Genomic DNA, 64,470 nt, shown 5'->3' with positions numbered 1-64,470 from the left:
CAGGGGAAAGATTACAACTGTAATACAATATACAGAACTAAAAATAATTTGAGTGTTTGCTATGCACAGAGCCTGAAATTTACATGGACAAAAGTATGCCTTGTGTTGCTGTGTTTGGAAATGATTATGGCTGGCACAAATGAAAAATGGTATGAAGATGGCTCTCCATTTTGGTTATATCAGCTCAGACAATATCAATTAATGTGCAAAGAAGCTTTGCTTTCATCATGCTTTCTAAGGACTGTGCTGTGATCTCTGGTCCTGGAAGAAAATGTAACTTTTATTCCTCTGAGTGGTTCAAGATTTGAAGCAGGAACAAAGATGAGTGTCCAGTCCAATACTCATTTGTTCCTAAATTATGCAAAGTGATGGGTCACTTGGTTTCAGCACATTTTTTGAAGATCCCAGCCTTCTAATGGTGTGGAGTATTTCTGGCAACAGATGAGAGGTAATATGTTTATCTGGGATGAGTTGGAGGACCAGCTGTAGTTTTGATATGAAGATAATGCATTTTGGAGAGGTATGGGGGAGGGGGTGGGGTGGGACAGTGTCTGCTTCAGCCTGGAGCCCACATGTAGAACTAAAAAGGATGGAAATTACCAGTTCACTCCTGTGAAAGTCAAAATCTTCTGTAATATCCATTTCAATCACTGTCTAAAATACCATTTAAGACATTCCCATTGTTTTCATAGCAGTTATTCATTACTGAACATGCCCGCCCTCTCTAGTTGAAAGTTAGGTGAATTAGGTTGCCATTTCCTTAAAGAGAAGTGTTAAGGCCTGTTTTCATTTCAGAAACAGAAATTCTCCATAGAGTTTTCTACACAAGCAGTAAACACAGACTTTACTGGATCCATAATTTATCTTAATTTATCCTACACTTGCTCTTAAGGGTGTGTGACATTCTTGCAGTGCAATCCTAAACAGAGTTACAGTTTTCTAAGATCATTAATTTCAATGGGCTTAGAAGGGTGTTCCTAGGATGGCACTGCTGTAGATTTAAGAAGCGCCTTCATGCTGCTCCTCGCCCTTGCACTCCACTTAGGTAACTGGAATAAAGATTGAGTTACATCAACTGTACTACCAGGACTAAACTACCAGTAAGAGAGAAGAAATCAATAGGTTCCAACATCTATTGCTTGAACAATAGGAACACTTTCTCGGCACCTAGTTAGTACATCTGCCATCTTTCAGTATCTAACCGCAATGCGCACACAAAGAATGATCATATTCTTTATTTGGCTACAAGGACAAACACACTGATACAGGGTGAGATCAACCTAGTAAGAATTTGCCCCAAATTAGAAAATGCATGTTTACTTAGCAAAGAGAGAGCTTATTAAATCCTCAGAACATTAAACTACTGTTGGAGGAATAAAAAAAATTCCCAACACTTTCTAGTTTAAGAGTTGACCATGTCATCTTTTCTAATATTAAGTGTTTGGCCACATTGTGGTCAAGAATGTAGCAGAACCAGGCCACCCACAAACAAGGTGGGGTTTCTATACACAGGCAGATAAATATGATTTTCAAAATTAGGGGGAAAGAAAATAATAATCACAAGAAAAGACCTGAATGAGGCCAGAATCTGCTTCAGGAGGTATAGAATGCAGAGGGATAAAAATAAAACACACTAAAAGAAGAGAACTCAGACCAAGAGTGATCCCCTGGAGAAGGTAATGGCAACCCGCTCCAGTATCTTTGCCAAGAAAACTCCATGGACAGTATCAAAAGGCTAAAAGATATGACGCCGGAAGATAAGCCTCTCAGGTCGGAAAGTGTCCAATATGCTACTGAGGAAGAGCAGAGGGCAAGTACAAGTAACCCGGATGCCATGATCTTAGTTTTTTTGATGTTGAGCTTCAAGCCCACTTTTGCGCTCTCCTCTTTTACTCTGAGCAAGAGGCTCTTTAGATCCTTTTCACTTTCAGCCATTAGAGTGGTATCATCTGCATATCTGAGGTTGTTGATCTTTTCCCCAGCAATCTTAATTCCCGCTTGTGATTCATCCAGGCCAGCATTTCGCATGATGTACTCTGCATATATATTAAATAAGCAAGGTGACAGTATACATCCTTGTCGTACTCCTTTTCCTATGCTGAACCAATCAGTTGTTCCGTATCCGGTTCTAACTGTCGCTTCTTGGCCCTTATACAGGTTTCTCAAGAGACATGTGAGGTGGTCTGGTACTCCCATCTCTTTAAGGACCTGCCATAGTTTGTTGTGATCCACACAGTCAAAGGCTTTAGCATAGTCAATGAAGCAGAAGTAGATATTTTTCTGGTACTCTCTTGCTTTCTCCATAATCCAGCGAATGTTGGCAATATGATCTCTCGTTCCTCTACCTCTTCGAAACCCAGCTTGTACTTCTGGTAGTTCTCTATCCACGTACTGTTGAAGCCTAGCTTGTAGGATCTTGAGCATGACCTTGCTAGCGTGTGATATGAGTGCAATTGTGCGATAGTTTGAACATTCCTTGGCATTGCCCTTCTTTGGGATTGGAATGTATACTGATCTTTTCCAATCCTGTGGCCACTGTTGCGTTTTCCAAATTTGCTGGCAAATGGAGTGCAGAACTTTAACAGCATCATCTTCTAAGACTTTGAATAGCTCAGCTGGAATACCATCACCTCCACTAGCTTTGTTGTTAGTAATGCTTTCTAAGGCCCATTTAACTTCACATTCCAGGATGTCTGGCTCAAGGTCAGTGATTATACCGTCGTGTTTGTCAAGGACATTGAGGTCTTTCTTGTATAGTTCTTCTGTGTATTCTTGCCATCTTTTCCTAATCTCTTCTGCTTCTGTTAGGTCCCTACCGTTTTTGTCCTTTATCATGGCCAGCTTTGCATGGAACGCTCCCTTGATTTCTCCAATTTTCTTGAAGAGATCTCTAGTCCTTCCCATTCTATTGTTTTCTTCTATTACTTTGCACTGTTCATTCAGGAAGGCCTCCTTATCTCTCCTTGCTGTTCTCTGGAAATCTGCGTTCAGTTGGGTAAATCTTTCCTTTTCGCCTTTGCCTTTCGCTTTCCTTCTTTCCTCTGCTATTTGTAAAGCCTCATCAGAAAGCCATTTTGCTTTCTTGCATTTCTTTTTCTTTGGTATGGTGGTGATTGCTGCCTCCTGTACGATGTCACGAACCTCTGTCCATAGTTCTTCAGGCACTCTATCTATCAAATCCAGACCCTTGAATCTATTCTTCACCTCTACTGTATATTCATCAGGGATGCGATCTAGGTCAAACCTGAATGGCCTCGTGGTTTTCCCGATTTTCTTCAGTTTAAGTCTGAATTTTGCAATGAGTAGCTCATGATCTGAACCACAGTCAGCTCCAGGTCTTGTTTTTACTGACTGGATAGAGCTTCTCCATCTTTGACTGCAAATTATATAGTCAATCTGATTTCGGTGTTGCCCATCTGGTGATGTCCATGTGTAGAGTCGCCTCTTAGGTTGTTGGAAAAGGGTGTTCGCTATGACCAGTGTGTTCTCTTGACAAAACTCTGTTAACCTTTGCCCTGCTTCATTTTGCTTTCCAAGGCCAAACTTGTCTGTTATTCCGGTTACCTTTTGACTTCCTACTTTAGCATTCCAGTCTCCTATGATGATGAGGACATCATTTTTTGGTGTTAGTTCTAGGAGGTTTTGTAGGTCTTCATAGAACCGGTCCACTTCAGCCTCTTCTGCATCAGTGGTTGGGGCATATACTTGGATTACTGTGATGTTGAATGGTTTGCTTTGGAATCGGACCGAAATCATTCAGTCATTTTTGAGATTGTATCCCAGTAGTGAGTTTTGCACTCTCTTGTTGACTATAAAGGCCACACCATTTTTTCTACGAGATTCCTGGCCATAGTAGTAGATATAATGGTCTTCTGAGTTAAATTCACCCATTCCTGTCCACTTTAGTTCACTGATTCGTAAGATATCGATGTTCAGTCTTGTGATCTCATTTTTGACCACGTCAAGCTTACCTTGATTCATAGATCTTACATTCCAGGTTCCTATGCAGTATTGTTCTTTGCAGCATCGGACTTTCCTTTCACCATCAGACACATCCACAACTGAGCGTCCTTTTGGCTTTGGCCCAGCCGCTTCACTCTTTCTGGGGTTACTTGTACTTGCCCTCTGCTCTTCCCCAGTAGCATATTGGACACCTTTCGACCTGAGGGGCTCATCTTCCGGCGTCATATCTTTTAATCTTTTGATACTGTCCATGGGGTTTTCTTGGCAAAAATACTGGAGTTGGTTGCCATTTCCTTCTCCAGGGGATCATGCTTGGTCTGAGTTCTCTGCAATACAGGAAGGTAAAATTAGATCAGGCAAGTTCAGACATGTCATGTCAACTAATATCCATGGAAATTGTTTTCCTGCTGTCTGGGGTTATCCAAAACAGTGGGACAGGAAGAGGTAGCTCACCTTATGAACCTCCTTACTAATGGAAGCAGTTTGGCCTATTAGAAACTTAACAAAAGATGTATCTGAAGTAGTGTGTGTGCACACAGAAGCGATTGATATGATTTTCCTGGATTTCAGTAAAGCTTTTGATAAGGTTCCCCATGACATTCTGATGGACAAACTGGAAGACTGTGGACTGGACTATAGGACAGTTCAGTGGATAGGGAACTGGTTAGAGGACCGCACTCAAAGAGTGGTGGTCAATGGCGCTTCATCAGATTGGAGGGAGGTGTCCAATGGGGTGCCGCAGGGCTCGATTTTTTCAATATTTTTATCAATGATATAGATGAAGGGGTAGAAGAGCTACTCATTAGATTTGCTGATGATGTGAAATTGGGAGGAGTAGCAAGAAGATAAATTCAACAAGACCTGAATACTTTGGAGAAGTGGGCAGTTGCAAACAGGATGCAATTCAAGAAAGATAAATGCGCAGTATTACATCTGGGCCACAAAAATGTCAAGCACAAATACTGGATGGGGGATATGTTTCTGGGGAGTAGTGTATGCAAAAGAGATCTTAGGGTAAGAGTGCACTGTAAACTAAATATGAGCAGTTAGTATGATGCGGTGGCAAAAAAGGCAAATTCAGTCTTGGGTTGTACTAAAGGGCCATAGCATTGAAATCATGGGAGGTCATAGCCCCTGTGTATACTGCCTTGGTCAAGCCGCACCTTGAGTACTGTGTGCAGTTCTGGAGGCCTCACTTCAAAAAGGATGTGGAGAGGATGCAGAAGAGAGCGACGAGGATGATCAGGGGTATGGAAAATGAGCCCTATGAGGAAAGGCCTTGGCAATGTTTAGTTTGGAGAAGAGAAGATTGAAGGGGGGACATGATTGCTCTCTTTAAATATTTGAAAGGCTGTCATTTGGAGGTGTTCAAGGAGCTGTTCCAGTTGGCAGGAGAGGATAGGACCTGAAGCAATGGGTTTAAATTCCATGGAGAAAAGTATTGGCTGGAAAAACTTTTTCATGGTCAGAGTGGTTCAAAGGTGGAATCAGCTGCCTAGAGAGATGCTTAGCTCCCCTTCACTGACAGCTTTCAAGAAGAGGCTGGACGAATATTTGTCAGAGATGCTTTAGGCTGGTCCTGCATTGGGCAGGGGGATGGACTAGATGATCTGTATGGCCCCTTCCAATTCTATTATTCTATTATTCTACCTTAAATAAAGCTTTGTTGACCTTTTTAAAAGATATTTTTGAGACTCTTTATATAACAAAAGATAAAAAACTAGCAAGGATGAATAAAAATAGAAATTAGAAAATAAAAAATAAAGAAAAAGATTACAAAATTAGAAAATAAAGAGAAAAAGTCCTCAAAACCACAAATCATCAGTTTGTTTTTTCCCATTTCATGCAAAAAGTCTATCAGGGACTTTCAGTTAGCAATAAATGTAAAGATTGTCTTTTCTCTGATCAAAGAAGTGAGTTTAGCCATCTCAGCAAGTTCCAGCATCTTCACCAGCCATTCCTCTATTGTGGGTATTGTCGAGTGTTTCCATTTTTGAACAGATAGTAGTAGTGCTGCTGTTGTCATATAAAAAAACAAAGTTTCATGACTTTTTTCAAGCTGCCTGTCCATTAGTCTCAAAGGAAAGGTACAATTTGGATGAGATTAAAAGAAAAGAATATGAATTTAAAAATTCCCCTGGGGATATAAACATCTCCCAATAAGTAAAAATTTTACAACTAGCAAGGGTCTTTGCAGTGGGCAGTTGTTTAAATGGAATGAAATGGGCCTGTTTCAAAAATAAGTCCACCACCCCCCAGATTACCATGTTTCCCTTACGGGGGGGGGGAGGTCAGTGATAAAGTCCATAGAGATGACTTCCCAGGGGCGACTGGCGGTCTCCAAGGGTTGGAACTTGCCGGGCGGTTTGCCCGGGCACCTTTTACTGATTAGGTGCTCTTGGCATGACTGCACGTATTGCGTTACATCAGCTCTCCTGCGGGGCCACCAGAACTGGCATTGCAGCATGTGGAGGGTTTTTAGATAACCATAATGTCCTGCCAGTTTGGATTCATGGGCAGCATGTAAAATCTCTCCCCGGAGGGTATGCAGAACAAACTGTTTGCTCCCCCGGCACCACCACCCATTAGACCCTTGCTGGATGGATGGATGGGTCTCTGGCAACCACTTTTTCATCCTCCTCAGAAAACGGTGCTTTGAATTTAGTGAGCCATGGATCTTCCCACTCACCGGTCCCTGCCTTTGCCTGACTGTGAGTCAGCACCACCCCTCCCAATTGGGAGGGTGTGAACATGGAGTCCAGTACCTCCTCCCTATGACTGGCATGCTGAGGGATGCGGGATAAGGCGTCAGTTAGGGAGTTCACTTTCCCAGGAAAATGGTGGAGAGTGAAGCGGAACTTTGAGAAGAACTCCGCCCACTGGAGTTGTTTGGTGCTGAGGTTTCGAGGGGTGCGCAGAGCCTCTAAGTTTTTATTATCAGTCCAAACCTTGAAAGGAACCTGCGCCTTCTCCAGCCAATGACACCAGGTGGTCAGAGCCAACCAGATGGCCTCCGCCTACTGCCCAATTCCATTCACTGGAGTTAAATGTCTTGGACACATAGGCAAGGGGGTGTAGCCACCCTTCTGGCCCCTCCTGCAGGATCACCCCCCATAGCAACATCCAACATGTCCATCCACATGCACAATGAATTTCTTATTTTCATCTGGATGACACAAAATGGGCTCAGACATAAATAACGCTTTAAGTCTATTGAATGCCTTTTGGTACTCAGCAGTCCACTCCAAGCGGTCACAGGATTTAGTGCTCTCCTGCCCCTTCCCTTTAGTCCTTAGCAAATCCGTGAGTGGCAAGCTCACTTGGGTGAAGTTTGAGATGAAGGCTCTATAGAAATGAGCAAATCCTAAAAAGGATTGGAGCTGTTGTTGAGTCCGAGGGGCCTTCCACCCCAAGACTGCTGCCACTTTGTGCGGGTCCATCTCCAAGCCTCTTGGGGAGATGCAGTAGCCCAGAAAATCAACCTTGGTCTGGGGGAATTTGCACTTAGATAGTTTAGCAAACAGTTTATTCTCATACAAAGTCTGGAGGACCTCCCTCACTAATTTCACGTGGGACTCCTTATCTTTTGAATACAAATGGATATCATCCAGATAAACTAGAGCCCCCCTAAACAAGTGCTTGTGCAAAACATCATTGATTAAGTTCATGAACACCCCCGGGGCTCCTTGCAGCCCAAACGGCATCATCAAGTACTCAAACTGACCCAGAGGGGTGTTAAAAGCCATTTTCGGCTCATCTCCTTTCCGGATGCACACCCGGAAGTATGCGTCTCTCAGGCTCAACTTGGTAAAAATCTTTCCCTTTGCCACCTCAGCCAGAATGTCCTTAATCAGGGGCAAAGGGTAAACATTTGTGGTGGCCATGGTATTCAACCCTTTATAGTCTGTACATAGTCTCAAACCCCCATCTTTCTTTTTCCTGAAGAGAACTGGAAAGGTGGGGCGAATAAAACCCCGGGCTAAATTTTTGTCAATGAAGCTCCCCCTTCTCAGCTGGGCTCATAGAATACAGCTTTCCTTTTGGCAACTTATGCCCCGGTAAAATCTCAATAGCACAGTCAGTATTGTGATGGAGGTGGGTAGCTCATCAGCTTCTTCCTCCTCGAACATGCAGGTCAGGTCTCTGTATTCCACTGGGATGGAGTTTAACTCATTAGCCAGACAAGCACAGACCGCCAGGGCTTGGGGCACCTCTCCCAACTCAGGGTCCCATACATGGGTTTTGCACCCAGGATCCACAAGGTGCACTAATCCATCACTCCATTTGATATATGGGTTATGAATTCCCAGCCAAGGGCTACCTAGCACCATGGAGAAGTGGGCCATAGGGTTGATTACGAAAGCCCGTATTTCCCAGTGGGGCCCCGTTCCCATAACTAGTGGCACTGTCTGATATTTACAGGGGTCCCTCATGGAGAAGCCATCCATCTGTGTAAAAATCAATGGCTCAGGCAGCCTTTGTTCTGGGACCCCTAGCCCTGTGACTATGGAAGGACTTAGGAGGTCTCTGGCACACCCTGAATCTATGAGGGCTCTTACCCGCACCTGGGTCTGCATTTTGAGGTTGATCACTGAAACAGTCATGAAAAACAAAGGGGGAGTGCTACTTACCAGTTGCAGTGCTGGTTGCTCTTGGACATGCTGTTTTGCACCTGTTACAGCAGGTCCTGGCCTTTCCCCACTGGCTGGGGGTTCTTGTCTCCACTGGATGAAGTCCCATCAGGTGGGGCTCCCAACTGAAGAGCCTTTGGTTGTTTGGGTCGAGCAGCTCCCCCCTTCGCAGGGGTCTTGGTGCTCTGATGCTCTGGCGGCCTGTTCCCAGAAGGGGCAAGAAATGTGGGGCAGAAAGCGGCATAGTGCCCCACTTTTCCACAATGAAGGCAAAGCCCCTGCTGCATCCGCTGGTTGTGCTGAGGCTCCTTTGGCTTGGTGCGGGGCCCCTTCGGGTTTGCTCCTGGAGTTTTAGGGTAGACTTTGGGAGTGTGCATCTTAATCATCTGCAGGTGATTTTTGGTGTCTCCCGCTTCTCTCACCCCAACAGCTAGGGATAAGCACAGTTTCCAGGATATGGAGGATTCAGTCCCAGATGGTACTGCTCCACAAGCACAGCTTCAGGCCACCCCTGGATCTTGGCAGCATACATTTTGAACTCATCGGAGTATTCTCGCACCAACACATTCCCTTGCTTCAGGGCTCACAGATTGGTGTGGGCTTTCTCCACCTCCATAGGTTCCTCGTATTGTCTTCTCAGGGCCCACATAAACACTTGCACCTTGAGGAGTTCGAGCCTGCGTAGGTTATGCAGGCCGATGTACCAGTCAGCAGCTCTCTTTCTCAACTGCAAATGGATATAATCCTCTCGGTGCTCATCCAATGGGAAAAGATGGCCCCAATCCCAAAGGAACTTCTGAGCCTGTAGCAAGAAGAAGGTGAGCTTCTTGGGGTTGCCATCAAACATGGCATCCAATAGCTCTTTAGGCCATTGTAGCCTCGGGCCTCATGAGCAGCCGGGAGTCCTGGTGCCTGTCCAGGTGGACCAACTGGGATGTCCAGCCCTGTGGGGACTGGCTGTTGCGCCAGCGGCATCTGCCCTTGAAGTGCTGGCTGGGTGGGAGGTGCCTGCCCAGCTGGAGGGACCACGGGCATGGCAGGTTGCTGCAGCCGCAGCTCATGTTGAACCGTTGTAGCAATGAGATGGGGCAGGTCAAGCATCAGCTCCTGCATCTCCCTCCACATCTCCTCTTGTTGGGCTTGCAACTGGCACTTCATCTGTTCCAGTTGGTCATCGCCCCCACCGCCATACCTCCTGAAGTCATGGCCACTCTCCTGGTAGGGAAGGTAATCATAGCGACTGATGCCCCTTGGCCAAGCGGTGGTCACCCACGATTCCCAAGTCTCAGTGGAAAAACTAGCCCATGAATATGGGTCCCTCCAGGGTCTCCCATAATCCAGTCCACCACTCGCACCAGTTGTGGTGGGGGCCTCCTCCGTCGTAATGGAGACCTCTTCTGGGGTGGTAGTTGGTCTCCCGCTTCTCTCACCCAAGCGGCTAGGGACACAGGATTCATGCTGAGAAGCACAGTTTCCAGGATATGGAGGATTCAGTCCTCATCACTCATGTTGAGGTATGGGGTTGGAGGCTATAAAAGTTCTGACACTCTGTCAGAGTCTCACAGCAATCAGTTCTCAACAACGTTCCTTCGAAAAGGTTCAAGTTTATTGAGTACAGTGAAGGCAAGTCATCTGTGGATACATTCAGTGTCAAAATTAATCTTAAAGGTGGGAGGGAGTTAGACATATGGGATTTGAAGTGGGGTTCCCTGACAAGATCAAGCCAATCAGGGAATTAGCTACAGTGTGCCTAAACTAACAGGTTCACATTCCCAGCAAAGCATCAGGAGAGAGGTACCAAGATCAGATGCTCAGGCTATAAGATAAGACCCAGCGAGTAGAAGTGAAAGTTAACATTCCAGCATAACAAGAAATAATACATCAGCCACCGCACCCCCCACCTCCAGTTATGGTGGCATAGCTGACAGGGATGGAGGAAGGAAGAGAAAGAGGGAGGGAGTGGGGGAAAGAAGGCAAAGAGATGGGGAGGAAAGAAGGAAGGAAGAGAAAGAGGGAGGGAGGGAAAGAAGGCAAAGGGAAGGAAGGAAGGAAGGAAGGAAGGAAGGAAGGAAGGAAGGAAGGAAGGAAGGAAGGGAAGGAAGGAAGGAAGGAAGGAGAAAGAAAGCAAATAGGGAGAGAGGAGTCGAAGGGAGGGAGGGAGAGCTGGAAAGAAGGAAAATAGATGGGAAAAGAAAGGAAGGAAGGAAGAATCAGAGCCCCTGATCTCCCTTTCAATCCTTTTACAACAACCCAGGCAGGTAGGCATGCCTGCCTCCTCAGCCAAAGAATCAGAGCCCCAGTCTCCCTTTCCATCCCTTTAAAAGGCAAACCCTTTTTAAACAATCCCCATACAGCGGTGACCTCCACAGCAGCCAAAATACATATATAACAGATATACACACAAACAAATACTCTTATTCTCTATGAAACATCTAACCTGGGAGGCAAGGCAAGGGATAGGAAGTGAGATGAAAGCTATAGACATGGCACTGATAGAGAGAGGAATATACACAGTGTATACACACTGAGTTCATTAAGACTTACCTCTCCCATCCCCCCCCAATCAAGCCCCCGCCACCCCCCACACTAGCCAGGCTGCCTGTGGCTCTCCCACCCCCACCTGATCAAGCCCCCGCCACCTCCCCCACCACCCAGGCCGCCCACGCCTCTCCCACCCACCCTACCTGATCAAGCCCCCACCCCCACCTAAGCCAGGTCACCCATGGCCTGAGCACCCATGCCTTTCCCACCCACTCCATCCAATCAAGCCCCCACTGCCACCACCCCACACCCCCACCAACTTACCCTGCCTTCTGGTTGGTGGCAGTGGTGGCTGAAAGTGGAGGCAGCATGTGCTGCTTCCTGCTCCTGACCTGACTGAGGGCTGTTGGGAGCTGGGGGCGGGGCTTGCCACTCCTGGGCTTGTTACTGCCGGAATGGTGTTTCTGCTTTTTCTGGCTGGAAATGAGCCCTGCTTTGCAGCTATTTGTTTAGTGTGGATGACAGAATGGGTTTTGCTGAGAAACAGCAGCCTGTTGGTTAGGACACAATTTGAGATTTGGTTGGCATGGCTATTTGTGGTATGATAAAGTTAATGTGGATTTCAGAAAGACATGTCATTTTGAGAATATGGAACAAATATAAACCTAAGTTGTGTCTGAAAACAACCGTTGTGGCTTTCAACACAAGAAGCATTTTATAGACAAGAAATGATAACTAAGCATAAATGGCTAACATATCATGACAGATTTCTCTCAAGGGGACTGTAAAATGAAATTAAGAGAAGATCCGATAACAGAAGGATACACTTGCCAATGTTTTTTATGCACAATTATCAGAAATATTTAAAGCAGATAAAAGATCTCATGGTTCTGAACAATCTAAAACTGAATTTGAAACAGAATTATGTACAAATGACAAACATGTTATTGCTAAAATGTGTAAACACTTGTTGAAATTTGAGACAGAGGATGAATGAGTGAAAGAATCTATGATAAAATGGGCTAAAAGCTTTAGCTATAACATACAAATGGAACAATGGGAAAATATGTGGCTGAAGGGTCTTAAATTTACATTAAGTTCTACTCTCAAAGAGAATTTTAATAAAATTATGTATCATTTGTATATATCACTAGAGCAATTAAATAAAATATACAAAAACATTTCCAATGTGTGCTGGAAATGTGAACAACATAAAGGGATATTTTATCAGTTATGATGGACTTGTAATAAAGCTAAAAAAATTGATACAAATAAATTAGTTAATCCAGAACATTCTAAAGACTAATGTACAAACTTTGATGGTCTTAAAGGTGCCACTGAACTCGAATTTTGTTCTGTTGCTTCAGACCAACATGGCTACCCACCAGAAAAGATTTAATTCATATAAAATGAAGACAACATATTCCTAACTCTACATGACAAAGCCCCCTCCCCAGTGCTGAGAACTTAATATTCAACCTGTCCTCTTAGATTAGGTACAGTACCCAATAGCTGTTGTACTGTATTGTTGCAGATCAGGGGTTTAACAGTGATTCTGAAAGCCAACCACATTTATGTATTACATGTTTTTATCCTTTTAGGAAGCTGAAGGTGGTGTACATAGTTCTCCATTTGTCCATTTTATCCTCACCATTCTCTTCAGTAGATTAATCTGAGAGACTAAAAGGTTCGGGGTCATCCTCTGAACTTCATGGCTGAGCATAGCTTTGAACCAGGTCTTCCCAGTTCTAGTCCAGCACTGTAACCACTCCATTACACAGGCTTACTCTTTTTCAGCCTCAAAAGTCTCATTCATCAGTGCTAGTTGCCTCACGTTTCTTTCACAAGGTTTTTAATTATTATTTTAGGAAGTAAGAAGTCAGTGCTCCAACAAAAGTAAGAATCTATGGAGACCGTGTTGTTCTCAGATTTGTTGAGAACAGAACCACCTTCAGTGTACATAAGAGATTTTCTTTTGAATTATGATTGCCAGCTCTTGACTGCAAAAATGTTGGCCCTTTCAGTGTGACCAGCGGGTAGAAACAGGGAGAGAAGAGCAGAACTATGCCTGATAGAGCTCCTTGTGGATGGTCAGAATTAAAAATGTGTTATATACATCAATATATGCACGAGAGACCCATATGCACACCTGACATAAATAATCAAGTGGGAAATGTATTTTGTGCCACTGCTGAAGGAACTAACACTACATTAGCACAGTGAGGCTGCTGATCCTTGTAAAATGGTGTTCTAAGAAGAAATGATATAATGAGAAAAAAACAATGGATAACCATGACAAACAATTCTGTTCAAAAGGAAAGCTAGTGAGTGGCCTGCTATGGGTCTAGGGCTTAATATATGGCACACTTAGGGTTACCAACCTCAAAATGGAATTCTCCTGGAACTACAAGTGATTTCCAGATTACAGAGACCAGTTCCACAAGAAAAAAATGGCAGGTTTGGAGGGCTTACTGTATGGCTGGGTTCTCCAACCTTTCTGAGCCTGTGGGCATCTTTGGAATTCTGCCACAGGGTGGTGGGAACAACCATTAAATGGCTGCCACAGGAGGCGGAGCAACCACAAAATGGTTGACACAAAATGTTATACCAACTACAAAAGTCAGGAAATTAGGCCAGTCTCTTCAACATTTCAGGAAAAAGCTCTGATTAACAGGATGCCTTTAAAAATAAGCATATTATTAAAACACATGTTCTTGTATACACAAAGCTTACCTTCAGTCATGCGGTGAAGATCCTTGTACTGTGGCAGCTGCTGCCAAAGCAACATTTTGAAATCTGTGCAGGCTATCAGGTATCAAATGGCCAATCAGCAGCTCTGTTGGGTAAAAGCCCAAACTGGCCATGCCTACCTTCTCAAAACATGTGACCAGAAAAGATGTCAGCAGCTGCCATGTTGCCTACAGACACCATTTTGGGAACCCTTTGTCTATGACATGACAGTTCCACTGAGCTCTCTCCCCTCCCCAAATTCTATCCTCCCAAGCACTGCCTGCAAATCTCCAGGAATTTCCTTAGCTGGAGCTGGCAACCAGCCCTGATATGGATCTGGTTGTAGTGGGAGCAATTGCTTATGAAAATGTTCCCTTCCTTATTTGTAACTATTTTAATTCGGCCAGGAAAGGTAGAGTATTATCAATAACTTGGGGGGGGGGATTTTTTTTGTTACTGTGCTGGAGTTGTGCTCCCAAGTAAACCCTGGTAAACCCACTTACTTTACTCCTGGTAAACACATTTATTTTATTTTGAAAAAGGCAACTTAGATTTTGCTGGCTGGGCAGGTCCATGGTGAAGCAATGCTGTCAATATTCTGTTGTGAAAAGCGGAATGCAAATTGTCCTCCTGTTTCTAAACGCAAATCAAAATGAAACTTACCAGTCGAGGAGTGTAGAGATACTTCACACCCACAGATACGGCATGCACTCATTTTTGTAAGAAGGTTAGAACAGGAGGATTGCACTGTACCTCTAAGGGCCTGCAAAAGCAATCTCCATATGACTATATGCAAAGGGTGTTTTTAAACCTCATGACCACACAGCATTTTAACTGCTTATTAATAAGGTCAGTTTTCACTTTTTTAGTGTGCCCTTCCACCTTTTCAAATTTGCTGACAGCTTAGAAAATAAACTCCTTGTAATTGGCCCAAGTATAATGCAGTTTTTAGATGACTTTCAAATGTGTGTTAAAATGTGTAATGAGAAAAACTACTAATAAGGGACAAGCCCTGTCAAGTAATTTAGATCTGAAGGTGCCTGGGGCTAGCTGCTTGGCTTCCTAAGAATATAAGAACATAAGAGAAGCCCATGTTGGATCATGCCAATGGCCCATCCACTCTAGCACTCTGTCACACAGTAGCCAAAAATACCAGGTGCCACCAGGAGGTCCACCAATGGGGCCAGAACACTAGAAGCCCTCCCACTGTTGCCCCCCCACCCAGCACCAAGAATACAGAGCATCGCTTGCTCCAGACTGAGAGTTCCTATGTATACCTTGTGGCTAATAGCCACTGATGGACCTCTGCTCCCTATGTTTATCCAATTTCCTCTTGAAGCTGTCCATGCTTATAGCAGCCACAACCTCCTGTGGTAGTGAATTCCATGTGTTAATCACACTTTGGGCGAAGAAGTACTGCCTTTTATCCATTCTAACTCAACTGCTTAGCAATTTCATTGAGTGCCCATGAGTTCTTGTATTGTGAGAAAGGGAGAAAAGTACTTCTTTCTCTACCTGCTCTATCCCATGCATAATCTTGTAAAACTCTATCATGTCACCCCTCAAGTCGTCATTTCTCCTTGTTAAAATGGTCACTATGAGCGTTTCAAAAGAAACGTTTGCCTACTGAGTACATAAGATAAAAGTATGAACACAAAACAAGACAAGATGAGGAGCAATACTTCCTCTAAGCTGTGGAGTCTTGTGAGCAAAAATTCTACTTTGTGAGCTACTGGCATTAAAGTTGTGAGCGAGCAATTTGGCTGCTGCATAAATTAGTTTGCTCTGGAGTCATTCTTCTTGAGCTAAGACAAAAATCTGTGAGCTGGAAGCTAAAAAACTGTGAGCTAGCTCATACTAACTCAGCTTAGATGGCCTGGCCGGGAGGGCGGGATAAAAATCTAATAAATAATAAATGAATAAATAAAACATTGATAAGGAGGGGCCATGGCTCAGTGGTAGAGCATCTGCTTTGTATACAGAGAGTCCAAGGTTCAACCCCTGGCACCTCCAGTTAAAATGGTCAGATAGGAGGTGATGTGAAAGACATCTGCTCAGGATCCTGGGGAGCTGCTGCCAGCCTGATTTAACAATACTGACTTTGACGAACCAGTGTTATAGTTCAGTATAAGGCAGCTTCATGTGTTCATGAGAAAAGAGTGGTGAGAATAAGGGGAGAAGCATTAGAGTTCCCATGTAAATTTTCTCTTAGGCGGCTTTAAAGGATACCCCATAAGAGGTTAGTGGATGCCAAAGATGGATTGTTCCTCTTTTATGTGGATTTATAGCTAATTCTTGGATCTTAAGAACATAAGAAGAGTCCTGCTGGATCAGACCAATAGTCCATCTAGTCCAGCATCCTGCCTCACACAGTGGCCAACCAGTTCCTCTGGATGGCCAACAACAGGGCAAAGAGAGGCCAAGGCCTTCTCCTGATGTTACCTCCTGGCTCTGGGATTCAGAGACCTAGTACCTCTGAATGTGGAGGTTCCCCTCAGTTATCATGGCCGGTAGCCATTGATAGACTTATCCCCCATGAATCTATCTAATCCCCTTTTAAAGCTGTTTATTGCTGTGGCCATCACTACATCCTCTGGCAGTGAATTCCACATTTTAATCACTCTTTGTACTATTTCCTTTTGTCCATCCTGAATCTACTAATACAATACAATAAAGGTTTTTGTATTGTATTATTGAGTTGCACCTTAGATACCTCAGACTTTCCTGAATGGGCCCCAGTTTCGGAAAAAGAGATCAAAGGTATAATTACCTCATTGGCTTCTGGGAAATCACCTGGGGAAGATTTGATCCCCTCAGATTTTAATAAAGCTTTTCCCACATGGTGGTCATCTGTGCTAGCCACAGTTTTTACACAAATTAATGGCACAGATTTAATTCCCTCTGGTTGGAAGCTAAGTATTATTTTTTCCATTCATAAGAAAGGGGACAAAATAGACCCACAGAATTACAGACCAATAAGTCTGCTTGATATAGCAGCAAAGGTATATAGTAAATATCTGTTTTTTAAGCTGGAGGACTGGGTCTCTGAGAACTACTTTATCCATCCCCATCAAGCAGGATTCAGGAAAGGTCTTTGCACTGTTGACCACTGCCTTACTCTTCACCAATTGGCGTATGCAGGCTTAAAATGGCCCCACAAAATCTGTATATGTAACGTTTGTGGACTTGGCAGCTGCGTTTGACTCCATTGATAGGAACAGCTTATAGCAAAAATTGGCAGAACTGAATATTGATAAACGGTTGTTATTCCTGTTATGTGAGCTGCACACAGACATTAGTGCCCAAATTAGAGTTGGAACATCACAGTCCCTATCTAACAAAAGCCCAATCCATAAAGGAATGAAGCAGGGGTGTGTGCTGGCCCCTTTATTACTTTATTTAAATATAAACAAAATTGTTTACAGGCTATTGGGTCCGCAATTCTTTCCACCTACTCTTAGAGAGCATAAAATCTCAATTTTACTATACACAAATGACATGGCCCCATCCTGCATATGACAGCCCTTCAAGAACTTGAAGATGGTTATTATATCACCTCTCAGTTGTCTCCTCTCCAGGCTAAACATACTCAGTTCCTTCAACCTTTCCTCATAGGACTTGGTCTCCAGACCCCTCACCATCTTCATTGCTCTCCTCTGGACACATTCCAGCTTGTCTATATTTTTCTTAAATTGTGGTGCCCAAAACTGAACACAATACTTTAGGTGAGGTCTAACCAGGGCAGAGTAAAGTGATACCATCACTTCACATGATCTGGACACTATACTTCTGTTGATATAGCCCAAAATCACATCCGCCTTTTTAGCTACTGCATCACACTGCTGACTCATGTTCAGTGTATGGTCTACTAAGACCCTAGATCCTTTTTGCACATACTACTGCCAAGACAAGTCTCCCTCGACCTATAATTATGTATTTGATTTTTCCTACCTAAATGCAGAACTTTACATTTATACCCATTGAAATTCATTTTATTTGTTTTAGCCCAGTTTCATGTTTGTTGCATCGATGACACTGTCTAACCATCTCATCCTTTGCCGTCCCTGTCTTCTTTGACCTTCAATCTTTCCCAGCATCAGGGTCTTCTCCAGTGAGTGCTCCCTACCCTTTGTATTTGTATGGTTTTTCTTGTCGAAGTCAAATTACTTTACGGGAAAGACAAAGAGCCTAGGGCCTTCACTTTCTGGCTCTTCTTGGGCTTCTCACAGAGCCCGTAGTCGAAGAGTCCCTAAGCTAAGAGCCACAGGCAAAGAGCCCTTTAGCTCGCCCTTCAGCTCGTGCCAGAGGCTCGTGCCTCTGGCAAGGTGCTTTCTTAAATACTGAATTACAGTAAATCACAGTCAAACAATGCCCTTTCCTCTCCCTCTCTCAAGCAGCCAGGACTCTGCAACAACTCTAAGCGTTTTCACATACTCCCAGACCAGTTCTCCCAATATCCTCAGCTGAATCCTTTCAGCTGAAAGCAAGTAAAAAAACACTCACCCCTCTAGCACCTCTGTCTCCTCTGCTCAGAGCTCAGCTGGGTCTTACAAAGGAGTGGCCATGAGTCTTTCAAACGTTGGCACCAGTGAGTGGCATCCCCCGACCCCAAGTCACTTGGCCCCTCCAAAAAGGGCACCGGGGGACTGTTGTAGCCATATAAAGACTTAAAGGGGGACAATCCAGTGGATGAGTGGCATGTGTTGTAACAAAATTCGGCTAGGGGAAGCAAGTCCACCCAATCATCTTGTTGATAATTGGTGAAACAGCGAAGATATTGTTCCAACGTCTGATTAACTGTTTGTCCATCAGTCTCTGGGTGGTAAGCACTGCTCATGGCCCGTTTGACCCCCATGAGTTTCAGAAGCTCCCCCCAAAACCGGGAGACAAATTGGGCCCCCCTGTCGGATATCACCTTGGATGGGAGCATATGCAGACGTACCACGTGCAACATGAAGGCTTTGGCCAGGGCCTTCGCCGTGGGCAGGGACGTAAACGGGACAAAGTGAGCCTGTTTAGAAAATAAGTCCACAACCACCCAAATGACAGTCATATATTTACTGGGAGGGAGGTCCGTAATAAAGACCATGGAAATCACCTCCCAAGGCCTGCTAGGAGTCGGGTGTAGTTGCAGCAAGCCTGAGGGTTTCCCTGGCCGGGGTTTACTCATGGCACAGACTTGGCATGACTTGACAAATAACGACAAATCCTTCTGCATTTGCGGCCACCAGAATTGTCGCTGCAGAAGCTGCAGGGACTTTATGAAGCCAGAATGTCCCGGTAACTTAGAGCTGTGCACCGCTTGCAAAACTTCTCCCCTGAGGGAGAGGGGCACAAACAGTTTGTGGCTGCGGCACCAGCAGCCATCAGCTCTCAGTTCAAAGTCCCCTTCAGCATCTATCACTGCCTTGTCGCCCTCCATGAAGTTGGAGACAAATTTGCTGTGCCAAGACTCCCCCCCTTGTCCTCCCGCGGGGGAATATCTGGTTTCGAAGACAAAGAAGGGGAGGCGGCAGGGCTAGCTTGGCTGCACGTAGTCACTGCCCCACCCAGGTGGGAAGGCGTAAATACCGAATCCAAAATAATCTCCGATTGGCTGGCATGTTGGGGGTAGGCGGGACAGGGCGTCAGCGAGAGAGTTCGCAGAGCCAGGAAAATGGTGAAAGGTAAACTGAAACTTGGAAAAGAAATCAGCCCACCTAAGCTGCTTTGCATTGAGGCTTCTGGGCGTTTTAAGCATTTCCAAGTTCTTGTGGTCAGTCCATACTTCAAAGGGGACCCGCGCTCCCTCCAACCAATGTCTCCAGGTGGCCAGCGCCAGTTGGATCGCCCCTGCCTCTTTCTCCCAATTACGTTCCGTGTCATTGAACTTCCTTGACATGTAGGCTAAGGGGTGTAGCAACCATTCCTCTCCCTTCTGGAGGATCGTGGCCCCCATGGCCACGTCCGATGCATCGGTTTGAACGATAAACTTTTTATTTTCATCGGGGTGGGCTAATATAGGCTCTGAGGTAAACAGGAATTTGAGGTGGTCGAACACCTTTTGGCACTCTTTGCTCCAAGTCAACGCAGCCCCCGGCTTGGTCGCCTCTGGACCTTTCCCCTTAGTCTTTAATAAGTCAGTGAGGGGCAAACTGATCTAGGCAAAGTTGGCCAGGAAATTTCTGTAAAAATTCGCAAATCCGAGAAAGGCCTGTAATTGGTGGTGGGTGTGTGGGGCTTCCCACCCCAGCACATCCCGAACCTTCCCCGGGTCCATTTCCAGCTCCTTATACAAAATCCGATACCCCAAAAAGTCGCATTTGGAAAGTTTCACAGTTTGTGCTTGTGCAACGTGGTGAGGACCTCTTTCACCAATTTCATGTGAGAGGGGAGGTCAGGGGAGTACAGCAAGATATCATCCAGGTAAACAAGAGCCCCCTTGAATAAATGCTTGTGCAGCACCTCATTAATCAGGTTCATGAAGACCCTCGGAGCCCCCTGAAGTCCGAACAGTATTCAAACTGCTCGAGGGGTGTGTTAAAGGCTGTGTTGTGCTCATCCCCCTCCTTGATGCGTACCCGGAAGTACGTATCCCATAGATCTAATTTTGAAAAGATTTTCCCTTTAGCTGCTTCAGCTAATAAATCTTTGATCAAAGGCATGGGGTAGGCGTTTGTCGAAGACACTGCGTTTAGACCTCGATAGTCCATACAAAGTCTCAACCCCCCATCCTTCTTTTTCCGGAACAACACGGGGGCTGCACACGGGGAGGAGGCCAGGTAGATGAAGCTCCGGGCTAGGTTCTTGTCAATAAATTTGCGCAGTTCCTCTTTCTCGGCCGGGCCCATCGCATAAATGCGCCCTTTGGGTAGTTTCTGGCCCGGCAATATTTCAATGCTACAATCTGAGTGTCTATGGAGGGGCAGCTCGTTCGCTTCTTCTTCCTTGAACACCCTGGCTAAGTCCCGGTATTCAGGGGGTATGGATTGCAGCTCCTCGTGAGCCAAACAAATTCTCGGGTTTTCCACTATGGACTGCGGGCCCCAAATGGGATTCCAACAGTGCTCTTGACACCGAGGGGAGATGAATTGCACCTTCCCCTCATCCCACAGGATATAGGGGTCATGTCCATGCAACCAAGGGCCCCCTAATACCAATGGGAATCGGGCGGCTGGGGTGATCACGAACGACCATTCTTCCCAGTGATCCCCCGCCCCTACCCGCAAGGGAACAGTCTCGAATTCACAGGGTTCCTTCATAGTGGAGCCATCCATTTGGGTGAAAATCAAAGGATCAGGGAGCTTCACCACCCCTGCCTCCAACCCCGTTACCAACGAAGAGTTGATGAGGTCTCTCCCACACCCTGAGTCAATTAGGGCCCTCACACAGATATGAGTTCCAAGGGTCGGGTTAATGATCGTCACAGTGACAAAAAACAAGGGGGGAAACTGCTCACCGCTTTTGGTGCCTCTGGGATCAGGCCCTGCTGCTCCGCGCCTCTTACAGCAGGACCTGGCCTTTTCCCGCTAGCTCAGTGTCCTCTTCACTGGATTCCTCTGTGATTTCATCGGAGGTGGCTTGCAGAGCCTTGGCAAATCTCGGCTTCCCCACTGGCTTCTTCGTTGGAGTGGCGGGACGTAGTTTTGTGGGATCAGCTTTCCCCTGCTTCTCTGGGTCCGATCCACCACAATCCACCGTGAAGTGGCCCTGCTCCCCACACTTCAGGCACAGCCCTTGCCTCATTCATTGCTCTCGAGTAGCGTCGACCACTTGTGTCGGTTTTGCCTTTGGCTGAGGTGGGGTAGGCTTACCTCCCGCTGTCACAATGTCTAGGCGGAGGGTATTCAGGCGAGTCTCCGCACTCTCTGCCTCTTGCATCCAGGCCGGGAGGGATATCGGGTCCATAGCCCGTAAGACCGTCTCCCAGATCTCGAGATTCAGCCCCACCCGGTACAACTCTGCTAGCACTTGATCCGGCCAATTTTGGACTTTGGCCGTGTGCAACTTGAATTCCGAGGAGTATTCTCTCACAGATCGCTTCCCCTGCTTCAGGGTGTGCAGGAATGCTCTCGCTTTGGGCCCGGCATTCCGATCCTCAAACTGGGCACGCAACGCCCACATAAAAGTGTCCAAATTCACCAACTCTGGGCCCCTTGCATTGTGCAGCCCCACGTACCAAGCTACGGCTGCTCCCTGCAGATGGGCTGCTACCACATCTACGCGGCTACTGTCATCCGGGAACAGGTGCCCCGACCTTTACACGAATTTCATCACTCGAACCACGAAATAAGACAGCTCTTCCAGATCCCCTCAAACATGGCTTCGATCAGGTCTTTCAGCCGGTGATGGAAGGGACCTCTTGGGCTGGCCGGCCGGGGCTCCGGCGCTGGCTGCTCACCCGGTCCTGGCACCGGCACCTCCGCTGGTTGCGGCGGGGGTGGGGGAGGCGGTGGCATGGGGGGATTCACCAGCGCCGCCGGTTGGGTGTCCCGCTCAGCTCTTATGGCTTGGATCACCAACTGCGGGATTACCTGGATGACTTCTTCCAACTCCTGTTGCAGTTGGCGCCTTTCCCGGTCTGCCACCTTGAGCCTGTGAGTCAATTCCTTGTCCGGGGACACGCGACTGCTCCTCGCCTTGGTCCGGTCCATCACCCAGGCTTCCGGCGGTGGCTCCAGCCCCCCCAAACGCTGGGTAACCAACTGCAGAGGAAAATCCCAGGTTGAACTGGCTGTCCCTCCGGGGCCCCTGGGTGAGCATATATGTCTCTGCCATGGAATCCGGATTAAAATGGCCCCACCCCGAGCTCGGCCAGTACCCATGTAGCAGTGGGTGCCATGGCCCGGAGGGGGTCAAGAACTTATGGGTTGAGGTCGTCTTTGGTACGGTCCCTGTACCCTTCAGGGGAACCGTCGCTGGTGGTGTAGTGGTCCCCAGTACCTCCGACTGGGTCGTAGGAGTTTCAGCTCCCATCGAGGGGATAAGGCCCTCGTCTTTGCCTGGAACAAGGTGCTTCTCTCCGTCGCTCATCTCGAGTTTGAGAGAGGCGCGTAGATAGAGAATGAATGATTCTTAGCAGAATGTCAGGTTTCACAGACAACAATGGAGTACACGTTTATCAGAAAGGTTATACTTTATTGCAGAGCTATAGAGACATTAACATAGTCACTTTTAAGAATGGTAATGGTCCTACAAGCATAATGGGATATAGGGTATTCGTATGAACCCCCCCTTTCCATAAGCCAATTAGCCAGGCTCCCGCACGTGGGAGAAGGGTCCCCAGGTCGTTAGAGGTTGCAGCTGGGAACCGAAAGCGCTCCCACGGTTCCAGGCATCCCAGACACTATACCAGCAACCTGCAAGGTCATTGATAAGCAAGCAGTACAGAAGCAAAAGTAAAGAAGCAGCATCTGGCCCAAATAGGAAGAGAATTAATCCCCCCCCCCATCATGGCAGCATAGCGGACACCTGGTTTGATTCCCCACTCCTCCACTTGCACTTGCTGGATGACCTTGGGCAAGCCATAGTTCTGGCATAGCTGTTCTTGAAAAAGAGCAGTTTCTGTCAGAGCTCTCTCAGCCCCACCTACCTCACAGGGTGTCTGTTGTGGGGAGAGGAAGGGAAAGGAGTTTGTAAGCCACTCTGAGACTCCCTTGGGTAGTGAAGGGTGGGGTATAAATCCAATCTCTTCCTCTTCTTCTTCACCTTATCTTTAGAAGTGATCTAAAAGGGATGTGTGAGCAGCAATTAGGAAGTCCATACTAGCTCTTGTGTCTATGGCACCTGTTCTGATTCTTGTGTTGAAGTTGCCACCTAGTATAAAATGTGAATTAGAAAATTGAGAAGTTAATACTTCAATGGAGGCTCCCAGAGAATCTCATGTACTTCCACTGGGTTTATATTTGGAATTATTTGGAGGTATGTACATGTTAATACATATAAGATTACCAAAACGGAAAGCCTTTTATTAATAGAATTTGGAATTTACTGGGACAACTGTTTTCCAATGCTTGTAATTTGACATCCAGATTGTCCCGAGGGCAAGCTATCCCTGGACGAGCTGCCACCACCCAGGACCCCCTTACCTGTGACTACCCAAGCCCCACCCCCTGGAGTACCCACCGAGATGAGGGAGAAAGCTGCGAGAGCATCAGCAGATCGGCCTGACCCCGAGGAAACGCCGCCAGCCCACCACGAACATGGCATCTCCACTCCCATCAGCTCGATGGGGGAAGTCCCGGTCAGGAAAGGGAGAGCCATGCGGGGCCACAAGACTGGCATGAGGGCACCCCCCCGGCTCTATGAGCATTGTGTCCAGCCGAGTCCATGTCAGACGCACGGAGGAGGAAGCGGAGGTGAAGCCACCCCCGGAGTTGAGCGTCAGCGACTAAAAGAGGGGGCAAAACTTTCGGGGATGGGAGGAGGGAGGAACACGGAGGGGATTAGGTGGCACGGGGAGAGAATAAAAGGGGGGAATGAATGCAAAGGCCGAGGAGGATGACCTGGTCTTGGGAAGAAGTCACGCCCAGAGAGAGAGAGGACTACCCAGCCAAAAGGAGGAGTGTGAAGGATGGTGACATAACCTCCTCTCCTCCTCAGTATCTGAGGCCCTTGTGGCTCTCCCTCGGGGGAATGGCACAGTGGCGGAGTGCCTATCCAGCTCGGGGTCTAGTGACAGCAAAGGGGGGTCATCTGATTCGTGCAACACAGATATACTGTTATAAAGATTGCCAAATCTCCAGAACCTTAACCTTTTGAATGGGATTTAACTGCAGGGACTTGTAAGGCCCTGTATTCCTTAAAAAAGGACTATTCTAGGTCTTGACTCCAGGTTTCCTGGAGAAAAATTATATGATAGCCTTGCAGGAAATCTAGAAAGTCTGGGTCATGCAGCTTATTCCACACACACACACACACCATGATTCCAAGACAAAAACTTTAGTCATCAGGCCTCAGATGTTATCTTATTTAGATTATCCTCAGGATCTAAAAATATACACCATTTTTGGGGGGCGCACCAGTTACCTTTTAACCATCTCTTGCAGCCACTGCAGGCTTGCAGGGCAAATTGGGTTCAATAACCTTCTGAGTAAAATTAGGTTTGCAATGCCTTTCGGTCTAATTCATATAAATCTTATGGTTCCCTGGATCTGGTGCAGAAAACAACAAAGGTGGACAATAAAGAATTTCATTATTCTGATGAATGGCAGCAGGTGCTGTTGCTAAGGAATCTTTTTTAATATTCAAGAGCTTAAGTCTTAAATGCTCCAATCTGGAGGTGATCTCTGTTTGTTCTGTAGAAGGGAGCCCCAAAAAGGAATTTAAGAGGTCCTCTTCTATCATATTTTCAAATGAGACATGTTCAGGATATTCAAACTCCATACTAGGGTGTACAGGTAAATTAGTGCACTGAATCAAGTCTTTCTGGGGAACATCAAGAGACCATCTTTTGGAGGACCCTTCGCCAAGTTCTGAATTTGGAATGAGAAGATTATTGCAGCAGCTAGGATTATATTGTAAGGAAGAGGCCCTTAATATTAACTTTGAAAAAACCAAAGTGGTGGTTTTTAGGAAAGGGCTCAGATATCCTCCTGGAGCATACTTGGCAACTCAATAAATCAGTGTAGTTCCTTTAAGTATTTAGGAATTACATTTAGAGATAATTTGAACTGAAATGTTCATATTGCCACAGTAAAAGCATCTGCGACAAGGATTGTGGGGTCTGTTCTGAGGTTTTACTACACTAAGGGTTTTACTACATTTCTTATTGATCTTGTTTTAAAATTATTTAAAAGTAACGTCATCCCCCACCTTATGTATGTTGCTGAGGTTTGCTGATGGAAAGAGGATATCCTTAGTATAGAAACAATTCAAAATCAGTTTTTAAGGTGCACCCTGGCTCTTCCTAAGGGAACGCCAGTCACCCTGCTGATAAGAGCAGAAACTGGCCTTCCTTCTTTAAGGGCATGGGTGCACCTTGCTGTTCTAAAATCTTGGGGAAAAACAAGAGCTGCCAGTTCTGACTCTTTTAGTCAACTGGTGTTTAATTCAATGTTATCCAAAGACTTGGTGCATTCTTGCTTTCTTAATAATCTGATGTCAAGATACTCCATTCCTGATGACTTTCTCAGTCCTTTAACAAACAGTTCACATCTTAGAGACTGGCTATTTAAATGTGATGCTCCGTTAGACAGACAATCTTAAAATCAGAGTCTGCTCCTTGGTTTAAATTGTTTAAGAATGACCATTTTAGATCCTCCTACCTAGTTAGTATAGATAATCATAACCTCAGAGCAGCCTTCAAATCCTTGTCTTTTGAATCAATGACAACGGCCATATTACCCAGCCGCTATAGTAGAACACCTAAGGAACAGTGCTTTTGTATTTCTGGCTCATCTGTTATTGAGGATCTTCCCCATTATATTCTTGAATGCTCAATGTATGCCCAACCTAGGTTAAAATTTCTCTCTGGGACTTTATCGGACTTATGTTTCTACTCAGACTCTGAGAAGATTGTATTCTTGTTAGCTGATTCCAATGTCAAGAGCCAGTTTGGTGTAGTGGTTAAGTGCGCGGACTCTAATCTGGGAGAGCTGGGTTTGATTCCCCACTCCTCCACTTGCACCTGGCTGGATGACCTTGGGCAAGCCATAGATCTGACAAGAGCTGTTCTTGAAAAAGAGCAGTTTCTGTCAAGAGTTCTCTCAGCCCCACCTACCTCACAGGGTGTCTGTTGTGGGGAGGGGAAGGAAAGGAGTTTGTAAGCCGATCTGAGACTCCTTTGGGTAGTGAAGGGTGGGGTATAAACCCAATCTCTTCTTCTTCTTCTTATAGAATGGCATTATATGCCTTGACTGCAAAGAAAATACGGGCCAATGCTGTTCTTATGGGAACTAATTAATATTGATCTTAGTGGACTCCTTTTAATTCAATTATTTGCCTATAACCTCAGTTTATTTTATTCTGATTTTATGGTTTTACTAGCAGTAAAGCCCGTTGTGAAAGCAATACAACGAGATCTAGAAAGAGGCTCTGGGGCAGTGCTCTGGCTTTGGGCAAACAGTGTCAATTTGCTGTGGTGACCTCAGCAGGGTATAATGACAGAGTCCACTGTTTTCGACATCCGGCCGCAGGGTCCGTTTCCCCCCACCCAACCCCACTCACTCCAGGGCCGGCGACTGGAGGTGCAAGCCTCCGGCTGCCGGGGCCGTTTTCACCCTCCCCCACTCCAGGACCGGAGACAGGAGGCAGAAGCCTCCGGTCGCCCACTCCCTTCCCCTCCCCCACCACCCACTCCCAACAGGCACTGAGGGGAATGTAGGGTTGCCAGCTCTAAGGAGGGAAATACCTGGAGGTTTGGGGGGTGGATTCTGTAGAGGGCAGCATTGGGCGGGGGGGGGCGGAAGGACTCAGCAGGTATAATGTCATAGGGTCTACCCTCCAAAGCAGCCATTTTCTCCAGGGGATCTGATCTCTGTCATCTGGAGATCAATTGTAGCAGTGGGAGATCTCCAGGTCCCACCTGGAGATTGGCAACCATAGGGGGAGGTCAGCTGCACAGCAGGGGGTTGAAGAGAATGGTTTGATGGCTGCTGGGCCAAGATTGGTAACAATAGTTCCCCAGGAGCCCCATCGTAAATGCACCAAACAATTCCTAAAGATTTTCCAAAACACTACTCTGTTTTGGGCTCCTGGGGAACTTTGAAGTAGCACCAAAGCTTTAAGATCTCTCCAGCTGTCACCTGGAGACTGGCAACAGCTTGTCTGGAGTGTGGGCAGTATGGCATTGTATCTGTCTGAGGTCCCCCTCTTCCTCCTCCTCCTCAGACCCCACCCTCAGCAGGCTTCATCCCTAAAATATCCTGGAAGTTTCCAACCTGGAGTTGGCAACCCTATGTCCTTTCCTGGCAACCATCAGCCAACCTTTATCTGCCTGTCTGTCTTAATTTTTACAAACCCCCCCCCACAGCCTCTGCCTAGGGAGCAGCTGACATCATTCTCCTCTCCCCTATGAGGTCCGCACAACTACCCTATGAGGTATGTTATGGTTGAAAGTGTGTGAATGGTCCCTAGTCCCCCAGGCAGCTTTTAAAACATGAACCTGGGACCTGCACACCATCTGTGGCAGTAATGGGGTGACTGCTGGCACCTTTTCCTATCATTTTTTGCCTTGAGGTATTCTGCTTGTGGTGTGATCTGTCTTCTTTGTGGTGTGGCGTGATTGTGTTATTGGGTTTGTTTCTTTTAAAGGGGAAGTGATGTGTTGTAAGTGAGGACATATGTTACCTCAGAATACAGTAGTTCCCATATGCAACTGAAAATTCCAACTGCCTTGCGGGGGGGGGGAGTTTGAGGTGTGGAATGGAGTGAAGTCCAATCAGCTTCCATATGCAAATGACCTTGGAACGCTGGGCGGGACTGCACAAAGCAGCCAGTCAACCCAGCCAGTGTCTTCTGAGTGGCAGTTCTTCCGGCCTAACACTAAAGAGGCCAAATGTAGAATGTTGCGAAATAGAACGTTGCTATTCAATTATAATAAGGGAGAGATATTATCTTAACTTTTACTCTCATACCAGTATTCAGATTTGTAGTATCCCTCTATGTTGTTATCCTTGGTTTGTAATGGTCTATGGCTAAATACAAATACATTTCTATTCAGGATTCATATTGAGGATGGTACAGAGTTGTTTTCTGTTGCCCCAGAAGGTTGGACCAGAATCAACGGGTTAAAATTAAATCAGAAGAGTTTTCGGCTAAACATTAGGAAGAACTTCCTGACAGAATGGTTCCTCAGTGGAACAGGCTTCCTCCAAAGGTGGTGGGCTCTCCTTCTTTGGAGGTTTTCAAACAGAGGCTAGATGGCCATCTGACAGCAATGTTGATTCTGTGAAATTAGGCAGATCATGAGAGGGAGGGCAGGAAGGGTTGCATCAGTGCTTAGTTCTTGTAGTCCTTTCTTACATGCCCAGGGAAATGCTGATTGCCACTTTGGGGTCAGGAAGCAATTTTTCTCCAGACCAGTTTGTCTGGGGTTCCAGGATGTTTTTTTGTCATCTTCTGGGCATGGAACAGCGGTCACTGTGGGTGTGGGGGGAGGTGTTTCTGAATTTCCTGCATTGTGCAGGGGGTTGATGACCCTGAAGTTCCCTTCAAACTCTACGATTCTATGATTCTATGTGAGAACTGTTCATTGATTCCTACTTTTTGCTTCCTGTCAGTTAACGAGTTTTTAATCCATAAGAGAATCTGTCCTCTTATCCCATAACTGCTAAGTTTACTCAGAGTCTTTGGTGAGCTATCTTGTCAAAAGCCTTTTGAAAGTCCAGGCATATAATGTCTACCAGATCACCATTGTCTACTTCCTTGTTTACTTTCTCAAAGAACTCCAAAAGGTGGTCGAGGCAGGACTTCCCTTTGCAGAAGCCATGCTGATTTTCCCTTAGCAGATTTTGTCCCTCTATGTGCCTAACAATTCTATCTTTGATTATAGTTTCTACTAATTTGCCTGGGACATATATTAGGCTGACTGGCCTGTAATTTCCTGGTTCCCTTCTGGATCCCTTTTTAAAAAGTGGTGTCACATTTGCTACTCTCCAGTCTTCTGGTAAAGCAGCTGAATTTAGTGATAGGTCACATATAGGAGTATCTCACTTCTGAGTTCCTTAAGAACTCTCAAGTGTGTGCCATAAAGACCTGGAGATGTATTGGTGTTTAATTTTCCCAGTAGGTCTAGAACTTCATCTCTGGTCACCTCAATTTGATTCAGTTCTCCCTCAGTTACTTCCCTTATTTCCTTCTCCATCTCAAGATCAGCCTCAATGGTTTGATCAGGTGGGCAATAGTACACCTCCCACTGTTAAGTAACTCTTAGGGCCCAGTGTTTCCATCCAGATCGCTTCTGTTGGGGAGTTCATTCCCATTTTCTGACTTACTTGATTCTATGCCCTTTTTGATGTACAATGCAACATCATCATCAACCTAACCCTCCTTGTCCTGCCTATAGAGTTTATATCCAGGAATGACTGTATCCCATAGATTTTCCCCATTCCACCATGTTTCTGCGATACCTACTGTATCTAAATCCTACTGTATCCCCTGATCCTGCTTCAGCGAGGAGGGCAGGATATAAATCTAATTAATGAGTTAAATAAATAAATAGATAGATATTGAACACCAAGCAATCCATCTCCCCCATCTTGGCTTGGATACTTCTAGCACTGCTGTATAGATACCTATAATGTGTTTCCTTCTCCAGTAACCCTTGTCTCCCTTGACCCCTCAGTCACCACACATGGCCCTCATTCCCAAGTTCTATTACACTCCTATCAATATTACATTGAGTTTTTATACAATCACCCCTTTGGATTGACTTGTCCTGAACTGGAGACTTCTCAACTTCCCCCCTTGGATTAGTTTAAAAGCTGCTCTGCCACCTTTTTGGTATTAATCGCCAGCCACCTGATTCCCTTTTGGTTGAAGTGAAGCCCATCTCTTTTGTACAGGCTTGTTTTGTCCCAGAAAGTTCCCCAGCACCTAATGAATCTAAACCCTTCCTCCTGGCACCACTGGCTCATCCACTCATTGAGACCCCTGATCTGTGCCTGTCTAGCTGGCACTGCATGTGGAACCATCAGCACTTCTGAGATTGCTACCTTTGAGGTCCTGGACTTTAACTTTCTACCCAGTAACCTACATTTTTCTTCCTAGACCACACAACTACATTTCCCAATGTCATTGGTGTCAACGTGCACCATGACTGCTGACTCCTCCCTAGCACTATCTATTAACCTATCTAGACAGCATGTGATGTCCATGGTAACTAGGCAGGGAAGTCACCATGTGGTCAAAATGCCTGTTATAGACCCCACTCTCTATATTCCCAATGATTGAATCACACACTTTCAGAAGCCCATCTCCCCACAGCACCCCAGGGATCTTAACTTACTATGAGGGTGAATGGGTCATGAAGTTAGATGTTTCACACCCACTGTACTCTTGAATCCTTACACAAACAAAACTTAGAAAATCTCATCTGTCACATCCATGTTAGAAATGGCATGGTTCAGCCTGTGCAGTGAGACTACATATAAATAAATCTTTCCTAAAATGCAAAGCATAAGAAATGTCAATCTTGTTTAAACAAAGACTTAATAAGCTTACTACATGTTGCTTGCATTATAATACAAGCTTTTGTAAGACCCTTGGGAACTTAACAGCCATATTAAGAGGTAGCCAGGAATTCCTGTGCAATATTTTATTGGAGGTGCTCATTACATACAGAGGTTTGGATCCAGCCACTATTTTTATTGTGGAGGAGAAGGATCTCTTTGATCACCAGAAAAGGCTTCACTGAAGATCACGGGGCTTGCATGGACAAAAGCTATTTGGGATGGGGGCTTTAGGTGAGTGGAAAAAACCTGCTTGGATCCAATCTGTTGGGTTACTACCTTCCTTGTCTAATAATAATAGTAATTTTTTGCACTGTTTGATCCTCAGTCTTGAAATCCAGTAGGTTTTTTTCAGTGGCTCAAGAGAGACATACACTGGCTTTTCCAAAGCAAGAAAAACAGCAGCTGCTAGTCCACTGAAGCCTGAAAAGATCACTGGTTATAATCTGCATTGCCTTTTGACTATAATGTGTTTTATGAAACATCTTCTAAAGCTTACAATGACCCTGGGACATAACTCTCCAGCACAAGAATCTTTCCTTGCCAAGTAATGAAGTATGATTTATGATGACAGTGGTTAATCCAAGGTGTGTATGTATGCACATTTTTTTTTAAAAAAATCAGCAATTGTTCTGTAGAATATCGGCCTCTAACATGCATCATTTGGCACATTTATGATGAAGGTGCTCTGGTTTTCTTAACTCCACAGTTCTGCACTGGCAGCTTTTCAAATTCTTGAGACAGATGTTTAAATGAATTTAAGAAGACTGAGAAATTCTTTTAAAACATCATACAGAGTTGAGAGTCTCAATATGAAAAGGAACATTATTCCTTTAGCAGTTCTGATAGGAAGGGATGCCACATGGCCTATCCTGTTTTAGATCTGCTTCTAGATCATAGAAATAGTAAATGTGGAACTAACTGTGTGGGGAAAGTCCCATTTTATTAGCACACAGTGAGATATGTAGTTTTTGTTGGTGTTAAGAGAAGCTCACTTGTCTTTATCTGGATTGTCCAGTAGTTACTAGAATGGATAATCACTTTAGCTCTGTAAAGTGAGTTTTAGGTGTGTGTAGGATTGTCATACATTATGATTAAATGCATTTAGCTAATTCATTCCCACATGGGAGTGTCTTCCATGTAGGAATTTCATAAACTCTGAAGCACCTCTCTCTGTTTGTGTGTTACAGAAAAAAAGCTGAGGATCTAGGTCAAGGTATTTAGATCAGTACACAGGTAACATACCTAGAATCTGAACCTTTGCCAGATGTCTGAGCAATACGGCAACCCCATTAATGACCATCATTACACTGAGGCACAAGAAAACAATGGCAGGAAACAGAAAGCATTGTGCCACAGGTGTCTGAAGGACAAGGGAAAAAATACATTTGGCTGAAGAAGTGAGCTGTGTCACCCACAAATGAGATAGCCAACATCGGATATGTGACCTCAGAACCCCAGTAGTTACATTGCAACAATGGAATGTGGAATAAGGAGAATTCAAATAGCCAAGCTCTCTCAACAACTTTGAATGGTAAGGGCATTCTGGAATAGTTTCTTACTGTAACACTGGGCATTCTAAAATGGTGCTGTGTTTTCAAAGACAGAAATAAAACTATGGCATGAATAGGAAATTGCATCCCATGGTAGGACCCACTAAAAGTCAATAAGTATGCATTGGAATTGTATAGGAATACAACTAAAGGAACTTGAATTTTCTTTTACAGAAATTTTGTTCCATCATTTATAGAATCTGTGTTTGTATTCCAGAAACAACATATAATCCTTCCTCTTGCAAATGTGCTCATTATTCAGAACTTTATGACTGTCAACATTTGATGGTTTGGATCCTCTACTTTGTTTCTTCTTGCGGTCCTCTGTTCATTGTAGAAGTGGTCCTCTACTGTGGAGCTTGCATTCCTCTGGTGCTAGGCAGTTCTGCTCAGACAAGAGCAGTGTCTTTCAAGAAGCTGAAGAGTGCCCAGTGCAAGAAGAATACACTCCACAGCAGAGGAATGCCTTTGAGGTTGACAGAAGGGAAGTGGATATGGAAACAAGGCATAGTTTCCCATGTATTTGACCCAGGGAAAGGAAACTGGAAATTCCAAGGGCCACCAAATGTTTGTATAAGAAACTCATGAAAGACATGGGTAAGCAAAGAACATTTTATATTTAATTTACATTTTGACATTTTGCATATAAATAACAATGTAAACCAGTACGTAAACATAAGATAGTTTGTTCTAGCAAAGTAAAAAGCCTGTTAACTTTGGTCAGAGCCTCTTCTTCAAAAAAAACACACCAAACACTGATTGTTGCTACATTCACATGTTAAAGGTCCTAAATGGGGAGGAAAAGATTGGACAGAGAAGGAGTAAAATTCTTAAAGCTGCATATAAATCTTTGTAAAATTTGTATCAAATACAAGAAAGCACTACAGGCAATTAATAAAAGCAAGTGTGTGTCCAGTGTTAATAGTAGTGGTACTTTGGTTCATCCTACAGTTAAGTACTACATTTATGAAACGTTGCTACATTTAAAAATGCTTGCCTCACAATTTATGGGAGCAGAAATGTAATGAACTGCAGTCCTTCCTTCAAAATTATATTTAAAGTTATCATTGGATTATTATTAGGCCATGGATATGTTTGGTCTTATAAATAAGAAGGCCTTAGATTTAGATCATTTTTGAAACAGTCTAATCCCTTAAAACTATAAGGAGATAGGAATATATATACACACAATGGTAAAGAGTGTAACAGTGGTGGTTCTTTTCTTCTGCTACATACATGCAATCTTGCAGCCTTTTAAGAGACAGAGGGAATGATGGCACACTTCCCCAAACACTTTAAATAGTTCATTCTACTCTTTACCAGTCTGTATTATATTTATACCATATATAGGTGGGTGAGATTTGGGGTGTGGGGGTTTCTCCAGCCTAGATTTTTGGTTGTTGCTTTGTTTCAAAGTCCTCAGCAAGAATCTAAGGGGATAGAAGCCATAAAATCTTAATGAATTCTTTGTGTGTACTATATGGATAAATATATTCATATCAACAGCAGCTTGCAGGATCAAGCTTTGGGTAAAATACTGTACATGTATATTGACAGATGATGAATTCCTTAGCATGTATTATGGTTTACAGACTGATAATTTAGCCCTTTGGAGGGTGAAGCTGGTTATGTAAAATAGGTGATATTACAGAGTTTGGCTCACCAACTTAAGTAGTATAAAAATACACATACACACATGCACACTCACACATATATGGTATATTGGTATAAATATCTATAAATACACATGTATTCTTTGCTACACCTTGTATGCCGACATGATATCTTTGGGCTTAGCAACACAAAAAAAAAGAAAAAAGAAAAAAAGCATTCTGTCTTCTCTGCACATTTTGGTTTGTTCTCTAAAGTAGCAAAGCATTAGATAAAACAGCATTTTCTGCACCACTGGACACACTCAATGAGGTAACTGTTGTTCAGCAACTTTGCAATGCCCTTTGAATCTTTAATTAAATTAACCACAAAATGTACTAATACAAATACTGAGAGAAATCTTGAGTCATACAGGAAAACAAACAAAAAACTGGTATGCCAATAAAGGACTTTGTTACCAACTTCTTTCCAAGGAAAGTGGCAGACAGATGAGGGGGGAAAAATCCATCACGTTTTCTTCCCCCGAGAATCCACACATCAGATTCCCCAATAAGACTTCACTGGAAAAAGCCTTAACAAAAACCTCCTTTGCAGGAAACATCTTTGGGGTGTTTCTACAAACAGTTTAAGAGAGGGAGAGAAACTTTTTGTAATACTATTGCTCAAAACTTCACGATGTACAACTACTTTTTTTGGAAGTATTATTTCTGGCAGAGCACTTAACTTCCCCAGCCATTCTCGACAGGCAGCGCTGCAGATAGAAACACCTCTTAACTTTCTGTCTCTGCCTACACCAGCATCACATTCCCTTTTCTGGGGGCAATTTTAAACTCCAGGTCATTTTATCTGGTTACCTGGTATTGTTCCAACTAAAGGGACTCCTAGCATTTACCTTTGGCAAAACAAAAACCTCATTCTTGAAAGAGGTACATAATGTCCCACTACCCCCCTGCCAATCTTGAGGTTTTTAAAAAAACAGATGTGCAGAAAAAAAAACTACAAAGAATGGCCACAAGACAAAATATAAACACTTATATTCAAAATTACAATGAACTTTCCTATCATTGTAATTGCTTTCTTTTTTACTATTGCTTTTGAATGGTAAATTGCATAATAAATTAGGAAGTACTATTACTCAAAAATGATTGCGGAAGAGAGATTGTCGTCGTCGTCTTCTTTTTTAAAAGAAGTCGGGAAGGCAATATACAGTCCTTGCCTAGTTTTATGCCCTGAGAATAACAACTTTGGAGTTCCTTCTTTCAAATGACCTTACAGAAACTATCATAAGCCAAGATTGCTTTGCAGCACTGACACAATATACAAGCAACTGCTACAGGCACCCTGACTTGCCAAGTCATAAATTAAAAAAATCATTTAATTTGCCACACATACAAACACACATGTACATATGTGTGCATGTGCATACACACACACACATGCAAACTCACACACAGTATTTAAGGGTCCATTGGTTCAACTGTTTCTTGCTTGACCTTTACAGGTACCCGAGATAGTGGATGACCATGAGGCAACTTCACAATATCTGATGATTCATAAAGATTACATCCTGAGGCAATCAGCACATTCCCCGGGTTCCTCTGCAATGTTGCTTTAAGACTGGCTCCTTCTATCTCTCTTCTAAGCACAGCCAATATTTCTTTTTCGACTACACATGCCATGTCAACATTGTCCTCGACATCGTCCAACCTGTCTGCACTGTCACTGATGTCAAATTTCTCTATTTCTTCATTGATCCGATTCAAGTCCTCTGTGGAAAGGTTAGATGCGGGGACAACAGGGCAGTTGCCCTTAAGGTGGACCTTGAGGCTACAGCGGTGGATATAGCTCTTATGGCAGTGGATACACTTGTGCGGGCGCTCTCTGGTGTGGAGACGTTTGTGCAGTTTCAAGTGCACAAACTGGGTGAATTTAGCAGGGCAGAGTTTGCACTGATAAGGCTTCTCTCCAGAGTGGAGCCGCAGATGTGTCTTCAGGTTGCTTGTGCTGCTGAATCGTTTATGGCAAACCTAATTAGAGAGAAGCAATCAAGGCATGAGAAACTGGAATTGAATGTGTGTGTTTCAAAAAGGCAATTTAAACAAGAAAACATAAGTCACGTTGAATTTTTAATCCCATTTAGCCTTTGCCCTCATTTAAAGTCACACCCATTTCCCACTTGCTTTTTAATCCCTGTTAAATAATATATGGTGCTATGGTTGCTTGCTTGCAACATCATGTCTTCCAGACTTCTAAACAGCCAGGAGTTAAAATATGTGTACATAAGGCAGAACCATGTCTGCAACCAGAACTTTCTTTGATGTTCATGCTTCTAGAGTGGCTGCTACCAAACACAAAAATTCGTTTCTTCAATTGAAATGCAATCTCTCTCTCTCCAGCTATGAAACCTGTCAATATCAAATACCATTCCAGCTGCATGCTCAGTTTTGCCTCATGAGCACTGATGCATCACTGTGTCAAGACATAATTTCACCACAGAAATGGCTACATACCTGACACTCATGAGGTTTTTCTCCTGTGTGTACCAGATAATGCTTTTGGAGGTGAGCCAACTGAGTAAATCCTTTATTACATGTAGTACATTTGAATGGTCTTTCTCCACTGTGTACTCGAAGGTGGACCTTTTAAAAAACCCCATAAATATTAAGATAGTATGTTGAATAACAATATTATGCACTAGTTGAGTACTCAAAATGCCTAAACACAGGAAAAAATCGCAAAAGCGGCAATATTTTAATATACTATAATCAGACCATAGACTAAGCTATAAATGAAACTATAAACTAACAGGCTTTTAAAAAGTTAAAGAAATACATTTTTTAAAAAAAAATGCAGCTACAACACTGTTTTCCAAATTCTATGTATGTTTTGTAGTTTTATTTTACTGATGTTCAAAGATAAAATGACTTATATAAATTAACCAAGTTAGAGCCAATTTGTGCAAAACATTTGAGGCTGTAATATTGCTTCTCTTAATGTATTGCTCTTGTGGATGAGTCAGATAATAAGGCTGCTACCGCCAACCAAAGGAGATGGATGCCCATACACCCTGCTGGTGGGCATCACAAGGTGGCAGTGTTAAGTGAGTCAGCACAGTGCAGGAACACAGTGGCTGTGTGGCTCAGCAGTACCAAGTACCAGCACAGATTATGAGATTAATGGCTTATGGTGGATGATTCTGGCCAGCAGACAGCTACAGAATTCCATCTACTTCCTGCTTCTGCTACTACCTCTCAATGACTACTCAAATAAGGTACAGGGTTCCACATTTGCCACACCAGTTTGGTGTGGTGGTTAAGTGTGCGGACTCTAATCTGGAGAACCGGGTTTGATTCCCCACTCCTCCACTTGCACCTGCTGATGTGACCTTGGGTCAGTCACAAGCTCTGGCACAGCTGTCCTTGAAAAAGAGCAGTTTCTGTCAGAGTTCTCTCAGCCCCACCCACCTCACAGGGTGTCTGTTGTGGGGAGGGGGAGGGAAAGGAGTTTGTAAGCCGCTCTGAGACTCCAAGTGAAGGGCGGGGTATAAATCCAATCTCTTCCTCTTCTTCTTCTTCTTCTTAGTCACTGCTTAGAACCAGCAGTCTCTTCCTATGTGCTGCACAATATTTTACATTCCTAGCAGCCTGAATAGCCCAGCCTAGTCCGAGATCAGCGAAGGTTGGAAGCTAAGCAGGGTTGGGCCACGGTTAATACTTGGATGGGAGACCACCAAGGAAGACTAGAGTTGCTATGGAGAGGAAGACAATGGCAAACAACCTCTGCTTGTCTCTTGCCTGGAACACCCAGTGGATGGGGATGTGACTCCATGCCACTTTCTTCTTCTTCTAAAAAGATGCTATCATCATTAAAACATATGTGCCACATGATTATTTTCAAATCTGAATGATTTATTCTATGGATGTGTCCCACTTCCTCAACAGAGCTATCAAAGCCTTACATAACAGAATGGAAAATCATTTAAAATGAAAGTGGGTGGGATTATGGGCTCCTGCCCATTTTAGATACTTTGTTCAATGGCAGCAGGAAATAGTATAGGAAACCAGTTTTGGCAAACAAGCTATTATTTGCTGACCCAGTTTTCAGATAGTTAAGAAGAAGGAGTGATCTCATTAGTACTATCTAGAAATAAGATGTTTTCCTTTAAAAGCCTACCTTCAGATTAGAGAGCTGGCCAAAGGTTTTTGAGCAGACGTTGCATTCATACTTTATCTTCCCATTCTGTTTCTTCAGTGGGTATGGAAGGGTTTTGTAACCAGTCATATTACGCTTGCTCTTGATGAGATTCATGGCTTCTTCACTGCTGGTGGCAGCCAGCCCTGCTGAGGTAGGTTTAGGTTGCATTATATGTTCTGAAGTAGCTGCCGTGCCAGCTGTGGGTGACCCACTGGTTGGGCTGCACTGTTTGTCTTTCATGCTGGCAGCAGCTCCTGTGATGGAGAAGGCACTGTTATGTGCAGGGATAAGGAAGTCCCTTCGGTGGTCAGGTGGCAACAGCTGGCGACTTCCATCAGATGGCAATGAACTTGGAAGGGAAGATGGATTCAGCATATGACTAGAAAGGCTTCCTCCATTGAATATGTTGCTGTAGAAGGGATACATCCTTGGGAGAAGGTTGAAATTGCTGATGCTGCTCAAAGTACTCAGGCTGCCACAGCTCATGTTGTATGGTGGTAACAGGAATTTATGGTAGGGGGGATTGTAAGGTATAAAGGCTTGTGAGACATGGTTGGAGGTTGCATATCCAGAATACGAACCTAAACCTTCTGAGCTATAGGGTCCATTCAAGTATGGATAAGGTTCTCTGTGCTCTTGAGACACAGGAGCCAAGGGTGAAACTGTAACTCCTGGGCTGCTGTGAGGACTTGAGCTTTTTAAACTTTGGTCTGGGCTACTTCTTGCTGAGGGGCTTGGTGTGGTAGAAGACTGGATGGGTGAATGGGCAATGTAACTAGGCCTCTCAAACCCATAGGCCTTCAGGTAATCTTCTGGGATATGAGGTCGGATTGGGTAGACAATGCGTGGATAGAAAGGCCTTTCGGGGCTACAGTTTTTTCTTAAGCCTTCAAAGTCTTTTTCTTCAATATGTGATGAAATGTGGGTGTGGAATAAGTCTTTTCCTTTAGGATGACTAGAATCATTTTTCAGGATTTCCTTCACACTGTGCTCTCTTTTGGGCACATTTTTCTGATAAAGTTCATCTTTGCTATTAGTTTGCTGCTTTGGATTTACATGGCTGTGTGCTGAAATACAACAATAAGAAAATGAATCTTTCAAGTCAGTATAGCAATTTCTTAAAGTAAGAACACATTACCAGCATGAAATCTACTTTATCATATTAATTTATGAATTTCCATTGGGAGGGTGAACAGCATCAGATTAAACTGAATGGAAACAAGATCCAACAATTCTAAAGCGATTTTAAGTGTGATACATGGAATCCTTCTTATTTGTATTTTTTTATTTAGATATTTATACACCCCTTTTCTCCCCATGGGGACACATAGTGACTTAAAACTTCATTCTCCATGCCTCCATTTTATCCTCACAGTAACAATCCTGTGTCAAGGTCACCCAGGGGAATTTGAACCTGGGTTTCCTGGATCTCAGACATTATGAAACATAGATAAAACCATATCAAGCAATTGTAATTTCTTGGCAGAAAGGTCCAATAAGGACCTTTCTAAACTAAAGCACAGTTCTAAGCAAAGTTTCACTCCTATAAACCCATTTATTTCAATAAGAAGGGAATAACTATGTTTAGGATTGCACCATAAAGCATGTTTCCTACCAGGGCCCCCCAAAATATTGTTCCTTCCCTTGTGTGTGTGTGGAGAGAGAGAGAGAGAGAGAGAGAGAGAGAGAGAGAGAGAGAGAGAGAGAGAGAGAGAAACTATAAATATATGTAAGTTCTAAACTTAACATGTTTACACCATCCCTCTTTTCCCTCTCCCATTACATTTAATCTGATGACTAACTGTGCCACATAGTCCCATGGAAATCAATGAAGCACCAAGTGTATGAAAAATTGTTATGGAATACTTGTACAGTTCTGCTTGCTGTCTCTCCAAAAATGATATTGCAGGGCTGCAAAGAGTACAGAATGGGGTTACCAAGATAGTTATGGGAGTGGAGCACTTTTCCTATGAGGAAAAACTGAAGAGTCTGGGGCTTTTAACTTTAGGAAAAATCACTAAGGTGGAATATGATCGAAGTTTATAAAAATTATGCACAAGGACAGAGTAAGCTTTTTCTTCCATAATAATAGAACTCAGGGGCACCCAATGAGGTTTAAATAGATTCATGGATTATAAATCCAAGAATGCCTACTAGCCATGTAAGGGAATTTCTGAATACCAGGGCAAGGAAACAAACTCTGTGCCCTGTTTGTTGGCCTTCCAGGACAAGTGGTTAGCTGATGTTTGAAAAAGGATGCTAGACTTGATGGAACGCTGCTCTGATCCAGCAGGAACCATTTTATATTCCAAACTGTATTTTGAAGAACTATCTCCTTTGTTGATTGTCTACTAGCAGCCTGAGAGATTTTATTCTAGTTCTTTCCCCTGAGACCTTGAAAAATAGCTGTGGGTGTGCAAAGTCATTTCAGAAGTAAATGCTGCTGAACATTTTGAGTGATGAATATTAATAATGCTGATTCATATTTTTATCTAAATAAGGCATGTATTTTGCTAGTAGGAAGAGAACCTAGAAGTTCTGAAGTAGGCAAAAAAATTTCCACATAAGCTAGCAATGGAGACTAAGATTTACCATTACTTCATAATTTCTTTTCTAAATGGGTCATGGGTAGCCTGCCCAGCTCATCACCTAATTATGCTGATGTCATTGGTCCTGATCCAGAAGAAATACATTTGGAGCCATGCTACTAGTTATGGAACAACAAAATCACTACTGCATCAATAGCTTTAATATTCCACAATGAATCAAGAAAAATCCTGACTTGCTATATGTCCCCAAGGTTTGCTGGCATGTGGACCTTGGTGTAAAAGTTTAGTTCCACTGAAGTTTAGAATAAGTTTGAATGACAATATTTCAGATTTTAATTGACTTCCAGATCTGGTTGTTTAGCACTACCACTGGCCAGCTTCTACTGATTGCAATGGTTGCTGAACTGGTAACCTGCTACTCCCCTAAGAAGACTAGACTAATCTTGATCTCAATAACCTAGGAAAGTAGTCTGAGAGAGAGATTTCCCCACTCTAAGCATATAGCCTTCTAAGTTCTGAGCTTAGGATGGCACTGGTAGAGTGTTTCATAGCCAAGCAGGGATCCGTCTCTGGATTTTCTACATAAACAATGAATTATCCAGCTACTGCACTATAATGAAACTGGCACTGGGGTGTATTTTGCCACATTGCAGAACTGATACAGTAAGATTTGATGCAGGACTGATCAGTACTAGTTTGTAACTATTCCTACATATTTTTCTTTTTTTAAAAAATCTATCCTCTATTTTACTGACTGGGCAAATTCTATATAACAAACTGCCACTGTGAACAGCTCTTTAATATAGAGTGACTACATTTGTTCTCCATATGGATGCCCTTGTCCCACAGAAGAAACACATTCTATATAAATGAGAATCCACGTGCCTTCTAAAATTATGCACACATCATCAAATGCATTTTGTATGTTAATCTATTTTATGGGCACACCATTTATTATCGCAAGGATAAAAAATAAAACCAGGAAAAAACAGTATAAAAGATAGGAAGATGAAAATGGAAGAATAAAAGTGATAGAAAGACAGAACTAGCTAAAAGCCTTTTAATTAACTTAACAAAACAAAACAGAAAGGACAAAATAAAACAGTGTCTTCTATTAACAGTACAATCATAATTAGTTACACCTCCCTTAATCCACTGATTTCATTGGGCTTAAAAGCATGTAACTTTGTTTAGGAATGATTCCCAAATTTATTTAAACTAACAATTTTAACATTCTCAGTTGGTTATAGGTCCACACAAAACTGTATATATGTGTGTGTGTGGGGGGGGGGAACAAGCAAGTAGAAAATTAGTATACTTTTTATCTTGCCCTTTTTCCAAGAACCACTGGGTGGGACATGGGGTTCCCAAGTCCTATCATCACCCCCAGTGGGGGACTTTGGGGGGTATTCCTGGAGGGGGTGGGGCATCCCCAACATGATGACGTCAAGTTGCTGACGTCCCCCCTGCCTGCCCACCCGATCTTCCAGCAGCACCGGCTCCCTGCACTTAAAGGGCCCTTTAAGTGCAGAGAGCTGGCATTCCCCCCTCCCCACGCACCTGATCTCCATGGAGATCGGGTGCGCAGGAAACGCCGGCTCCCTGCATTTAAAGGAGCCCCTTTAAGTGCAGAGAGCTGGCGTTTCTCTACCCCCACGCACCCGATCTCCACAGAGATGGGGTGCGCGGGAAATGCTGGCTCCCTGCATTTAAAGGGGCCCCTTTAAGTGCAGAGAGCTGGTATTCCCCCCCCCCCGCGCACCCGACAGAGATCGGTTGTGCGAGAAACGCCAGCATCCTGCACTTAAAGGAGCTGGTGTTTCTCCCCCTGCGCGCCCCTCTCCCTTCCCTCTCCCCCCTCTCCAGGAAACGCTGGCTTTCTGCACTTAAAGGAACTGGCGTCCCCCCCTGCACACCCCTCAAGAGAGAAGGGAGAGGGGTGGCTGCGGGTGTTGGGGTTTGGGGGTGGGGGTTCCTCTGGCAGCCAGCTGGCCGGCAGCGGGTAGAAGCCCCCCAAAAGGGGGGGACCCCTGCCAAACCAGGGGGTTTGGCAACCCTAGTGGGACATGAGACTCCCTTCCCCATTTTATCTTCCCATTATTTTCTTACACCGTTTGAATGATCCTCAACATTTTTCAAAAATGTATGGATCTTGGACAGAAATGAGAATATTTGTTAAGCATACTTTCCCCCCTAATTTACGTGCTAATATTTGCCTGCATACCTGGAGAGCCCCTGAGAATGCAGAAACCCCAGACTTCTCTGTGGATGGCTCTGATATGCTGCTCCACTGATAGAAGGAGCAACAGATTCAAAAGCATGAGGATATACTTGAAGATACCCAAAAATGAATAAAATAATTTCAGTATGACACAGCAGCTCATCTACTCCAGATGTAGAAGTTGTCCAGACGTCCAACCTACACTTTTGCCTCAAGTGAGGATACTCTGTACCCAAAGCATGCATGATAAATACTTGTCCAGCCTTTTCTTGAAAGATTACAACAAAGGATATTTTTCAGCCTTCCTATGCAACTTGTTCCATTGCTTAGCTAACGTTATAATTAGGATGTTTTTCTTAGTGTTCAACCTAAGGGTACTTGCATTTATCTCTAAGGGTATGTGCTACATCCCAGCCAAAATAGCTTCTGCACTAACTGGTTTACTTCTGTCCTGTTTGTACACAAAACTAATTAATGCCATTTATTTCTCAGTACTTCTTTGGGAAAACATGAAAGGCATTTTCACTTTGCATTTGAAATTCTCACCTAGGTATTAGAAGTCATGACGTAAGAAAGATCTATTCTATACAACAAACAACATCAGGAAATAATATCTTAGATGGGCAACACTGATACAAATGTGGTTTCCTTCCTTAGATCATGCCAGTTCTGGAATAATATTCTAGCTCTGTTCTGTTAAAATAAAGTAGTAAACTAACTTCAGTGACCAATACACATAAGGTCCCTTTTATACCGTTTTGTGATACAAAAGCAGAGGAATAACTAGGCCATCTGAATCAAAGAGCATAATGGATGTGAACAAAAAGTTATCATGCCTATCCTGAAAATGTCTCCTTTGCATAAAATGATTATATTCAGAACATTTGGAAGCAACCTTCTGGTGTCATGAAATTAAACAAATAAACTCATAATACAAATAATACAAATTTCCTCTGTTCATACTATTCTTTTTAAAATTATGAGCCAGTCCCTTCTCGGTTCACAATTAAAAATGAGATGTATTGTGAAGGTAGCCCATAGAGTCATGAGAAACCGGCTGAATCACTAGTGGAAACTGCAGCAGCCAAGCCATGGCAATAAGTGCCTCTTCTCACTTTGCTGCCTCTAAAGCTGCTGCCTCATCATCTTTCATGAAGGGATCAATTCAGGTAAATAACAGCACTATCAGCCAAACAGAAGGAACAGAGAAATTATGTAAAGCATAAAATGAAGGAAAAGGGATAGGATCATGGTTTCCTAGGCAACGTGGTATATTCCCTTACACTGTAACTCCCAAATGGCAATATGGAAGCATGCATATAATTTACAAGCCAAACTGAAACTAATTTTCAGTAAGAAGCAAAATTTTCAGCATTCAGATGCCACTGGCAACCCAACTGCACTTCAGTCAGAGGAGAGTTCACACATCACTAACCTTTATGTATATTTCCAGATCATAGGCTACTATAAAACAGTATTCAAGTTCCCAGAAAAGTCTATAAAACATCAGCTTTGAAATAATATATTCATGCTTACTAAGCAAAACCCTGTAGCAAAGATGTTGGCATGGGCTGTGCTGTATTGCACTAAAAATATTTGTACCTGATTTTTATCAAACGTTTTAAAGCTTATAGGCGAATAATCATTTGAATTCTTATAGCCTGATGTCTCATCAGTCAGGATGCTTAGGATAAGCTCTCCAGCTATAACAATGCCAAGTCACAAACAGGATGTTTAGGTGGCTCTGTTCCAGTGTTCTGCTGGCACTAGAAGCAGATGTCCTGGTACACGTATGGAAGCTTTTGGTGCCAAATGGTGTTGTTTTTAATCAGGAAAATTGACTCTTTTTTTAAAAAAGCCTTCCACTGCAAACCTCTTTTACCATTAAAGATGAGTCACTCATAATTAAACACCATATTATTAAACTCCAATCTGAAAGGACATGTTATGAGGATGCTTTCTTCATGTGCATGTTTATTGTAATTCACTTACTGATATTCATCATCACCAGGTCTCCAGTAGAAGGATAGTGCAACCTGTCTGCAAAGTCCCGGCAATACCACACAAGTAATTCCTGGTTGGCAGGGATTGGTTTGATGGTATAGAAGTAAATGTTCATTCCATTCTGACAAGCAGCCAGATTCTGCTCCTGAACAGAATGAGCTGGGTTTACGTAGCGCATCCAATTGCTCTTTTCCTCATTAAATCCATCGATGAAGTGGTGAAGCTCACCATCAGAGTAGATCTGTGAAAAGAGAAGACATCATTAATGGTATAATGTAAAACAAAGGCATACTTAGCAAGATTGTTTTAAGGAAATAAAATGAAATATATCAATGAATACAAAGACCACCACCATTTCCTTTTGAAGTAGGAGACTCTTACAATTGCAAGGATGAGAAGCACCATAAAATATTTTCCATAGCCCTTTTTTGTGTGTTTTATGCTAAGCTTTAGTATAGCACATGAATATAGCTTGAAGTCACAATCTTATTCAGGGCTGCTGGTCAACAAGTAGGTGCAATTACCAATTTAATGTCTGATAGTGCTCACAATAATCTCCATGAATGACTTTTGCAGGACTGATTAGCTTTGTTATGTCACAGCCAAGTCTCTTTCTTGTCCTTTCTTCTATAGACTCTGTGCTTGTAGTTTCCAAATTCCCCCCCCACACCTATCTAAATATTAATGTTATGCAAACATTCCCCTTCCCAGATCCTAAAATAACACTTGTTCATACTTGGAATCTAGCCCTTTTGGTGAAATACTGGGTGGGGTAATGTGTTGATATAAATTATAGCTAATTGGAGATCTGAAAGGGGGGCAGGTTTTGACAGTCTGAGAGATGCATATTTCTTTCTCAGCTGATACATTCAAGCAAATAGGACTTTCCAGCAGCTGGTTACAGAAAGGTGAACAGCATAATGATTCAGGGTATCTTTGGTTTCCAAAATGTTGGTAAGAATATGAAAAAAATTAACCTAAAAGACTACACATAGACTGTAATGTAAAATGGACATTATTTTTCTCTGACAGAACTACTTTCAGATTATCACACGAAAATTAACATAGTTCAACTGTTGACCATTTTTTAAAGACCTATTCTCTGAAAACTTTATTATCAAGTAGGTCTTTATCCAAATGTTCTAGGCACATGGCATCCCATCCCCAAGTGATGTAGGCTGGGTGAGAGATTTCTGTCAGGTCACTCCGTAAACTTAGCAGCTATGAAAGGATTTGAACTTCTCTTTCCCCTGTCTCCATGCTGTACTGGAGACTTTTGCCCTGTGTTTCTTCACATATATCTTCAATTTCATATTAATTTTTGATATAACAATTGACTGAGAAGCCTTTTTAATAGAAAAAAAATGCAGCAGCAAGCTGGCCTTTTAACACAAGCAGTAAACACCAGAATCACTTTCTTACTTCCTGTCATTTGAGGAGGAGGAAATACATGTGGCTTCATCAAAGAAGCTTGAGAGATTTTGCGGTGTTTTTGTTATGAGAATGATGGAACAAAGCCTAAAAAATTATGCTCTCAACATGAGTTTTTAAGTTTGCTAGCTCCAATTTGCAAACATCCAGGAACTTGTAGTTCCATTACTCTGCATTTCTATTATAGACAGAAGTTTGGCCGAGTGACTTCCAGTTACCTTTCCATCTCTTCACACAATTTACTATATGCTTTCTTAAAAACAGGCATACACTCTACTACGGTGAGATCACAAACCGTCATATGATCTTATTTTAGCTCATCAGATTTCCATGTAACACAAAGATTTTTTAAAAATGCCGAGTCACACTGCAGCAATTACAAGAAATGACGTCATCCTTGAGTTTGCAAAGCATATTCATGCCCTCTCCTTTAAGATGGTATAATTTGAATGGAACATTTATGACAACATACAACAGATGGTCCTGTTCCTGCCAGCCAAATCAGGATGTCTTTAATATAACATGTTAGAAATTATCTTCCACAATTTCCTCTGCATGTGCAAGACTGTTTTCAGAACTCAGAAAATAACCTATTCTACTTGATGCTGTGTGAGACAAAAAAAAAGAATCATGACCAGCAGACTGAAAGACTTTTCAGAAGACAAGATATGCATGTACAATGTTAGCTCTTTGAATTCATTTGGAATAAAGTCCTGTGGCAATCCAAATCATCTTCCAAGATACTTCAATGCTCAAATTCATATCTAATAACGAGTGAGCTTTTTCTTGGGTCAGTGTTAAATATGAATAGTAGCAGAAGTGTGAAAAGAAAATTTAGGTTTCATGGGAAATTTCAGGGTAAATAATTAATTGTAACAAAACCTATTTAAGGAAGTGACAAATGCATTCTAATAAAGAAAAAAAAGGACAAAGGGGCAAAGAATACAGGTTTTTGTAATGATCAGATGCAAGGCTGACACTAAATAGGCTTGCATAGGAGTGTGCTTTGGGCTCGTCCTTCCTCACCATATATGGGATTTTTATGGGAACTGCAGCATTTGTAGTGATAACAACCAAAGTACATGCTCATCTTTGGACCCTCCTTCGCATAAAAACAGAGAAAGCTATACTCTAGAACTCCTCTCTCTCTCTGACATGATATATTTCTATGCCATGAAATTTCAGTTAGTATGGATAAGCACTCTAAAAAAAATACTTGTCCACTTGCAGTTTGACTGACAGAGCAGAAAAGGCTTTCATAGCTCATAATGTGTAGGATGGTTTCTACTTGTAGAAAGGAACTAATGGCAAATTGCAAGAGACCTTAAACTGCATGTGTGCCACTGAACTTTTGTTGTTGTTGTTGGTACTATTTGTTTCCTTTGGAGAAAGGGAGGGGTACAGAGACAATTTTAGTCTTGCAACAATTCCTGTAAGGTAGGTTAGACTGAGAGACTTGCTCAAAGGAATCCACTGACTTAATGTGCAACCCAACACTCTAGCCACCAAATGTTATTCCTTTCTGCCACCGCTATTACTATCTACTGGTGCCATTAGAAGGCTTGACAGCATTTTTTTTAAAGTTACCCTACTAATTTCTGCAACTGAAATTGGACACAAGGTAAATAGTCTATCGCAATAGTTCAGGGCTTCCAAATATAATTAGTAGTTTAATTAAATGCAGAGGGAGAGGTTAAGCAATACAACTAATTAGTTTTGGAAACTTTCTAGAATAAGGGTCATGGCAACAAAACAAAGGACACTTAGCAAAGAATGACAGGCATTGTACGGAAATGTAAAAAAAAGGGGAGGGTTAACAAATCTGACCCATCTCTGTGGACAAATCAAGCCCATGTACAGTTGTCATTCTTAGCCCATTTAAGAATGTTGACTTTTATTTAAATTACCATAGTGCCATGTAAAGAATTTGCCTACCACCCATGCCCGGCACTCTAGTAAGTTTCAAAATGGAAGTGCAGTGGCATTTCTTAGGTACTTATTTAGCATTTTACTTTCATAAAACTCTCTTTTTTTGCTTACCCGCCAAAAATATTTTCTGTTCGCATTTTTAGGAACAGTGTCATTGGTATAGATCTCTCCAACCAGAGGTCCAAAACGTGTTCCTTTGGGGATATATTCTTTGCTAATGACTCCAATAACCTGAAAGAAAAGCAGAAGGCCAGTCAATTTAAGTTTTTTATATATTCTAAAATACAAGTAGAGACTTAAAGCACAGAGGAAAATATGATATAAATAGCAACCATATTTAGCGTACTATTGGGGAAAAGTGGAATTAAAAGTAGGAGATTTCCCCTCCCCCACACCTTTTAATCAGAGAGGCACATAATTTGGCATGAAGATTAGATCCTGCAGAACTGGAGCCTGCTGAAAAGTTGAATTATGAGAGTTCATCTTTAGTTGCTCTACTCTTGTGATAACAACTAGGAGCAATAGTTAAAAATTCCACTGTATTAAGATGTGGTCCTTGTGCTACCAAGTATGAACAGATGAACATCATCCAACACCTAAAATTATTTCATAAAACAGCAATTCATAAAAGCATGCACTCTTCTTATATTTCACCATAGACCTCTAACTTGCTTGTTTGTGGATCTGATCGTGGAAACTCAGGGATTGTGTATGTTACACTAGTATGTCCAAATATAAAATTGGTTACCAAGCTTCCTCTTTTCCAGTAATTATATCATTGACCACAAATCAGGAATCAGAACAGCATGCCTGTGAAAGTCTCCTTACAACATATTGTTTAGGTACTGTGGGTTTTCCCTCTCTCCTCATCCTTACTTCGACCAAGTCTGCTACATTTTAAGTTGCTCTAAATAATGTATGATAAACAGAGCAACTTAGCTAACCAGGAAACATGAATAAACACTTTAAAAAGACTGGTGTCTGCAGCTTAAATGGAAAGTGGGGGGTGATGAGAAGACATTTGTTCCACAGAATTAGTAAGCATTCAAGGCAAAGCTAATGAGTCATGTTCCTTCTCACACTACTGCCTAGTTTCATTATGCCTGCCAAAATAATGACTACAAATGAATTATAGATCTGATCACAAGCATATTAACTAAAATCCTAACAAGAGGACATCACGCTTCTCCTCCCAGTATAAAGTTTTACAGTAGAGCAGCTTGATTATGAGTGAATGTAATATTTAGTATATTACAAATATTAACAAATATTGCAGCACATTACTTAGCCATATTGACCTTCTCAAGCCTTAGAGAGCAAACATTTTCTAAAAAGATCAAGACTTGAAATCTAGGGTCTTGCATTCTGCAGTCTGATAACTGAGTTTAGTTCTGTTAGTATTTTAAAATATTTCCCCCCAAATATTTCCCCCCAAATTCAGACTTTGGGGCTTTTTGGAGGGGAAGAATGGCTCTTTGTCTTTTTCCTCCACTGTCAATTTTCTGACTTAAAAACAACAACTTTCCCTTTGTTTTAAAGCAGATAGGAGCATTTCGGATCAGAAAACAGCAGCTAGAAATAGTTTTAAAGCCTCCCTCCTTGTAGTACCAGAGGCTGCTTTTGGAAAAGCCTTAAAATCACAGAATAAAAAGTAACATGTAGTTCTGCCTCAAGGCAATTGTTTCACATGTGTCTGAAAACTTAACAAAACCAAAGGAGGCCTGCATCTGCACTGATGGCAAAATGAACAGGGACTTTCAAAAACCAAATCTAGTACAAACATGCCCATTGATAGTGTTTATTTTTGTAACCCTTGCACATGATTCATAGAGAGGTGAAAGAGGCAGATGTTCTTCTAGCTTTCCCCATCCACCTTCATTTACATTCTTCTAAACTTTCAGGAAAAGTTCACAGTTAGTACATGAAGCGTGCTTGCAGTTTGACCATAAGGTAGGTTAGGCTCTCATGTACTTAAAAAGCACACACACAGAGATATTTTAGTTTTAATTCAAACTTATGGTGAAGTTCTCAGAACATCTAGGAATCAGTATTACTCGGAACATGTCAAACAGAAACACTTAGGGGCTTTTTAGCACAATCATTCAAAGCCTGCCCCAACAGTATTTTACCCTTGAGCAACAGTCTCTCAAGGCCCTTTGCAGATACTATAGTCTGATATCCTGTCCCATGAAGTACTATGGAGATACAAGAAGTGGTGGTGGTGGGGACTGGGATATGTCTACCCGGGGGGATGGGATAGAAAATAACATTTGCAATATTCTACCATGAGGCTCAGTATGCTTGCCAGTTTTGACCATATTTCTTCAGGGATCCTTATTAAATGGGGTTTTTTGTTCAAACTGATGCTTGCATACCAAAAAAAATATAGTGCATAGCCTTCCAAGATTTTTTTAAAACACTTCTTAAAAATTCCTCGGAGGGAGAATTGTTGCTTTGAGGGAGGGTCGAAAGGAGATAGAGAAGGGGATGACATTGCTGGTATTCTACATTTTAGTTGTTTTTTAAAAGACAGCCAGATGAATGTTCCTACACTGACTGATTCTGCATAGTGGGAGAGCAATTAATTCTTTTTAAATGAAAATGATTTGTTAGTATTCCCCTCATAGCCAACAACCAACAGCAGTTGCGGAGCATTCGGCAAGGAAATAACAATAGCAATGGGGACTCCACTGGCGGACAGCCACTCAGGCAGCTTAGCAAAGGAGAGCGAGTGTGTGCATTTGCAAGGTCCCATCAGCCTGCCAGGTCTAATTGTCACCAGGTTCTTTCCCTCTCAGACTCCACTGGTGGCTAGCCATGATCCAGCTTAGCAAGAGAAAGGAAGCAAGGCATAACTGCTACCTGCTCCTCTTCCTCATCTAGTTTCTCTAAAGAAGAGGGAAGAAGAGATGGTAACCAATAAAGCACTGTCCACTGGTTCTACCTTCATCATTTTGCATTCAATATTGGATTGATGTTTATGATATTTATTGTAATCCCCCCTTATTATGCCACCAATAATGGGGAAACATGCCAACAGAACTGCACATTTATTACACTGAAATTGCTTGTCTGGGAAGGTCCTTAGGAGAATGGCTTCTATGATACAATACTACTCTGATACTGTAAACAGCACTTAACTATTTCACAATAAGTAAGGTATTACTGTAGTTCAGCAATCAGTAATTAAGCAGCTGCTTAAACATTATAAAATGTTAATCTCTGAATTTTGTTTCCAGGGACTGAACTACAGCTCAAAACCAAGTACCGGATTTATGGTAGGAAGATGATTCTGAATGTAAAATGACTCTTCACACGGAGCATTTGCCGCGCTAAAGATACAGATGAGAGGCGGATTTTCCGGGTGCGATCACACCACAACATCTGGGAAGTGTAGTGCACCTGTGGCTTCGTGCCGAAGATACGGAGTAAAAAACTAGTACTTACGATGTATTAGTTTCTGGAAAATGTGGGGCAAGGGCGGGCGTCTGATCGCGTCCCATCCTAGTCCCATTGCAAACTGGTTAGGTTTTTAGTCTGCACAGGATGCGCACAAACGATCATGCGCATGCTCACCTTTTGGTGAGAAAAAAATATTCCCGTTTACCACGGAAACGGCACCTAGCGATTGCTGGTTTGATTGCGCTGCTTCTTTGCTGCGCTGCAGGATAGCCTCACACCCTAACCATGGGACCTCGACGGGATGTGTAATCGGGCAGCCGCGCGTTATTTTGCTCCGGGGCAAACAGCCATGCTTCCCCCCCCCCTGGATTTTCTGGCCCGTGTGACCGGGGCCTTAAATATGTAACATAGGAAATACACCATTGGACATAACTGTAACTTCTATGCGAATGCCACAGAACACCCTCTTTTTTTTAAGGGCACCTGTGAAAAACCTCATGCTACATTTGTAGTAGTAGTAGTAGTAGTAGTAGTAGTAGTAGTAGTAGTAGTAGTAGACAGATTCAGAATATTACAGAAACACAAGCTTTTGCCCCAAACTAAGGTAAAGAGATTGAAAAAAGTTCACAAACAAGATCAGAGGTGAATTAGTTGTATTTTAATACAGTGGTTGTTTCTTCCAACAACCAGACTGGCCTTAGGTTTTACATAAATTACTACTATAACAAAAAACCCAGTAAGGGAAGCTAGTTAGGCCTTATTTGCTACTGAAATACAGGAATGGAACAGACATTTCAAACTTGTCCACAAGGTGTCATTAAACACACTTCTGCTTTGAAATGATGCTCTACAGATCTTGCTAACACACCACAAACTCTGTGAACGCAAATGGAAAATTAAGATTTTCTCTTTAGCATCTTCTCTCTTTAAAATTATAATCCCTGGGGCAATTATATTCTTTAATAAAAGAAAGTTCCTAGAAATGACATGTTGAGGGAATTTTTAAATACCCTAAAATGATAATGCATCATCACATATTCTTTAAATCTTATAATAACAACACATGGATTCCACCTATTTTTCCATGGCAATAATGCCCTACCATTGCTGCTATCAGTTCTCTCCATACTGCTTAGAAATAGGCATACACCAAGTACACAGTTCCATATCACTAAAAGGTTACGTTCTGTTATTCCTTGCCAAGCAAGATACATTTTCACGTAGCATATGATAACATAAATACTGTGAGTTCATCCTATCACAAGCTGTTCAAAGCCAGTTACGATGCAAGGGGCAAGGAGATACTTTTTCTTTGCAAACAGGATTGGAAGTAAATGGAAAAAGATTCAAAGTATCCCCATTCACCCTTGTTCATATAGAGACTATTGCCATGTTTTGACTGGTACTTCAGGCATAGAAGTTACAAGATTGTTTTTCTACTACTGTGTTTGAACTCAAGTGGTGCTTAAAAGGCTATTTAAAAGTCAGCACATCTACCCAACCCAGGAAAAAAGTAACTGCTGGAACTGACCAGGGTCCTAATGAATTACTGCTGGAGTAAAGCTACTGCAGGCCTTCTATAAACACTTCAGCAAGCAGTTGAAAAGATTCAGCACTTTCATGCTTCATCTGCCCCTACAGAGGCTGTTTCCCTGGATGCTTTATGGATATCACCAACCTTTCTGCCATTTCGCCACATCCATCTCTGTCACAGAGCACATACTGACAAGTTGGGACCTCTGGACAAAAAACAGCACTCTTCCGTTTTCCCTAGTAAGTTTTTAAAATGAGAGTACTTGGTGGCTCAAGTGGTTAAGACGCTGAACTGCAGGCTGTGGAAGGTCAGTAGTTCAGCAGTTTGAGACCCGGGTGCTGCAAGACAGAGTGAGCTCCCGTCTCTAGTTCCAGTTCCTGCCAACCTAGCAGTTCGAAAGCAAGAAATTGCAAGTAGATAAATAGGTACCACTTTGGTGGGAAGGTAACAGCGTTCCGTGCACCTTGGTGTTTAGTCATGCCAGCCACATGACCATGGAAACGTCTTCGGACAGCACTGGCTCTTCGGCTTTGAAATGGAGATGAGCACCGCAACCCTAGAGTCGGACTCGACTGGCTTTCGAGCAAGGGAACCTTTACCTTTACTTGGTATTATCATTAGTTTTACAAATAACGTACATTAGACACAGAGTGGATCTATTTAAATGTACATGCCATTATTTCTTTTAGTGTAACTATCCTTATACCAAACCACACTAAGCAAGTAGCAACTGGATCAATGGCCAGGTGTTTTGAAGCAGGAATGGTTTAATTTCAGCCCCTTCCCCAGTAATACATGATGACTAGTTTGCTTAGCATTCTGTTTTGAACAAAGCAAACTTTCCCTCCCCCTCTCCACTAAATTGACTGAAAGAATGATGCAGCTGAGCAGAAGGGCCTACATCCTATAATTTATTCTTTTTCAAAAAGGTGGAGTGAGAGGAAATGTTTTGTATTGTTTCCTTCTTACATGTACACAACTACAAAATTAGTGTCTGTCTTTTATATTTAAGACAGGCATGCAAGTGAAAGAGGTTTATAGCTTATAGGTCGAGATAATATTGGCTTATATCCAAAGGCTATTTGGTGTTGGCAGAAGGACACTGCTGCTGGTGGAAGGGGAAGATTTCCATCTTCCCACTGCAGATGCCCAAATTGTGCCCAGTGCTGTTCCTGAGTTCCCCTGAACCTCAAGGGCATATCAGAGTAGTGTTGAATGAAACTGCTATTCTGTGTGTTCTGTATGTGGTTCCTGTTGGATACAAAACACCATGTTTCAATGTTTGTATTGATTTTCTGTGAGTGGTCTTCATCTTACCATTGGTTGGAGTGGTGGTATATGAAGTCCAAACCAAACATACATAACTACCATGGAAAGTTATTCTAGTCCATCTCAAGCATGTAGCCCTATTTACAATACAGAAGTCTACTCTTAGCTAGTACTTCTTGTAGTTGAAAGAAAACATTTAGCTCTTAACAACTGAATAAAAGAGCTGAACATAAAGTATCATGAATATTGTCATATAGGGGAAAATCAAAATATTAAGAAGGGAGGCCAGTAACCTGAAGAGGAAGCCAATGCATAACAAAAATGCCCTTAAAATAATCTCTGACCAAGGCCAGTTGTGTGACATGCCATGGATTCACACCCCGGCCTTTTAAGAAAGGATGGGACTATGTGATTAATAAAACAATGCGTGTTAAATAAAAACCAAACTCAAACACACACAAATGTACATATGAGATACAGGAATATCTCTAGGCACCTGGAATATTACTCTAAATACATTGCTAATGACAACATTAATATTTCCTGTATGCTCTTCTACAATGAAAACAGCCTACAGCTTGGATCATTATATGTGATGACCTTCTAGTCATTTCCCAAAATATATTAGGAGACAGTGCTTACTTGTCAGCAGAAGTTTCAGACCCATACAGACTCTAAAGTTTTAATTCTCAAGACACAACTTTGGAGACCCCCCACACCTATGACAGGGAAGAACCAGTTTCAAATCTACACAAGTGAACCGAGTGCTGGACTGGGCCTTGTTGGGATTTGTAGTCATGAAAGAATAAACATGTCTGTTTATGCATGCTAATGTCCTAACTAGCTAAGTTTACGGACCCAATGGTAGAGCCTGCATCTCCTCTAGTCTGTTCTCACATGAGTTTTAGAAGCCTTAGAGACAAGATTTAGATTAGAGCAGTTAGAGAGGATGTTTATTCTTTCTTTGTTTGTTTGTTTAATCTCCAAGTAACCCTTTCCTCATTAGTGAGTAAAGTTTTCTTTCAGAGCTAATATACAAGTCTTGTGCTGTGTTTATTCACTCCGCATAATCAAAATACCCAACAGGCCTACACCTTGGATCCAAATATTGTCTCAGCCATGAACTATCATTTGACAAATAACAGTTTCAGTCCTAATCCTATCAAATGGGAATTCACAGTGACCTGGCCTCTTCCTAAGGCTCTGGTGATAATGAAAAGATGTATAAAGCACAGCGTATCTTGAACAAAGGTACAGAAATACTGATAGAATCTATACATACCCACTGAATTCCCCATAACTTACTTTTAAGACTGATGAGGAGTAAATAAAAACTTGATCAGATGGTAGAAAGAGCTAATTAACTATGGTCCCGTTCATACGCGGCGATTTGGGCCAGTTGCGGGCCAGTTTGGGGGCGGATCAAAGCAGCGCGATCACACCACAACATCTGGGAAGCGTTCTGCTTCTGCCCCCAAACTGGCCCTTTCTGGGAAAAAGCGCCTCAAGTTGACACCACCTACCTCGGTGGTTCAACGAGTAGACGCGCTGCACTCCGGGCGTCTGATCGCCGGCGCTCCCTTGCGCCAGCTCAACCCCGGCCTGGAGCCGAACTGCGCATGCTCCGACATGCGCAGTTCGGCCGGCCCCCGGTTAGGGCTGTGTTTTCTCCCCGGCGTTTGATCGCGCCGGGGAGAAACGGCGGCGCGGCCGGGGGATCCGTGAGATCCCGCCGCGCCGTGTCAATGTTGGCGCGGCTTTTAAAAGCCGCGCCTTCAAGCGCCTTTTCCCCTGCGTGTGGCAGGGGCCTATAGATACTGCTGTGACGTAGCAAGGAGCTTTCAACCTGCACCTATTTCATCACACTGAGGGTGACTAGCTAGTCGACAATGCAATCCAGCTGAGCACTGTAGGATTAGACTACAGTAAACAATGGATATGGAATGGAAAAAAATAAAGATTTCCTTCTATTGATTGGTTCCATTTAGCAATAGTGACCAGAACTGAAAATAAGTGGAGGATAAAATTTATTCTAATTAATTACAAGTAAAGAATCCAGGAATTAGACAATTTATGAGAAACAACTAAAGCTCATTCTGTCTCAAACTTAAACCAAAATATCCCAGCCATAATTGCCACAGCCATACTAAAATGGAACAAAACATATTTTTATGTATTTTCTTTCCCCTATGTTTGATTGCTGCTAGCTCACCTCGTCAGATCTCAGAAACTAGGCAGCATCAGTCCCAGTTAGTACTTGGATGGGAGACCACCAAGGAAGTCCAGGGATGCTACACAGAGGCAGGCAATGGCAAACCACTTCTGTGCATCTCTTGCCTTGCAAACCCTAGGGGGTCACCATAAGTCAGCTGCCACTCGACGGCACTTCCCACCACCATTTTTTATTCTCTGTCTTGTGATCATATCGTTACCATTTTAACTCTTTTAGCTTTAGGATTCTAGCTTGTGTTTCATTATCCACTGCTACTTTTAATATAAAAACATGTAAGCTATTTGCTGTTGTTTAGACTTACTTTAAGGTGTTCTTTAAAGATCTTATTTTTATTAATATGTTATTTTAAGAATATTTGTTGTGAGTTTTTAATGGAGTGTGGAATTCCAGTATTTTAAATAAATATATATACAGAGCAAGCAATTTTTTTAAAGATTGTTTTTCAGTCTGTTTGTGATGTAGTAATGAATATTAAACTGAAAAAGTAGAATTCATGTAAATTGATGTTAGAGTGGTCTCTATATCTCATGTACATGACACAGCATACAACTTTACCACCCAAGTTAGGCTCACATTATGAACCAAGAAAAAAAGAAGCTGCTTATATTTCCTTCAGCCAACCATTTCACTATCATACACAGGGGAGGGGGCAAGGGATCTAGTTAAGGTTAAGTTTCCTAGGCATTCTAACAACAGTGTTATTCGGTGCCAGTTTATGCTGGTTCTGATCTTGTACACAAGTCTTCTAGTGCTGTTTGTTTTAGGAGGATACTTTTAATAACTAGAAAGGAATGAATTTACACCCTTCTTTAGCTCTGTGGTCAGTTCATTAGCTACAGTAGAAGCACAGGTTATGGCTGTTCCACCACAAGCTGCAGGACAGGGACAAAAATGATGGGCTGTCCCTGCCATTATTAGCCAGCTGAACATCACGCCTAGCTATAATAGCTACTCTATATGAAGGAATAAACAGGCAGCCAATTGCTCATCCAGCCTATTTTTTTTCCCAGCCCTTCTGAAACAACAACAAAGAATGTACCCACTCCAGAGATGACTGAAATATACCTGTGTGTCCAGCTACAAATAAAGGTGTATTGCCCTAAATAAACAAGCCACATAAACACAGGGTACTAATTCAGTGAACTGGTCATAATGTTATCCTCTCTTCTCAGAACATTTACCCTCTTTTCTCAGAACATTTACCCCTCCCCTCATCCTAATAATTAATTATCATATGGTGTTGTGTGGGGGATAGCCAGGAGATCCTAGGATTGTCCAAGAGCCACACATTCTAGCTCTTAGGGTTGTGCATGGTGAGCTAGACTTCTTTTTAGGGGCTGAGAGTGCTCTGAAAGAACTGTGACTGGCCCAAGGTCACCTAGCTGGCTCCATATGGAGGAGTGGGAAATCAAACCTGGTTATCCAGATTAGAGTCCACCTAATAATGTACAGAAATGACCCAGACAGTACTGAGAAATGAAGAGGTAGGATCACCCCATCCTTCAGATACACATCTCCCATTTTATGCAAAAATACTGTTCTAAATTGACTGCAATAGGAGCTGATGGTACAAAGCTTTCTCACCTGTCCCCACTAGCTGTAGTCTTCCCTTTTAGCTCCCCAAAGTGCTGTCATGGGGCAGGAATGTCTCAGGAACAGCTTGGGGGCAAAATGCAGGTCTGCAGTGGGAGGAAGGAATCAGTGAAATTGGTCCCCTCTTTGTCAGTGGAAAATGACCTTTGGGCCCAATGATATTTTAAACCCCTGAAGTACTTTAGGAATACTTGAGTGCTTTACATGTGGAAATGTAATTTATTTGTGATTCTTATGGTGCAATCTGAAGTGGAGTCACACTCATCTAAGCGCTTGGAAGAGGATAACTCTGCTTCAGATTGCACTGAAAATCACTCTGGAACTGTCTGAGTTTTCCCATGCAGAATACAAGTAGTAAACATATTATTATCTGGGATCTTCCCACAATTTTGGCTTCAACATAAAAATTAAAGGTGCTCATTAAAAACTGAAATCACAAGAATATCCCCACTTTTAAGAGAAATGAGATTTGACAGCCAGGCCTGAAACCATCCTTGGTACACATCTTCTTACCTCTTTGCAATTTCCAGCATATTTGAAGATCAAATTCCTTGGCAAGGAAGACTCAGCCTGCATTATGGTGCCAGTTTCAGTGCTGGAATCTGCGGGGTGATCATTTACAATATATGTACACTTCTCTTCAAATTCAGCCTCTGTCCATAGAGTCATGTCAGCATCCTCCATGTCCATTTTCATTATCAACGTTGTCCCTTCCTCCAGGGCTCCGTGATTTACAATATGTGAGCTACACAATGGGGCAGCCTGGAAAAGAAAATTGCATTTAGTTCTTATTCTAATATTAGGCCAATATGACCGCAATGGCAGTCTAGTGGCAATTTTGATAGAAATGTCGGGCTAGCTGGAAACAGAGATGCAGAATGAACTGAGCTGTTTTCACTGAAGCACTGCTTCAAAGGCTGGATTTGTGGGGGGAGTCACTGAAATAATGAGGGAAGAAACAACATCTGCTATAGGAACAAGTCCTTAGACCTTTTATCAATACCTGATGCGGGTGAGAGATACATTGAACAAGCTCAGGGCTTGTATATAAAAAAGCCTACAGTCACAGCTACAAGACCACTTACTGCCTGTGGAAAAGTTGCTTCAGAAAAGTGTAATAAACAACAAAAGGAAAAGGAAGGAACTGCAGTCTGTGTCTGAATGATCTAAAAATGGAAAGTGCATGTTGGGAGACCGGAATCCCGCCTTGTCTTTTCCAAATGGGGAAGGCTGAACTTTCCCACCAGCTTCTAACACACAAACAACTTTCAACCCCCCCCCCCCATATTGACATCCCTTGGCATGGAAAGCACTGGGAGGTTGTACCCTGCCAGCACTGCTTCAGAAACAGCCTGCCTCAAATTACTAAAAATAATGACAGTACAAAAAGGTGAAGTTTTCTATAGCTGCTTACAGATTAAAGACAAACCACTCAAACAAAAGTGACCATCCATCTGAGGAAGCTGGTACAGGGCTACACTGGAGCTGCTGTAGAGTAGCAGCTAACTAGTATGAGCCAGGAAGTTCCTTATTCAAACCTTAGTTACGTACTCATTGGGAATCCTCAGACAAGCCACTGTCTTTCTGTCTCAGTGTTCCATCTGCACTATGGGAACCATAATACTGACCTATCCCTACAGATTTGATGTAAATGCTTATTATTATCAGCATTATTCGTGTTCTGTTTCCATTGAAACATTGGTATTAAAGTTTAAAATGAAGAGGAGTGTTAATATTTTTTGTGAAAAATACAAGTCTAAAGAACAGAGACTTAACAGCCTTCAGTCACTTCAACCACCGTCCTATTCCAGTGCTAGGAACTTGCCCCTTAAAAAGTCCAAGCATGTTTTGTTTTCCCTGGTGCAGAATTACTGAACAAACATCAGCTTTTCCAAAACAAAGGTCTGAGGCTCCAGCATTATGCTAATCCTACTAGCGATTTTTATCTGGATTGGAATAACCAATTCAAACAAATATTTTGTAGCCTACAAAAGGATTACAAAAAGGTGTTACCTTACCTCCAGAGTTCCTTCGATCTTTTGATTCTTTCCTTTTTTAAAAAAACTAGTTCCTCTTACAGTCCTTATGAGCTTGCTGAAATTAAATTTCCCACTTGGCTACAAACTGAACAAGCACATTAGTCCTCTACAAGAGAAGACTAATACTGAAACTCAAGGAACTGGCAGTTGCCATTATCAGCAAAAAGAATTAATCATCACAAAAAACCAAAGCCTCCAACGAGAACTTTTGCCATTGTCAACGTGCTCAGAATGCCATATTCATTCAGAAAAAAAAACACTAGAATGTTTTCTCTTCTGCATTCAAAAGAAGGAAGGAAGCTGCTTACCAAGGTACAGTCCACAAATATTTCCAGCTGGCAGCTTGGCGTTTCAGGTAAGTCTCACACATAGCCTTCTGCCTTACTTGCTGGGTTAAAGTAATACTGACTCACTGGTAGAGAGCTGACTCCTTTTCTTCTCTCTCTCTTTCTGTCAGACAGGTGCTGCTGCACTTAACATCTTCGAAACACTGACGGGCTGAATACTTTCAGTCTGTTAACCAAACAGACTCTTCCTTTCTCCTCCCTGTTTCAGGTTTCCTATCTCATGCACAGTCACGGCTGCTAACAGCAGGGGGTGGGGCTTTACCTGTAACTCACACAGAGATTATCCAATGAAACTCTGATCTAGTCAGAAGGAATTTCTCCTTTCTACCTAAGTCACACCGATGCAGATTTTCCTGCCAGCATGTACAGCCTTAAGAATTCTACTAGAACACAACTTAAATTCCATGGAAGAGAAACATGTTTGGTTTAAAATGTGATGTGATCTTTGCCTTCTAAAAATCCATTACCCAACTATGAGACTTAAGATACGATTATATAATGCTTCTATGTGATAGAAATTTGTATTTAACTGGGCATTTTTAAAAGCCCACAAGTCTGTTTATTATTTCTAAAAACAAACATCAGAATTGTTGTCATCTTACCCATGTCTTAGTTTGTATGCACTACTTCTCACAATAATCAAAAGAACTGACTTCTTATTTGGTTTGATTACTTTTAAAACTATCATTTGAAAAAAAATAAGTGAACCTTTCCTCTGTTTGTGCCTTTTCGAAGGATGGTCTGTATGCTACATAGTATGGAGAGAAAAGCTACATAAAGATCACTTAAAGAGCATATTGCTAATGAAAGAAGTATTAGCAACTAGTAATTAGTGGGATATGCACTCTTGCCATTTCTTTTTCCTCCTTCCAAGTTAGTGTGCTGCCTTGAAGGAAGGACATCCTGTGATGATGGCATACAATGTCCTGTTTGTTTATTATTAAGCACACAGACCTTGCATTCCTACTTCTTATTACCAAACAAATCAGATGCCTAACTTCCTTCAGTGGTCCTGGCCCTTCATTGAGGAATCCTTCTGCTAGCAACAGCAAAGATGATGCATAGCTCCATTTATAGACACTCACAATGTCACAAACACCAGTCGAGTCAGTTCACCGAAGGACAAGTCTCCTACTTTTCCTTTTTACATCACATCTGCAGACATGTTTTTTTTTAATCATGCCTTTCCTCTTATGCAGGCAGAAACTTGTTTTGACTTTGTATAAAAACAGAAAAACAAAAACTTCCTTGAGTGGGGGGTGCGGTTATATTATTTAGACAAATGATGGCTCCCCCCATTAAAAGTTAGGAATCATTATCTTTGACGTACATGTTATACTGTCATCCTCTTGCGGTTCTTATGGAAGAAGGTGAAAGGGATTATTTGTCATTCTAGGCGACACAGTACTGAGAATAGCACATATCTGTGTAAAGACCTTTGGCACTCTTCTAATGAAGAAGCACTCATGCTGCTGGACATAAGTAGGACAACAGCGCCAAACAAGTGTCCTGGCTTAACGGTTACTTGTACGTAATTCCACAAGAAAGGTGGCAAGGGCATCACACTGATGGGTATAAAGGTAATTGGATATGCAATTGGAAGAAATATTCATTTAAAGTAGAGAAACCTGGCCACCTTGACTCGGGCAATTAACTGATGCTGAGGGTAGAATATAATGACTACTATCTACATAGGGGCTGCTTTAAAAATTACACTGTGTTGGCATAGTTACCTGGATATGTGGTAACTCAAGCACTGTCAGGTTCTTGTAATCACTCATAAGCAGGGAAACTTAGTAAAGTTGTACATTTTGATTTCATTCATTTTTCTTATTATTAGTGACTTTGATTGCTTTTATGACAGTTAGTATGCATGTTAATATATACACTGCTTTGAGAGTTTGGGCTGTGAGACCAAATGATATATCATAATTAAATAAAGTATTATGACTAGGGTTGTCAGGTCTTACCTCCTCACTGGCGGGGCGTGGGAGGGAGCTTTCTGGGAGTGGGGGTGGGTGGAGAAATGTCACTACACATGCCACCCCAATGGATGACATCACATGGAAGTGATGTCATCATACCAGGGGCATCGCACTGCGATGCTCTGGTATTTGGGGCAAAACTCTATGGTACCCATAAGAGCTTTGCCCAAAATACCAGAGTGTGTCCATGCAACATCCCTGGCTTGATGACGTTCCTTCCACGTGATGCCATCATATCAGGGATGTCACGCTGGGTGGTGGCTGTTGGAGGCAGCGGGCAGGAGCCCCCAAAATCAGGGGATCCCCTGCTCCCAACTGGACGCTGGCAACCTTAATTATAACATAGCTGGAAACTACAGATGACTGCCTATCTTTGTCACTGGCATAAAGCTTAAGGGGCACCATCTAGACGGTGGTGGTTTGATTCCATCTGAAAGTCCATGTGATATGTTACCCAGCGAACCTGGGAACCACTTCTGAGTGGCTATTTCCCATGTGCTTTAACCTGGATGGCCCAGGCTACTCAATCTCATAAGATTTTGGAAGCTCGGTCGGCTGTGGAAGGTCAGCCACGGTCCACGGGTCGGCTGTGGAAGGTCAGTAGTTCAGCAGTTCAAGACCCGGGTGCTGCAAAATCTCATAAGATTTTGGAAGCTAAGCCGGGTCGGCCCTGGTTAGCACTTGGATAGGAGACTACCAAGGTAGTCCAAGGTTGCTGTGCAGGGACAGGCAATGGCAAACCACCTCTGAATACCTCTTGCCTTGGAAATTCTATGCAGTCATTGTAAGTCAGTTGTGACTTGACAGCTCTTTTTACCAACACTATTTTGCATACAGTTCTAGGGACAATGTATTGGATGTGTGACTCACATGGTTACTGACTCCCCAGTGGCAAGACAACATTGGATATGCAGAGATGGGGTGAACGTGGTATGGGAAGTAACCATGTGAGCTACTTCCTACTAATGTTGCTTCTGTGCCATGGGAAGCTGCCATATGGAAGCAGTAAATATGAGCTGGCCCTGAGTCATCTCATGCGAGTGAAAAACAATGCATTCATGCTGAAGGTGGCTTTTTTGCCCCACAGACACAATCACACACACACACAGAACCCAAAATGTAAGTTTCCCTTTGACATAATGATGTTTCATGGCACAATTAGATGTTATAGAGTCCACAGTTCCAAACCATGGACACTGCTGCCATTTTGCAGCTGAATTTGGGCATTTATGGATGGGACCTATGGATCCTATAATGTCTAATTGAGCCCTCAGAGTTTTCTAGTTCCTTGTTCATTTAGAAATATATGTTGTAACAATAGCAACGTGATTTAAGATATGACAAACAATTTCTCAATGTTTACTCAACCAAAGTATACTCAACAAGTATAAGGAAAGAGCATTAGTTGTATTTTTGTCAGTCATAAACATAGTGATTTTGTCTCCAGCAATGGAAATAACTACAGGCATAAACACTGTTAAAGGTGAAAATAATGTAGGTTCACCACTAATGGGGAGCAAGTCCTAATGGCTGTGGACATGGGTGGTATAAGCCTGCTGGTAGCAGTGTATGCATTTCCATTCCTTAGCATAGTTGCAGTGCTCAGTCCTATATATATATA

At 42.8% G+C, this 64,470-nt stretch overlaps 1 protein-coding gene across 2 annotated transcripts; it reads right to left on the bottom strand.

Annotated features, from left to right (window-relative positions):
* Positions 1-33,219: 33,219 nt before the first annotated feature.
* PRDM1 (PR domain containing 1, with ZNF domain) lies at positions 33,220-60,901 on the bottom strand. Of its 2 annotated transcripts, none has more exons than XM_015415562.1 (8): positions 60,826-60,901; positions 58,992-59,240; positions 48,559-48,678; positions 45,076-45,328; positions 38,293-39,380; positions 36,630-36,758; positions 35,568-36,146; positions 33,220-34,733 (listed from the first exon to the last, which is right to left on the bottom strand). In XM_015415562.1, the coding sequence occupies exons 2-7, from the start codon at positions 59,172-59,174 to the stop codon at positions 35,577-35,579; spliced, it is 2,343 nt and encodes a 780-aa protein (XP_015271048.1). In that variant the 5' UTR covers positions 59,175-59,240; positions 60,826-60,901; the 3' UTR covers positions 33,220-34,733; positions 35,568-35,576. The 2 variants fall into 2 exon arrangements, with proteins under 2 accessions (XP_015271048.1, XP_015271049.1); XM_015415563.1 differs by lacking the exon at positions 60,826-60,901 and adding an exon at positions 60,497-60,537.
* Positions 60,902-64,470: the final 3,569 nt, after the last annotated feature.

This window comes from Gekko japonicus, unplaced genomic scaffold (genome assembly GCF_001447785.1).
Source record: "Gekko japonicus isolate JY-2015 unplaced genomic scaffold, Gekko_japonicus_V1.1 scaffold1938, whole genome shotgun sequence".
Classification (NCBI taxonomy): Eukaryota; Metazoa; Chordata; class Lepidosauria; order Squamata; family Gekkonidae; genus Gekko; species Gekko japonicus.
Note: the sequence above shows the minus strand (reverse complement) of the source record. Positions and strands in the feature narration are given on the sequence as shown.

Excerpts from the sequence above, each read along its gene's own strand:
- PRDM1 (XM_015415562.1), bottom strand. The coding sequence starts at position 59,174 with ATGAAAATGGACATGGAGGATGCTGACATGACTCTATGGACAGAGGCT. Across the intron at positions 45,329-48,558 it reads ACAGAAAATATTTTTGGCGG|ATCTACTCTGATGGTGAGCT; the intron begins GTAAGCAAAAAA and ends CTCTTTTCACAG. Across the intron at positions 36,759-38,292 it reads GCCAGCTCTCTAATCTGAAG|GTCCACCTTCGAGTACACAG; the intron begins GTAGGCTTTTAA and ends GTTTTTTAAAAG.